Consider the following 60,948-nt stretch of genomic DNA (forward strand, 5'->3'; position numbering starts at 1 on the left):
AGAAGGACCATTAAAAAACGTGTATTAACATGGGCTTGTATTTGTGCCACATATTTTCTTTTATTCTGTTTCGGTGGAGGGGCTTGGATTACCAGTGTTGATTTTTGAGAATGTTGCCAGTTCTCCCAATTTGAGTGCAGTCAAGATGTCTAAAAGTAGATATAAGACAAACCATCCATCCTTACATCTACTTTACAGCTTTATCCTCCAGTTGAAGGGAGTAAGGCAGGATACACTCCTGACAGGCCACCGGTTCATCATCATCAACCCACTCTGTGTGTGCGGGTGTGTGTGTGTGTGTGTGTGTGTGTGTGTGTGTGTGTGTGTGTGTGTGTGTGTGTGTGTGTGTGTGTGTGTGTGTGTGTGTGTGTGTGTGTGTGTGTGTGTGTGTGTGTGTGTGTGTGTGTGTGTGTGTGTGTGTGTGTGTGTGTGTCGGCCAATCCCTTCGGTAACATTATATTGTCACTGTGGACGGTAACATTATTCAAAAGAGGCAGGATTTATCAACCAGAGGAGGCAAAATGGCCCATCTATTACTGCAAATGACGCTCTTTTGCTTTTGACACTCCTGTTGGTACTGTTGATGTTATGGATGAACAAACTGCATGGCTTTATGATTAAAAAAAGAAGAAAAAAAAAAGCTTTTGCAGTGAAGAAAGTTCACGACTTCAACATTTCGATGTTGATGTTTATTACCATCAGACATATTCATACAAAACAAAGAACAATTCAATAGTAGGTAGGTGAGGTGTTTGATTTATTTGTGTTATTTTTGAGGAAATAGATTCTTTTTCTGTAAAGCAGTGATGCTCAACCAGAAAGGCTCGACATCTATCGTGGGGGGTTGCAAAGCCCCCGTTATTTTAGAAAGAATAACTTTTTGAACTTTGAAGAGACTTTGCCAAAAACTGTGACTGTTTCAAACAGGCGGCAATTGTTAGTTTTGCCAATGGGCACCCAAACAGCCAACCATCCTATAAAAATCACATAATATTTGCAGTGAAAGTTTGAAAGTGTGAAGGATGAAGGATGAAGTGGCACCACTTCAACAAATACAACCAAGATGAAGTGAAAACCCAAAGAAAAGGAAGTTACTATTACAGAATATCACAAAGAAACTATATTTCACATAGAATGTGTTATGAGGTTTGTTCAACTTTCTTTGTTGTAATTGTACGGGGTGTTTTGGGGGTGGATGGGTTGCCTAAGTTGACAGTGGTGAAAATCTTAGTCCCTCAAGATAGTGGTGAAACCAATGACCCCATGTGACTTGCTGTAGATGTGTTTAATTTCAAATGGAAATCATTTGTTAATATGATATGAAGTGTTCAGCCAGTAATAATGTCAATATATTCACCTGGACGCCACACAATACTCAAACCTGTATGTGACATGCCTACTGGATACACATTCAGTAGAGACAAAACTATTGGATTTATGTTTTTTTCCCTGTAAGTCAATGCGGTGGATTAACTTAACAATAATCAGACAAAGTTGAGCTCGGCTCTTGCCCCCAAGTAAGTCATGTTGGCATTTGAAATGATTTCCAGCATTTCATTAATTCAAAGCAGCAATTTAACCTCAGGTACCGAGGTGCTGGGCTTTCAGACACTACACACACTTTGGAATGTTTCTTTTTTTTTTAGCACGGTGTAAACTAATTTGTCCATCCAGCAGTGCACCTCATTATTCATTCTGTTCTTAGGATTCAACTAAAGGGGCAGAAATGGGGAAGAATGAGTTATTGTAAGGTAACCTATCCAGCAATGCTGCGAAATTAAATCCCATAATAACTTTACACAGACATCTCGGAGACTAATAACGTTTCCTCCGTGTGTCTCTATTAATTTACCACTGCATTGTCCTCAGATGTGTCATTGTCTTGGCTGCAGGAGATAGAAAGCTCATTCTACTCGCATCTTTTTTTACTGCATAATATCTGAACCACAGCTGAGAATAACTGCTGTGTCAGCAGCCTCCATCGTGTACCTGCTGCCGTCGAGAGCTTCGAGATGTTTGTGTGTGTGTGCATGCGTGCATGTATGTGTGTGTCAGCGCTGCAGCTCGCACTCACTCATGTGTGCACCGCTGACCTGTAGTAGAACAGATCATCTTTTGTGGCTTTACTTTAGCCACTTGATGCAGAAAGGATAAAGAAAAGAAAGTTGTGCGTTTGCAGTCCGATGGTATAATATGCAAATTAAATTGAGACTGGCATATGGTTTATTCTTCAGATATTCATGAGAATGCACCACATTATTCTTCTCCTCACTGAACTAGTTTGGTTTAATTTTCATTTTGTGTCTCTGCCTTTTGTGTGTTTCTATGCATAAACATGATGACAGGCGTATGTCTGAAGCCTTGCGGTGGTCACCTGTTTCCTATTGACACTAATGAAAGTTTTTCTCTATATTTTCCTGCTCCAAGTTTTCAAAAATCCATCATTTGCTTATGAATGGAACTTAATTTGCTGCTGGAAATCTCTGTTCAATATGCCGAGCACATACAAGTCTGCAACCTGTGAAATTACGGTGTATTTTTTGGCCTTAAATGCTTCTATTTTTCTTACATTAAAGTGGTTTCATTGTAAACTCCAAGAAATTGCTGAAGAAGTCTCCTTAAAGGAAAGTAGGGAGTGTGAGGTGGAAAAGGACGACGTAGGAATAAGAAGATATTGTATTTGAAGTAATGAGCCTTCTCAAGTCTCTAGTTCCAAGAGTGGAAACAACAACAATTCAACGTTCATCCACCAATTTAACAAAGGCTTTTATATCAGTCACTTGAAGCAAGAGATGTCAGGTGAGGAGAGCAACTGATGTGTTTTAACTTTCCTGTTCCTTTTAACCACAAGTAAACAGAAGCAGAGCTCAGAACTGACCACAAACTGGGATTCCCAAACGTGCAAACAGTCAAAGAGCACCACCTAGAGTCATTTAAACACACTAACCAAAGGGTTGTACACTGATTGCTGCATTATATTATTTCCGGAGTATATTGAGAAAAAAAAAAAACCCCACACAGCTGCAGTGCCTCCTGATGTTTCACACATTGGCACAAAAACATTGAGACATGCAAGCCATGACACCAGACCACCAACATCTGCTTGGTGATTCGCACCTTATATAGCCCTCCATCCGTATCTGTTTTCCATTTACCTCATAAAGCTAAAGCATGTTCCCGTCAGCCACTCTGCCTCCGTCTTCACACCTCCTGCCTTGCCACTTCCTATTAGCATTCCCTGGTCGGGCGGCCGTATGAAAGTGATGCACACACCTGCCACAGTGAAAAGTCCCGAGTCTGTCGCCTCTCAACAACTCGGTTCAGTTTGGCTCAAGCCGGGCTGGAGAGGTGTTTACTGGCCCAGCATTTATTTTAGATTGACGGATAACTGACTGGCCCGCTGACTGACTGCCTGGCTTGCCAGCTGGTTATGTAAGTGCATGGCTGACTGGCTGGCTGAATAAATGCCTCGAGGATGAATGTCTCCCCTCAGCCTCTCCCTCTTTCGTCCTCTCTGCTCCTCTTCCTTTCTCCCCTTCATTCCCCCCCAACCCCCCCTGCCTTCTGCCCTCCGTGGACGAAGCTAAACAGCAGCTGCACCAGAGGTAGGAGTGTCAGAAAGTGCCACAACTGTGTTCCTCTCTGTTTTTAGGCAAGTTCCTAGAATAGAACAGCGTTCGCAGCATGTAGAGTGGACGCTAAACCCCAGAGGCTCGCCGTTTCACTGACATCCTCTATTCAGGAGCAGTGGTACTTAAACTAGCTGCCACACGCACGTGCACAAACACACACATACACATACACAGACACACACACACACACACACACACATGGGAACACTGAGTGTTCAAACAAAATGGAGTGAAAGCGTGCACACTTGCGTCCATAATTGAGCGCAGGGATGTGCATGCATTTACAGATATGAATATTAACACACGCACTCACCAACACTTGTGTGCAAAGAGCAACAGATCGTGCCAGATAGGATTACAATCTTTCTTTAATATTAAAGGCAATTATTTATTGAGAGTAGCTATTTTAAATGGATTTCTTTTCTACAATGTGCTTGGTTTATAAATAACTCTAAAAGGGTCACATGAAGAGAGATTTTTGTAAATTGGGTGTGAGTGGGAGGAATATATTAGCTGTCTGTGTGGTTGGGACATGTGCCAGTTATGACCTTCATGTGTCACTATCACTTTTTTTCCTGTCCGTGCACTCTGACAGATTAGTTTTTTTGGCTTTTCCTTCAGTCTGTATAACCCTATTTCTTTTCACCAACTTTTCATCGTCACAGTGGATGCTGTTAGCCTGAATCAGACAGTTTATTCATCAGATGTAGTTTTTAGGAGGAAGTGGTGGTCTGTAACTGGAAGCTTGTTGATTGGAATCACACTGGGCCTTCGTGAGCAGTGGTGGTCTAAGAGGTTGGAGAAGCAGACTTGGTATCTGATGTTGGGTGGTTTGATTCCCCCAGCTGACGAGTGGCTCAGCACTGTGTGTGCCTGAGCACGGGCCCTCGACTCACCGCTCCAAGTCATAGGACGTGTCAAATGTGGAGAACTTGGAACGGCTGTGGCTCGGTAGGGAGAGCGGTTGTCTCTGACCCCTCTTGCCCAGGCTGCTATAAGGCGCAGTGCTTCTGCAGATCTCCAGGCACGGATGTCCATGTTCTTTTCCATAGTTTCTCTGGAAATTTATAAAGACTGTATAACTCCGACTGGCACATTCTCTTAAACAAAAACATGGCGCGCACTGATGACTTTTACATGTGACATAATTTTCCGTGACGCCACTGTCCCGAGACACGTCCATGACGCATGCTGTTTACACTACAAAGCCTATGTGGTCAGATGCGTCCCTGACCACTTTTCGAAAGTGGTTTGAGTGAAAGCGCTTTTGCGCCTCCTCACACTTTAGGTCTTTTGGGGTTGCCACTTTTGATCAAATCACCCAAAAAACATGTTAATGCCAGGTCTGAATGAGCCATGAGGTGCACAGTGTATTGGGCATCATAAGGCAATTGACAGGTGAACTATTTATGGGGGAACCTTTCTTTGTTGGACCGGCAAAGCTTGGCCCTTGGCTTGTATGTGTATATATAAAAATGTGCTTATGTTAAGTGAGCAACAGTATGTACGTGAGGTCCAACACTTAGCTTTGTATTGACAGTCTCCCCTTGGAGCAACGAGAGATCTGCTGGACTTCACAAACCTCTGAGATCAATGCATGTAAAACAAGGGGGAAGTCCATTTTAAAGATGACAAATGAATGAACTCTAAAACTGTAAGAATGGCCTATATCTTGAGAAACCCCCTTGGTGCTCCTCAGATGTTAACAGCTCTTGTCATGTTACATTGCCCTTTGAAAGGTCACACACAGCAAATTGCCCTTGCAATGGTACGAAAAGGGCCAAACGGGCTTTGTCAGACTGACAAAGCAGGCAACCACCACCCTCGGGTCATCTTGCTTTTAATGTGACGCAGCAGTGGAGAGTTCTGCTGACTCTTAGGGATGCACACTGTGTAGGATGCTGACTGACAGTCGGACCCTCCTGCTGTATTTGCTTCACGGACTGCAAAGTGGGAGGTCTTCCCCTCTGCCTGTGAGTCATATACATCTGTCCACGCAAGGGCATCTGACCCTACGAGAGGAAATGTGGATAATGAAATCCCTTAGGTTATTGTACTCACACAGTCGGATGTAAAATCTGATGGACAGATATTGTATGTGGTCTGATTTTTCTGTGCCTCCCATATGCTACTGCTTCTTTGTGTTGCTGTAAGGATTCCACTGATATCAATGTTTCGAGACATCGTGCATACATTTGAGATACTGAGGCTGAACTGATAGAGCAGGTCGACTTCTAATCCAAACGTTGGAGGTTCCCCTGTCGAGGTGTCTTTGGCCAACAAAAAAAAAAAGTGCTGAATGTGCTATATCAGCCAAGTCCAGAGCTTTATTCTGTTGTTGACTAATTGTGCTGACTTTTATTTTTCTCATTATCCCCATTTTTCACAGTGCCATTTTCAAAATACCATACACCATACACATGTGCTTGCAGAGAACAACACGCTATAAACATTAATAATGGCAAGTACATGGAGAAGTGGATTGGGAGTCATGCTCATAGACTTATGTAAGTCTCGGCCGTGCACTGACAGGTTTGAGATGGTCAATGAGCTCTGACTTCCAGTAGTGGTAAAACAACATCATGACAAGATTGTGAAGTTGGCTGAACAAATCGTATTTCAAAAGGTTCATCCATCACATTTCATGCATAAGTATATGAAAAATAATCTGTAAAACTTTCCTGTGTGTACCCATGTTAACTTTTGTTTATTTTAGGGTATTATATTGAAGCTCATTGGAGCATTTTGAAGCTACTGTCGCATCGTTGGTAAAATAAATAAACTGGCTTTTCCGAAAACTTTTCATTTTATTTTTCTTAATTTGAGTTGCTTTATCTAAAGTGTCTTTGAGTGTCCAAAAAAGTGCTGTACGAGTTTGATGTATTGTTATCAAAAGAAATCCTAATTACTCTGAAATCTAATTTGATGAGCATGCACATGTTTAAGAGACAGAGGTTGTTGGGCAGAGCATCGTTGAACTGCTTATGACACAGTAATTACTTCTGTAATGCACGGAGGTCAGGGAACTTCAAAACATTCAAATTCTTAAAAAAAATCAAAAAACATTTGTGTTACGACTGTTTGAGGTTATTGTGAAGACTCTTTGTGATGTGAAACTAATATTTATGAATACATGAATACATATATATGTATGTCATATGTAATGTGTGCAAATTATCTTTTGCATGAATAACAATGATAGTACATTTCATTTCATGTATTTATTATTACACATTATTAACTTGTTATCTGGATACAATATATTTTGCAACTTCAAAGGCTGAGACAATATAATTTCAATATATATATGTGTGTGTGTGTGTGTGTGTGTGTGTGTGTGTGTGTGTGTGTGTGTGTGTGTGTGTGTGTGTGTGTGTGTGTGTGTGTGTGTGTGTGTGTGTGTGTGTGTGTGTGTGTGTGTGTGTGGCATATAGAAGATTAATGGGTATTGTTAATACTCAAGTTTAATATTATTTCATATACAACACATTAGATTAAAAATATATAGGTTTAATGTACATCAGCTGTTGTGAGAGATTGTCCTTGTGTCCTCGATGTATTTCAGCTCCTTTGATTGTGATGAAGGCAATAAATGTGTTTATTTGTAAAATACCATGTTGCTCTTTTATCATTGTTTATATGTTAAATAGCAGGTAATATGACGACAAAGAACGAGAGGCACGAATCCTAATTGCACCTTTAACCTGAGCTTATGGCTCATTTTTGATGAATTGACAGAGCTGTCAGGAGCCAGATGGGTTGTAAAGACTCAATTTTATTGTACTTTGTCTCATTGTAACACTGCTGGGGAATGGCTTTTTACCACTACTGGTAGTCAGCGCCTTTTTGCCCCGGCGGAGCCAGTAGACTACGCAGTCTAGAGTTATATAGGTCTATGGCCATGCCACTGCGGAGGTTGCCATTGTTGTTATTATCCATCTACTCTTGAGGTAGAAGGTTGAAAATGTGCTGCAATAAGTGGTGTACGTGTGTGAGTGCTTGTGCGTGTGCGTGTGCGTGTGCGTGTGAGTGTGCGTGTGTGTAGACCAGCATTTGGCTTCAGTGTTTTGGTGATTTAGAGAACACAGAGGGAATCAGCAACCTTTTGTAAAGACTGTAAATTTCATTGAGCGATGCTTCAGGGAAATAATGGTGAAGAACCTTGGCTCTATATAGCTGTAGCTTACACTCTGTGTGACTCCCACCACTGCACTAAACAACAAAGTGGGGAAAAAATACACGCATACACCTTGAAACTATTGCACACGCTCTGCTCAACTAAATTTATTTCCATGGGGGATAAAATAACAATCAGTGTGACTTAATCAGCAAACCATAGCAGGATCTTAATCGATGACAACTAGATGATCCTTGGCAACACTGGATCAATCCACAGTTGGTCACAACATCATAAATCAGAGTCATTATCGTCATAAAAATGGTGCAAGGTCAGTGGGTGGATGTTGTTGTTGTTTTAATTATTATTATTATTACCAATGCCCGATCCACTTCAATTTAGCTCAAAAATGAGTTTTAGGATATGTGAGGATCTTTAACGAGATTGGTCACCGCCTTTATGATTCGGTCAGTTTTTATATGGGTGTTTTCATTTTATGTATCTTCTCATGGTCTCACGTATCGCATCACCACACTTTTTTTATTTATTTTTTTAAACTTTTGATCATAATAAAAGTAAAAAAAAAATTTCAGTTTTATGGGCTTGTGGTTTGTGTTTGTCCTTTGTGGAGTAGTGCTACTGATGCTGAGACTCTTTCATCCCAATAATCACCCTAGCTTTTCTTGATATGAAACAACCAAATTCTTTTTTTCTTTTTTTTTATTGTTAGGTGAGATACAGCAAGGAAGCATGTGTCATTCTTATTATGTTCAATAATCATTGTACATGATGGTCAGATTTATCCTTTTTTTTTTTAACTGTGTAGTGACTACTACGGGGACCCTACCTAAATGTGTGATAATGTATATGGTATGTATTAAAAAGCGTTTGGTGACTGTATTGGATGATACTTCAGTCTACCAGCAAACAAGATTAATCGCCACATAAATTGTGATAATTGTCGTTCTTTTACCTTGATGCGCTTGCCAAGCTTTCTTAACATGCATCACATTACATCATGGAAACAACTTTCATTAATGAATTGTTTTTCTTTCCCCATTGTTTCTGATGAATTTCACCTCCAGGTAGTGATAGAATACGATATTGATACACAGACAGGTACAACACTTGCATTGATACGAGGTTACGTGTATTAAAAAAGACACTCTCTTGCGAGCACACGCAAATGTAAAACCAGTTACACCTGTAGCACCTTTGGCAAAAGTTCAAAATCCACAGCTGGGATTTCTTCAAATAAATCAGCATGCATTGCATGCTTCTCACGCCGTAGATCTGGAAACATGCATAAAAGCAGCAATTTGCATGTTAATTATTTATAACTGTCAATCATCATTTCCCACTTACACTCAGCGAGCATCACCGGAGCAGCATTGGATCGTCGGTAACATCGGGATGTCTGCTGAACATTGAAAGAAGCAGTAGGAGTGTTATGATAAAGCCAAATTACATGAATGCAAAGCCTGTTGAGGGTTCCCAATTCTGACCACGGCATCACTGTGGTCATGAACTGTATTCATTTATGTTTCCATGCACATTCATGCTCTGCAAATTCAAAACATTTTGAATATGAGAGAAAACTGTAACTAAACATAATTAATCCACAAGAATTGAAGAATTTTAATGGACTGACAGTCCTAATTATTTGATAACTAGTAGGCACAGGTCATAAGTCTATGTACAATAATGGAAAAATTTGAAAAAAATATTTAAGTTCTGAACTGCAAATGTACAAGTGTTGGAAAAAACATTTAGAAAAAAACGCATGGCTCAGTTACAGTTGGTGTAAATTAGGAACAAGAGAATAAGCTCTGTTATTTGGAAATAACTTATTAAAAATCAAACTCCTTATGACGCTTTCAGCAGAGCTTGACTGTGAACTGAACCGCCAATTCTGAAGCATCCTGTTGTTTGTTACATGCTGCAGGAATCATACAGAGGAGGTCACATGTAGGAGTCCTTCAACCGTCCCTACAATTCGTTCTCCAGCTGCTGCAAACATGAGATACCCCGTCAGCCCCACCCCTGCCCTCAACCTTGAGGTTCCTCCACATTAATAATGCGGGGAAAAGCCTCACAAGACGGTCGCAGGAGAGCTGTCGCTCACGGATCGAGCCCATGACCCTTCCCATCCTCGCTCTCTCAGGCACCTCTTGGTTTGACGCATGGCCGTGCCATTGGTAACCGAAGTTGGTGCCCGAGGGAAGTAGTCACCGAGGAATCTAGTCATTGCCTCAGGAGCGAAAGTCAAGGTCCGTGCCCACATTAATAAAGCCGGAGCAGTTGTACAAACGAGCGGAAAACAAGGACCTTTGTTCAGATACCATGGGCTCATGATCTAATCTACTATCAACTTTACACATATTAATTTATTGAAATATTCTATCAAGTAGATAAGTTCATTTCAGCCATTTTAGCCTTTGAGTCTCTTTTCTATAAAGCCGTTCAAATCCTCTTTTTTGTCCTCTCCTGCTTCCAAGGTTTTGACTGAAACCAAACTGGCGACTTTCCAACTGGTAACATTGGATTCGAATCAGAGGGTACAAGGTCAGAGGGTACATGTACACCTTGAGAAGGGGCAGGTTGAGGTAGGAGATGGGACTAAAGCCAGGGTTTTCAGCCAAAAAAAGAATTTAATGTTCAAGGCTTCAACATCGGATTTTTTTTTAATGTAGAGTTTTCCTAAATTACATACTTGACAGATTTTTCTGATGAAATAAAATGGAATTTTTACACCAAAAAAAATATACTTGTATTTGTTAGTGGCACCATTAATACATGACATTGACAGCCAAGTATAAAAGAGTCATTATGAACTCAGTCATACCAACCACATACATGGCAAAATAAAATTACCCTAAACTTAACCCCATTAACATGACTTTTTCAAGTGAAAACAGAAAACTTAAGTTGAGTTCTGGGGTTCCGTTTACACGACAATGGTGCTCGGAGCCAATGAAATCTTTTTGAAAATGTGTCAGAAGCTGGATATTTTCGAAAATGCTACAACAATGGCGACCTCCAGACTTAATAGATTTGTCCTTGGATGATCATCATTCCTGAAGATTCCTTGCATTTCAGTTGAGTAGTTTTTGTGAAAAGTTGGTAAAATGCATACATACAGTACATACAGTATATCTCTGCCCAACATTTGTTGGCAAAAGTAACAACAGCACCCACTAGTGGCCCTACATGATGGCTACATAAATGACCAGTTTTGTGCCGATTCTGTTTAAATGGGCCTTGTTTTCAATTCAAAACATTACCAAGTAAAACTTTTCACTTGTCCCCAATTTCATTTTATTTTTTCATAGGGCAACCTGAACTTTTCATCCCACGGTGACACGAGTTAATTCCCAGGGTTCATTATGCACTCAGGGTGACGTCCACACTAGTACAGCAGAACAAGAAGACCCACACACGATATGACATTGTTCTGACCTTCATTCAGATGGTTTTTTATTCCCACAAGGATGAGAAGTCGCAGTATTTTGAGTGTGCAAACAGCTTGAGGCCCCTACATTAGTAACACACACACACACACACACACACACACACACACACACACACACACACACATACACGCATGTAGTATCCTGTCAAAATTGAAAATGAAGAATGATTGAGGATTTTACCATGTATTTTGCGCTACACCATCCTTCACATGTAACCTTTTGGCACTATCAATGCACTTTTGTTCCAACACACACACACACACACACACACACACACACACACACACACACACACACACACACACACACACACACACACACACACACACACACACACACACACACACACACCTGAAAACACAAGTGACCTTGTGCCCCCTTCCCACTAATCCTGTGTTATTTGAACCAGCGCTGTCGTGTGCCAAATCCCCCCTAATAAGCCAGTGAGCAAAAGGGAAACTCAGGAAGCAACTGCATGAAATAATACATGTGAATCTATAAATATCTTTCATCCTCACAGCCATGTTCTCACACATCATATGGCTTTAACAGCCTTTGACTCACATGGCTTCAAACCCAACTGATAACAAAACCGAATATGAACACAAACGACTCCCATAAGGTCACAGGATCATCATGGATTTTTGACAGGATGAAGTTATTCTACATCTTATTATGACGAAGAGCATTGCTTTCACAGCTTATTGAATTATTTTGCATATTTTTGTTGTACCCCAGGAGACCTTGTAAGAGGAAACAGATGCACTTCTTCTGCATTGAAATTTTGCCAGATGCTCCGCTTTTACAAAAACACAATCTGCATTGTCCAGTAGACACTCAGGAGAGGAGCACAGTACTCCAGAGTCAAAAAATTATTTTAAAAAATTGAACGATTGAGTGGTTCATCATTTTTTGCCACACGCAAACAGACTTTTATTTTTATTTTCCCCTATGCATTACAAGCCTATTTTTCCTGACTGTTCTGGAGAATACAGATACCTCTAAACACAACTGCCAAAAGCTTATCAACTCGTGTTAGTGCTGGGCCTGTGGCTGGAAGCGAGGAAAGGGGACGAGGGAACACAGCACAGTGGCAATAATAAGTACATATGTGAGGTTGTGTGACACTGACAGCGAATGTGTGTGTGTCTGTTTGTGTGTGTGCGTGTGTGCGTTAGTGTGCATGCGTGTGCGTGTGTGCCAGAAGAAGAAAGTGAGAGAAAGAGCACTTTCCTGTGCACTGAAATGTCAGTCTCTATCTCTGTGACATTAATTCTTGAGGTAGAAGGTAGAAAAGGTGCCGCAATAGTGGTGTGTGTGTGTGTGTGTGTGTGTGTGTGTGTGTGTGTGTGTGTGTGTGTGTGTGTGTGTGTGTGTGTGTGTGTGTGTGTGTGTGTGTGTGTGTGTGTGTGTGTGTGTGTGTGTGTGTGTGTGTGTGTGTGTGGACATATGGCACATCTCAACTCCTACGCCGTCTCCTATAGAGCAGTGAAAGTTAACTGAGAGGACATTGTCAGTTGCCAGAGCCACAATGGTGGAGTGTTCAAATTAATTTCCTTCCATTTGCAGAAACAGTCACACTCAGGCATGCAAGAAAGCGTTCCCTAAGTCACCCGAATGCAGAACCACACCCCCACAATCACTGGGATGAAGGCACGCTGTGATGTAAACAGGTGCTGGAACAATACGAGCAGGTTTGCCAGTGTTTTCTCCTCCCTACGCAGCATCGCTTGTATTTTTCAAGATGCACCAATTCTCCATCAACTACCTCCCAAACTAAGTCAAGCTGGACAAACCTCAATGGACACTGGTTATACACAGCTTTAACTTGGTCTCCTGTATTTTGGTCTTCTCTCGCTCTATTTTAAGAGGTGCAGCCAATTGAAAACATCCTGTTTTCGGGTAATCTCTGGTGGATTCATGTTGTAGGGTGAGGATACTGCGAACATGTTGTTGCTTTGCTGACACCTACTGGACGTTGCACGGAGTTTCATCTTTACGCTCACCTCGGTCTCTCCCATTCGACGGGCATCTCCAGTTGATCTTACAATATGTAGTTTGTGTTTGTCCATCCGTCTCCTCATACTCCTTTGTTGAATTTTAATGTCGGAGAAGCAGATCCCATGGATGGATGGATGGATGGATGGATGGATGGATGGATGGATGGATGGATGGATGATTCATATTGGTGTAAGTAGTTTTTTTTTTCTCAGTATCTGTATTTTGTGTATGTTTAGACATGTTTCTAACCCTAACCAAACAAAATAATAACTTCAATAACGGTTTGGGGCTGTGCATAAACTCAAAAGCAACACATGCACGCATGCACAGGGAGAACATGCAAACATCATTATTCAACCCTTTGTGGGCCTAAAAGCACGAGGAGTCCGCTTCTATTGTTGTATTGTATTGTATTGGGGAGGCTCCACAAGGATAGCACATCAATACTGTGTGGGTGCTTATTGTTTTTACATTATGTTCTTGGTTTAAAATCGTATCCCTTATAACAAATTACAGTGCTGTTGTTATTGATAAAGGAGAAACCACTTAATGGACTCGTTCATACCCAATGGAGGCAATCGTCTTACTGAGCCAGCTGGTTTTGTGCTCAAATGACTTAATGTGCTGAGATACTGTGGCTATGACAGAGGCGAGGGAAAATTAACAAATCTACTTCACTTCACAAACCCAGGTACCTCTGCGTCATTCTTCACCTCACGTGTTTTTGTTCTCATTAGGTGCAACTATTGATTCAGGGAAGAAAATTAACCCCACTGATTCCTCCGTCTGCGCTCTTGATAGCTTCATGATAAAAAATAATAAATGTCACCGAATTTCAGTTTGTCCCACTTTGTTTGTCGTACCATGTTTTTGCAGCACACTCTCACATTTTGAAATATGTTTGATCAATGCTCCTGACACTCTTTGTTTTTAGTTGCTGCTTTATGATGCTGCTGGTGTCTCATAAAAATTACACAGCAAAACATTGTAGAAAATGCCAACGATCTGATGTAGTGACTCCCAAATGAAATGAATTCGTCAGCGAGTGACAATCCAAATGTCCCTGAGCTGGCACTGAAATAAACACTCACGTAGACACAACCACTTTAATAATAGTTCCTGCCAAGCTGTTTATTTAGTTCCACAATACAATGCAATTACCCCTCAACCTCCATCACAAACGAAACCAAATACCAACTAAGCGTTCCTGGAAAACATTTTACAAACATTAATCACAAGTATTTTCCTTTCATCTTCCAAAATCGGCAGGATTTTGTGTTCCAACGGAACATATGAAATCTCAGCTACTTTTCAATTTGAAACCAATCAAACCTGAAACAGCGTCATACTCTCATTGCCTCAATAAACACTGGAGAGGTCTGTGTGGTCTCGGAGAAGCAAGCAAAATATTTGTATTGACAGATTATTATGTTGTCAGAAGCGTGGAAATTATATAAAATGTCATTTAGCAGAGCTTTCTGAAGCCGCTTTGAGGCTGAGAGACCGATTTAAGCCTGACTGTGACATAGGAGCATTAAATACACTATTGGACTGAAGATCCTTCTTGTTTATAAGCCTCATTAGTGTGTCTGCTGCTGTTTTCCATGTAAACAAAGTTGAATAAGATATTGCATAGCATCCAAAGTGACTGCTCATCATCTAAATGGTTATTGATCAAATCCCCTCCTCTCAGTCTCTGCTTGTGTGTTTGTCCTTTTTCTTTCTTTTTTTTAAGCTACTTTTATGCACCAATCAAAATCCAGTTGTGCCACAATTAGTTAGGCTATCGTGAAAGAAGCAGGACAGAGGAGAAATTGTAGTATCTGTTGAGAAACCTGTGACTATTTCTGATGGATTATAGATCAAACATGCGGTATATGGAGTTGTTTCAGGAGGGAAATGAAACATTAAATCTTTTATTTAGGAATTAGGATGAGAGCCGTTGGGCACGATACATACAAAAATGCTGTTAAAACAGACTGATGTAGCATTGAACCACGAGTTTCCTTGTGACAGGGTGTTGGCATAAAGAAATTCACACCAACAGCCATGAATAAAAAGAATTCTTGGACTGACTCATGAAAGTATTGAGAGAGCTTTTTTTTGTAGTTGTGATTTTCAAAGAACAATTTTGTTTCCAGCTTTAATGTCATCTTTGTTCCCCAGAATCAATGAGATAAATATTCAACATGTTGCAGCAGAAGGAACTATATGAAAGATACAGTAAAAAAGCTTGTGAAGCTGTTTTGTTTAGTCCGTGTTGTGATGATTACACTGAGAGTTTCAAACGATAACTCCCTCAAAAAGCAGTGAAATGGAAAAGTGTGTGTGTGTGTGTGTGTGTGTGTGTGTGTGTGTGTGTGTGTGTGTGTGTGTGTGTGTGTGTGTGCGTGTTTTTCTATCTTGCTGGGGACTTCAATCTGTTTACACAGTCACGTCGTGGGGATCAAAAACCGTGTGGGGACAAAAAATGAGGTCCCCACTCGGATAATTTGTATACTCAATGCAGAAGCTATCCTGAAGCTCCCTGCAAAATTTTAGGCAAGTCTGAAATGTCACCTTTTTCAGTTTGGACACACACACACACTTGAATACCTACCCCCCCTTCAGAAAGGACAATGCTACTGCACCCATTTCCTTTCACACACACAATGACCAAATATGGTCAGAACCACCCACACATCCAAGTTGGTACCGCCCCTTCTGGTCCCCATAATGAATGCTCAAAACTAACAAGCACATGTTGGTGTTAAATTGATAAAATACGAGCAGATACAAAGAAAAAAGTCAACTAAGGAGATATGAAGAGTCATACCGGTCATAAAAATACACAATATATGTATGAATATTACACAACAAGTACTGAACTCCTTGATCCCAACACAAATCTTAATGAAGGAAGAGATTAGTATAGTAGCATGTGCTTGTCAGTAAACAGGAAGTGATTCTGGTCCCCATAATTAATATTTGAAAGAGAATGGGTGTTAATGTTAAATCAAAAAAATATGAGCCAATACATCAGGAAAAGCCATCTAAGGTGATATGAAGAGTAACACAGACCACAAATAAACATAACAAAACTTTTAATATTACACAAAAATGGGTAAACTCCCTCACATCTTCATCATTCTGCATGAAAGAAGAGAATAGACAAATAAAGAATAAATAAGGTGTAAAAGTGCACAGTGCACAATTTACACATTATAAAATAGATACAGATACAGATAATACAAATAAAACATAACATGGTTAAGACAAATTAAAAGGATTAAACATGGGTAATATTAAAGGTATTAAAAGATAAGTAAAAAGGTGTAGAGTAAAAAGTTGACAGCTCAACTGGTGTCAAAGCCCAAAGAGAACAGGTGGGTTTAAGATGTGATTTAGAAACAGACAGGGAAGTGGCCTGTTTGACGGACAAAGTTAAGTCTTTCCACAGCTTCCGGACAATGACTGCAAACGCTTGGTCCCTTCTGAGGTTAAACTTTGTTTTAGGGACACTGAGCAGCAAGTGGCCAGCTGACACAAGAGACCAATTGGGGGTGAAACCTGAATCAGATCAGAAAGGTAGAGTTGGGCACAACTGTGCAGATTTAAAAGCAAATTTAAGGATTTTAAGATGTAAATGTATAGGCAGCCAGTGCAATTATGCTAAAACTGGGAGATAGCTCATGTTTATGTGTACCAGTTACTCTACTAAAAAAACAATCTCTGCACAGAGAATTAAGTAATACAGGAAAACAAGATCACACCAAAGTCAAAATTTAGCCAAAGTTTGGCAATGTTTCTCAACTGATGTCATCTTCGGAAATCTGTGGACATTTGTTTCTGGGAAATCAAAGATGGCATTGTGGCAGCTCAGGCAAAAATATCAATATTTAACTGAGTCACCCCCCAAATAAGTGTAAAAAAAAGTATTCAAGCCACAAGAATAGTCCTATATGTTGTGAAATGGATTGTAGATAATTTTTCCAGTGCAAATCGAGATCGCACAAGATTGAGTGTCCCAACGGGATCTTGCCTTGGGAATCTTCCAGAGTTTCCATGGCTGCTAAGTTGTCAACAAACCCAGTATGTTCTTTAAAATTTAAAACGGGGTCCAAAATGTTTTCATTTTCCCCCTGTGGATTCAGGTAAAGCAATTTAAAAGAGGGTTAGCAGAATCAGGGTGGTCGAGATGAATGTTATACTGTGAGTATTTTATATATTTGTATTTCTCCTAGTGGAGATCCCGCAAACAATTCAGAGAGGGAGGCAAATCACATGTCACATTCTATTTGGAAAAACAAAAATCACGGAGTGAAATATTCAAAGAAAAGGGAAAAAGAGCCTTAGCTCGCCCATGCTTCAAAGACATGTCAGCCCAGCTAAGTCCTTTACCTTTAGTGTACTCATCTAACTCTGTCCATGTGGCCAACAGGAAGAGTATCGAGATGTCAAATTATCATACTAATATGGTCACTTCTTGGCTGCCCTCGTAGGGGAGAGGAGCTGGAACTGAGGTCAAGCCCATGGATTAATAAATCACTCAATGTTTGGACGGAAGTAGTCAAGAAATTTCAAATTGAAAAGGAGATTAAAAAAAAAATTGTTGGCCAGCATTTTACCCAAACTTCACACCAGCACTTCATGATTCCAGATACAGGCAATGGTCTCACCTTGGCATTACAGCTATATGGTTTTCAAAATGCATGCCAGGCATACAACTTAAACAGAACATACTTCTACCAGTATCTCGAGCTCCCCAGTTACTTCTGTGCAGAGATAAAAGGAACAACTTAAACAGAGCCATCAGCACTCACTAGAGTTTTTACTAATGCTTATCATTTAAAGCATTAGTAAAAACTAAGAACAACAAGGATAGTAACAGTAAGATATTCTCAGGCATCTCAGCTCTGAATAAATATTCAATAATATACATAACAATATATGAAAATTAACCCTTGTCTGAGGCCAGTAACTTCAAAAACGCAATATTCTTAAACTTGCCGAAGAAGGTGTACATACAGTCACATCTATGCTGTTTGAGAATGATAATAGGTAGACAGATGAGGATAGGTATATGTATTTATTTCATTTTCATTTTTCGTTCCTATATACGTAAGTTGTGACTGCCTTACCGAGTTGTTTGTGTTATGTATATTTAGACATGTTTGTTGTGAAAAGAAAACACTTTTTTCTTTTTAAAAAGATGAGCAGCATCATTCTGCACCATCTGATGGCAGGCAATGAAAGCTGCACTTATTCTCACACATAGAGTATTACAATTGTCCAGCTGACTAGTAATTATAGCATTTACAGCGTTTTCAAGGTGTTGCATTGAGAGCAGAAGCTTTATTTTGGCCAGATGCCTCAGGTGGGAAAACTGGACTTTACAAGTGCCCTGATCTGGGTTCTGGATCCAATTTAATCCCAAGATTCATAATGATTAGCTTTGACAGCTGGGCCTAACAACCCAGCTCTATAATTTCACTTTATTACAGCAGAAACGTGTCGGGCTGATCTTCCTCACTGCTCGTCTTGTAGTTTATATTTTCCATCCAGTTGTTTTGGGGCTGAGTTTCTTTTGTGTTTTATGTTGGAATATTAATTCATCACCGTGACGACACGAGTAGTTCTGGTTCCATAAATTCACGTTTCTGCAGTTCTATCAGGTGTGATCATTAACCTCATTATTCCAGATCAGCCCTCGTGGAGATAAACAGACTTGAAACAAATCAAAAATAAAAACCTCCTTCAGAGCCTCAGAGACCAGGATTTACTTTATTATGTCAAAAAGATGGCTCTCAATTACTTTCTCATCTCTCCACTGCAGCTCAGCGCTGAACCTGCCCACCAGTCACCATCATTTAAGAATGGGCGAGTCATTTTCCTAGAGATCTGATTGGTCAGAAGGCAGGGCTTTGACCTCTTATTGAGAACATATTCTGCTCTGGAGCAGGTTAGACTTTGAGCGTCATTTACCACGGTGATTTATCCTTGTGAAAAGTGAGCGAGTGTCGCAGTACGGTAAACCCAGGGTTAATCCTTGAAGTTATCTCAATTAGAGAAAATCCAGCTTCGTAGTACCACTAAAGGGCCACTAAAAACTACTAATGTGTGTACTTAATGTTTATTTTCCTCAGAAGTGTTTTAGCATTTATACAAGATGTTCCCCCGTGGTTCGTAGCAGTTCAGCTGAGCGTCTAAGTCCTGGAGTGGGTGAAAATGGTGCGCATGCGCAGCTGAATTAAATGACTCAAATGACCCACACAACCGATTCACTTGCATGAACGACTCAAAAACCTGTGAGTCAGTTCAAGGAGTCTGTTTTCTCGTCACTCGTGAGAAGGTTATGTTTTTGGCAGTGGGTATTTATTTATTGGTTTGTATGTATGCATTTCACTAACTTTTTTCAGAAACTATCCACCCAAGTCGCATAAAATCTTTATGGACAATTTGTCCTTATCCAAGGACCAATCGATTAGATTTTGTGATGTTAACAGCTAACTGTTTTGAATAAATTCCAAAAAACTATGACAAAATGTCCCATACAAAGCGGATGGGAGAGGCAACTCATGCGTCTGTCGCCATGGAGATGCTCCAGAGCTCATAGCTAATATCTAGGCTAGGCAAGTATCAATAAACATGAGAGTGAGTGCATTGATTCAGGCAGATGTTTATCTGTGTGCCCCCGCTCAGTGTTTCACACAGTGATGTTGCTATCTGACAGGCTAAATAGCATGGATATGAGCATATTGTGCAACCACCGCGCTCATATAAACATACGCATGAATGAAGCCTCAGAGTTATGGTATCGATGTGTTTGAAAAGAAATCCCCCAAAAAGAGGAGGGGAATATAGACATGGTCATGACACGAAGAGAGAGGACAACCTGGAGGGTAAAGTTGCAACAGGAGCTTGAAGTAAGTCTTGTAAGCATCTATTGGAATCAACTAGCATTTTACGTTAGCATCTACTGTTGTGGGCTTTCATTTTCCAATAATGCACACTCAATGTAAAACAGTTTGTTTTGTGAAGGCTGTAGCTAGCAGCACCAGTGGACGTGATCACAGCTGCTGCTGTGGGCTGCGGCTTCACCGTGCAGTTCACAGAGGCTCACCATGAAGCTGCAGCCCACAGCAACTCCCGCTGCAACTCCCCAAATATCAGACACAATCTGATAGTTGTCGCAGGCTTGCTGGGTTGTCTCAAAACCGCGCACAAAGCCCAACAATTTGAGCTGCGACCGCGGATCTATTCACTATTCTCGCTGACTGTCACCGATAATCGAGAATCATGCAGTTTGTGGGAGCCTAATGATAGATTGGCAGGTGGAGTCACGCCATTATCTGAGACCATCAATATTGTTATTTAGAGGCCCAGGAATGTTACTAGATTGGCTGAATGCTGTGGAGAACTGATTAGAACTGTTTCTCAGCGCATACTCAGAAAAGTCAACCGAGGAGATATAAACACAGACCACAAATAAACATAATATATTATGTAGTAATTGTTTCATGAAAGTTGGAGAATAATTGAGCTGCATGTGTTGGTCAGAATGCAGGAAGGAAGGGTTTCTGGGCCCCATAATGAATGTTTAAATGCAACAAGCACATGTTAGTGTTAAAGCAAAACATTTGAGCAGATACTCAGGGAAAATCCAAATAAGGAAATATGTGGATCAATTCAGACCACAAATAAGCGTAAAATGCTTTTGATTAATACAAAAAAGTGGTAAACTGTCAGATACATCATAGTTCTTCATGAAAGAAGAGAATAGCACAGCAGCTTGTGCTAGTCAGTATAGACAGGGAGGGTTTCTGGAACCCATAATTATTGTTTAAAACTAACAAGCATATGTTGGTGTTCAATAAAAATAAAATATGAGCAGATACTATTGGGGAAAGTCAACTTAGGCAAACTGAAGAGCAACACAGAACACAAATAAACAATTTTGGATGACTCAAAAAATGGTAAATCTTCAGTCATCAAACAGACCGAAACAGGTTTTCCACTGTCCAACCTACAGGCTTAGGTTTTATTTACTCATTACCATGCGCTGTACACACACACTCCAGCTTGCTAATGAGTGTATTGTTCAGATTATAATCATGTGTAACATCACTATTATGTGTGCCCTGAAGCTCTTTAGCATGTAGCATGTTGCACGTAGCATTGCAACTTTTTTCTTCTTCATTTTTGACTATGGCCTTTTTCCAATACCCATACTGTCCATACTTGTGCTCTCGTGTACCCGTGAAACATCGTCAGTGGGAGACCAAGTACTGTTCCAATTCTTAGGCTGTTTCTCACCGAGTACACATGGAATACCCGGATGTATCCTCGCTCCGCCCACTTTTTCGAGGATGCATCGAAACGGACCTGTGCAGTCTTGGGAAGCCAATTTACCCATAATGCATTTTGGCAAGAGATGCCGGAGGAGATCGTGGAGGAGAAAACACACAATGGTGCGTAAAAAATCTGAAATATGATCGTCATAGTTTAACAGAGTGTAGTTTTAAGAGTGTTTTAAGCGAGAATATAGTTGTTTAAAATGTTGTTATGAGGTTGAAATTTCAAGATCACGCTGACTTAAACATTTGTTCTGACGTTTTCAGAGATTGTGGATCCAGACTGAGACAAGGCTGGTTGTGAGTCTCTACTGTGGTTAAACATGAGATATAAATGTTTTTGTGTAAGTCTAACAGTGTTCATGTACATTTATATTTGTTGCTGAGGGGAAAGATCATGTTTAAAACTATTTAACTTGACTGAGAGGTGAAGGTACTACTGGCCATAGTGTTTTGTCTGAATTGCACTAAAGTGTTCTACCCATTATACTGGAGGTTCTACTGGTTCTACTGGAGGATGCTGTGGATTCAAACTAACACCATGCACTATTTTAATCCAGGACTACTGAGGAACCTGAAGCCTGATCCAGTGGAGAAGAGGAACTCCTCCAGATGAGGATGGGAGTGAGGATTGATTTTGATGTTTGAATTATCACATCGTCTCTCCAGGCTCTCAGAAAGACGGAGCTCCAGCAGGTTTGTCCTGGTGTCTGTTGGGTTTCAACCTGCCTGTCAGTTAGAATTCACATGAAAACATTTGATATATTTTGATGTAATCATGAGTCAGAATGTATTATTTCCTTCATGTTCATGATTGTGATTATTGAGATAAAGCAGGTTGCCAGTACAGTGCTATAATAACAACTGTGTACTGCAGGCATGGATATAGTACTTCCTCTGTCACCCAGCAGAAAGTACCTGGTAGATATAGTACTTCCTCTGTCACCCAGCAGAAAGTACCTGGTAGACACAGTACTTCCTCTGTCACCCAGCAGAAAGTACCTGATTGATATAGTACTTCCTCCATCACCCAGCAGAAATGAAAAATTAAACTATATTCAGATTTTTGCACAAATTACTAAATATCTGGACATTAATCTTTTGTGTGTATAATCTATACCACGTTACTCTCTTTTGTCATTCGAATTAAATTGTATTGTATAAAAAAAGTAAGAATCAAATGAGCACAATAAATGTCACCCAGAATGACTGGGAAATAGCTTGTTGTAAAGCTACAGGACACAACACAGATAGATAAGACAAAATAAACTGCAGCACATGTGATGGAGATCACTAATATTGCCTTAGTATCATGATTTCCTGTGATGTGCTTTTACTGTGAAACCGTGAGAGGAAGTCAACTGTTGAACTGGAGCTTAACGTTTACCTGCCGTCACCATCAGCAGCAGGCCGTGAGCTACCAGAGGAGCTGATACAGCAAACAGGACCAGTATTGGTAAGTTTAAAGTTTTGTCCTGAAATACTAACATTAATTATCTTTAACTCGGCATTTCTTTCATTTTTGGTCTCTGGCATCATGTTTAAAGTAGTTTGCAACTGTTTGCTAACAACTTAAAGGCCAGGTAATTAAAATTATTTTTTTTTTCCAGTCACTGTCAAAAATTGTAAATCATGAGTGGAAAATAAGAGGTATGTTTACAGCATTTGGATAATAATGGAAACTTTAACACTTGTTTTGAGGATAATTGGTTCAAGGCTGCAAATGAGCAGCTTGGCACTGCATGGGGGAGGGGGAGGTGCAGCATGAAGCAAGCATGCAGCTGCAACATGTGTGATTCACCTTGTCAGCTTGCTGGGAGCTTTTTGGCCACCAGCATTATAGGTTGTACATTTGGGAATTTACCATGTTTGTTACTTTATTTGCTTGAGGTTAACTAAGATCAGCCCGTGACATTAGTGTAAGATATCAATTATTTTGAATTGTGTTTTTTTTTTTTTTTTGTATTAATTTTAAGACTTTTAACTGCGGGCTGATAGCTCTGTGTCCAGGAGTGTTCATAGAGCAGTGGTGGGCATTCATTCCTAGTCCCTGAGGTCTGCAGTCCTGCATGTTTGCCATGTTTACTTGCTCCAACACACCTAAGTTTAATGAGTGTTTCATGACGAAGCTCTGCAGAAAGTCTGATCATTAGTATCAGCTGTGTTTAAGTGAGGACATGTTCAAACTGTGTGGGACTGTGGCCCTTGAGGACCAGGATTGCCAACCCCTGGCCTAGAAACTGCTTGGGCCTGGGTAAAAATTTTAGCATAGGGCTTAATCACTAATTTAAAAAATGTATGTGATATCGGTAAAAATACAATGTTTGTTTTAATTTCAAACAATAATTGCTTTAAAAAGTCAAAAACGTGTGTGTATGTGTATATATATATATATATAGAACAACAATTAAACTAATTAATGTTGTCAAATGTAATAAAGGATTGTAATCTTATTACAAAACATCCAGACTTTACTGTAAAGTAATTATTCTAGTTACCACGAGCTATTTGACTACCATTTTATGGCTATAATGTACTTTAGCTATGCTCTGTTTATGACAGATAATGTATATAATACTTGACTACAGGTTAGATCAAGCTAAAATCGAACTTGAGATTAGAATCTCAACATTTATTTTGGTTCAGTTCAAATAAACATTTGGGTTTTGTTTTGCATTTGCTGATACTTTGTCCTGTATACTCATAAAATTACCATTTGATTTCTTATTTTGTATTTTATTACTTTTTCCTGCAGCTTGAAATGCCACTAAGGACAAGCCCCTTAAAAGATGCTTGTCAACACGTGCAGTCAAAGACGGACAAAACATGGATTTTTGATATCCGCTACATAGATTTTGTCAAAGGTATGGCTATAAAATCAGTCTTTATAGATCATTTCTACTGTTTAGAATAAAAACACATGGACATCACATGTGATCTCAAGTTTTAATCATTTAGGTTGTATTGGTTTCGTTCCCTCCAGAAAATACCTAATATTGTTATCCAGCTTGTAAGGTTGTAACTTGTGACTAGTAAGGGATACCTGTCCATCGATGTAGGGTAGACTCTCATGACTACTGTACTAAAAGTTTGAAAATTAGACTTAACGGCAGGGCACAGAAGTTATATAAATCTGTTATTATATATCCTGTTATATAACGTGCCTTCATTTTAGCACCATGCAAGTCAGTAAGCTTAGTAAAACACTATCATTTAAACTTGACTTCGATCATTGAAACATATTACCATGGACCAATGCAATTACTGTCAATACGATGAACCTAGTTTCCAGTTTTAACTGAAAACTTTTTCATTTTGTTTTGCAGGGCGTGGTTTGTTTGCAAAAAGTTCAGTTCTGAAAGGGGATTTTATAGTAGAATACAAGGGAGATTTGATTCCCGAAGATGAAGCACAAAGGAGAAGACATCTTTACCATCCCTCGTGTGATGTATTTTTTTTTTCCTTTAAGTGGAAAGGGAAAATGTGGTGGTAAGAATTCAAGCTTCAGTTTATTGATATTTTTTTTTTTTTTTTGTCTTTGTACTTGGATACAATAGTGAACTAATCTGTAGGTTAGACAGACATACATATTAGTAATAATATTCCATAGATGATTTATCAGCCATTGGAAGCAATGTGTTAAACATAATGTGCTACAGGCATCAGATATTGGTAAGCTCTCCATTTTCAACAGAGTCACAAGACAAGGTTCAATACTGTTTCAATTCTTTGTGTAATTTTTATTTTTTTTAAACGATCATACATTCAATGCGAACAGGGTGGCGAACTATTGTGCCATGAAGAACCAAGGGGGAGGCGAATGAAAACAAGTAATTTTTTCCTCTTTCTTTAACTGTCTTTGAAGCATTGACGCGTCAAGAGAAGATGGTTCCTTTGGTCGCCTGGTAAATGATGACCATCTGAGGCCAAACTGTAAAATGAAAAAAATTGATGTTGGAGGAAGCCCACACCTATGTCTGTTTGCTCTGAGAGACATAAAGGAGGATGAGGAAATTACTTACAATTATGGAGGAGACTGCCCATGGCGCACACAAGTATGTTTCTCTGCTTGCTATTGAAAAAACTGAATATAAAAGTTTTGAAACTGGTTGTGCTTTCATTTGTATACAAAAGTGTTCCAACTTTATACATGCAAGCATTTTTGATTCTTCTGTTTTGTGTACACATATAAAATGATAATTGCATGCTTGTCTTCTTGTGTTCATGTGTTGTGGTCACAGTTGACTGAAGGCTGCAATGAGGAGAGACCTGAAAAAACCCCTGACCAAATCTTGGAGGAGAGTGGGACAGAGGCAGGTCCTGCTCAAAAGGAGGTACGTTGATTTCTTCACTTAATGTCAAATGTAAAAGTTGATGATGGCTATTTTGGTGCTTTTTCTCTTGTGTGCACGGACCAAAGGTCATCATAACGAGCTATTTCAAGCCATTTATGTTGTGTTGGAAGAAGACAGCACAATTTGAAATACAGCACCAGAAAGACGGAAGAGTTGTCGACATTAGTCACACATGTGAAAGTGCACCAACTGTGTTGGTTGGTCTATTACTTTCTACAAATTGGAACAATAACGGAAGTCCCCACAAAACACCTTTAGCAAAACACTATTTGTGTGTATTTGAGTAATAGTTTGCATTTTCCGAAAACTTGGAGAAGCTGTGTCCCCATTCCCCACGATAACTTGGTGTGTGTGTGAAGCTCTGTTAACAGATTGGTAATCTCAGTGAGATGGTTTATATAGGCTGACCAGTTTGAAAATGGATATAGGTGATTTATTGTTATCGGGGGAACAGCATGTTCAAAAAAGGTTTTTGGTATCAACATGAAACTTGGCAAACAGATGTGGACCCTTGTTTTACAGTTTTACATTTTTTGAATGTTTTCTATCGTTTTTTGTTTTTTTTATCATAGTTGACTGAAGGCTGCAATGAGGAGAGACCTGAAAAAACCCCTGACCAAATCTTGGAGGAGAGTGGGACAGAGGCAGGTCCTGCTCAAAAGGAGGTACGTTGATTTCTTCACTTAATGTCAAATGTAAAAGTTGTTGATGGCTATTTTGGTGCTTTTTCTCTTGTGTGCACGGACCAAGGGTCATCATAACGAGCTATTTCAAGCCATTTATGTTGTGTTGGAAGAAGACAGCACAATTTGAAATACAGCACCAGAAAGACGGAAGAGTTGTCGACATTAGTCACACATGTGAAAGTGCACCAACTGTGTTGGTTGGTCTATTACTTTCTACAAATTGGAACAATAACGGAAGTCCCCACAAAACACCTTTAACATAACACTATTTGTGTGTATTTGAGTAATAGTTTGCATTTTCCGAAAACTTGGTGTGTGAAATGTCCTCATGTAGCATGATACCTTGATGTGTGAAATGTCCCCATGCTGCATGATAACTTGCTGTGTGTCTGAAGCTCTTTTAATAGCTTGTCAATCAGAGTGAGATATTTACTATAGGTTGACCAGTTTTAACATACTGTTCCGCAACTGGATATTGGTAGTGTGTTGTTACCAGGGGAGCAGAGTGTTGGCAAATGTTTTTGGTATTGAAATGAGTCTTGATCAAAAGATGTGGGTCCCTGATCCTGGAGGATGACCGTTTTACATGGTTTTTACTGTGCGCGTGTGTGTGTGTGTGTGTGTGTGGTGTGTCTCCCAGCTCCAGCACACTTCAGAGCATTGATTGGCTGGTTAGTTGGCCTTGTCTAAAGTTTCTGGATGTCCAATTTCTTTGAGTTCAGTTGTTTTGAGTGGGAAGACATTGAAAATGTGTTTGCTTGTGAGACTCTTGGACCAGGAGAGCCACCTCTAGTCTAGACCATGTAGGTTAAGGGGGACATTCTACAATAATGGAGTTATAATTGCAAGTTTGTCTTTTTTACGTGTTCTCACAGTTGACTGAAGGTGGGAATGAGGAGAGGCCTGAAAAAACCCCTGACCAAATCTTGGAGGAGAGTGGGACAGAGGCAGGTCCTGCTCAAAAGGAGGTACGTTGATTTCTTCACTTAATGTCAAATGTAAAAGTTGTTGATGGCTATTTTGGTGCTTTTTCTCTTGTGTGCACGGACCAAGGGTCATCATAACGAGCTATTTCAAGCCATTTATGTTGTGTTGGAAGAAGACAGCACAATTTGAAATACAGCACCAGAAAGACGGAAGAGTTGTCGACATTAGTCACACATGTGAAAGTGCACCAACTGTGTTGGTTGGTCTATTACTTTCTACAAATTGGAACAATAACGGAAGTCCCCACAAAACACCTTTAACATAACACTATTTGTGTGTATTTGAGTAATAGTTTGCATTTTCCGAAAACTTGGTGTGTGAAATGTCCTCATGTAGCATGATACCTTGATGTGTGAAATGTCCCCATGCTTCATGATAACTTGCTGTGTGTCTGAAGCTCTTTTAATAGCTTGTCAATCAGAGTGAGATATTTACTATAGGTTGACCAGTTTTAACATACTGCTCCGCAACTGGATATTGGTAGTGTGTTGTTACCAGGGGAGCAGAGTGTTGGCAAATGTTTTTGGTATTGAAATGAGTCTTGATCAAAAGATGTGGGTCCCTGATCCTGGAGGATGACCGTTTTACATGGTTTTTACTGTGCGTGTGTGTGTGTGTGTGTGTGTGTGTGTGTGGTGTGTCTCCCAGCTCCAGCACACTTCAGAGCATTGATTGGCTGGTTAGTTGGCCTTGTCTAAAGTTTCTGGATGTCCAATTTCTTTGAGTTCAGTTGTTTTGAGTGGGAAGACATTGAAAATGTGTTTGCTTGTGAGACTCTTGGACCAGGAGAGCCACCTCTAGTCTAGACCATGTAGGTTAAGGGGGACATTCTACAATAATGGAGTTATAATTGCAAGTTTGTCTTTTTTACGTGATCTCACAGTTGACTGAAGGTGGGAATGAGGAGAGGCCTGAAAAAACCCCTGACCAAATCTTGGAGGAGAGTGGGACAGAGGCAGGTCCTGCTCAAAAGGAGGTACGTTGATTTCTTCACTTAATGTCAAATGTAAAAGTTGTTGATGGCTATTTTGGTGCTTTTTCTCTTGTGTGCACGGACCAAGGGTCATCATAACGAGCTATTTCAAGCCATTTATGTTGTGTTGGAAGAAGACAGCACAATTTGAAATACAGCACCAGAAAGACGGAAGAGTTGTCGACATTAGTCACACATGTGAAAGTGCACCAACTGTGTTGGTTGGTCTATTACTTTCTACAAATTGGAACAATAACGGAAGTCCCCACAAAACACCTTTAACATAACACTATTTGTGTGTATTTGAGTAATAGTTTGCATTTTCCGAAAACTTGGTGTGTGAAATGTCCTCATGTAGCATGATACCTTGATGTGTGAAATGTCCCCATGCTGCATGATAACTTGCTGTGTGTCTGAAGCTCTTTTAATAGCTTGTCAATCAGAGTGAGATATTTACTATAGGTTGACCAGTTTTAAAATACTGCTCCGCAACTGGATATTGGTAGTGTGTTGTTACCAGGGGAGCAGAGTGTTGGCAAATGTTTTTGGTATTGAAATGAGTCTCGATCAAAAGATGTGGGTCCCTGATCCTGGAGGATGACCGTTTTGCATGGTTTTTACTATGCGTGTGTGTGTGTGTATGTGGTGTGTCTTCCAGCTCCAGCACACTTCAGAGCATTTATTGGCTGGTTAGTTGGCCTTGTCTAAAGTTTCTGGATGTCCAATTTCTTTGAGTTCAGTTGTTTTGAGTGGGAAGACATTGAAAATGTGTTTGCTTGTGAGACTCTTGGACCAGGAGAGCCACCTCTAGTCTAGACCATGTAGGTTAAGGGGGACATTCTACAATAATGGAGTTATAATTGCAAGTTTGTCTTTTTTACGTGTTCTCACAGTTGACTGAAGGTGGGAATGAGGAGAGGCCTGAAAAAACCCCTGACCAAATCTTGGAGGAGAGTGGGACAGAGGCAGGTCCTGCTCAAAAGGAGGTACGTTGATTTCTTCACTTAATGTCAAATGTAAAAGTTGTTGATGGCTATTTTGGTGCTTTTTCTCTTGTGTGCACGGACCAAGGGTCATCATAACGAGCTATTTCAAGCCATTTATGTTGTGTTGGAAGAAGACAGCACAATTTGAAATACAGCACCAGAAAGACGGAAGAGTTGTCGACATTAGTCACACATGTGAAAGTGCACCAACTGTGTTGGTTGGTCTATTACTTTCTACAAATTGGAACAATAACGGAAGTCCCCACAAAACACCTTTAACATAACACTATTTGTGTGTATTTGAGTAATAGTTTGCATTTTCCGAAAACTTGGTGTGTGAAATGTCCTCATGTAGCATGATACCTTGATGTGTGAAATGTCCCCATGCTGCATGATAACTTGCTGTGTGTCTGAAGCTCTTTTAATAGCTTGTCAATCAGAGTGAGATATTTACTATAGGTTGACCAGTTTTAAAATACTGCTCCGCAACTGGATATTGGTAGTGTGTTGTTACCAGGGGAGCAGAGTGTTGGCAAATGTTTTTGGTATTGAAATGTGTCTTGATGAAAAGATGTGGGTCCCTGATCCTGGAGGATGACCGTTTTGCATGGTTTTTACTGTGCGTGTGTGTGTGTGTGTATGTGGTGTGTCTTCCAGCTCCAGCACACTTCAGAGCATTGATTGGCTGGTTAGTTGGCCTTGTCTAAAGTTTCTGGATGTCCAATTTCTTTGAGTTCAGTTGTTTTGAGTGGGAAGACATTGAAAATGTGTTTGCTTGTGAGACTCTTGGACCAGGAGAGCCACCTCTAGTCTAGACCATGTAGGTTAAGGGGGACATTCTACAATAATGGAGTTATAATTGCAAGTTTGTCTTTTTTACGTGTTCTCACAGTTGACTGAAGGTGGGAATGAGGAGAGGCCTGAAAAAACCCCTGACCAAATCTTGGAGGAGAGTGGGACGGAGGCAGGTCCTGCTCAAAAGGAGGTACGTTGATTTCTTCACTTAATGTAAAATGTAAAAGTTGATGATGGCTATTTTGGTGCTTTTTCTCTTGTGTGCACGGACCAAGGGTCATCATAACGAGCTATTTCAAGCCATTTATGTTGTGTTGGAAGAAGACAGCACGATTTGAAATACAGCACCAGAAAGACGGAAGAGTTGTCGACATTAGTCACACATGTGAAAGTGTACCAACTGTGTTGGTTGATCTATTACTTTCTACAAATTGGAACAATAACGGAAGTCCCCACAAAACACCTTTAACATAAAGCTATTTGTGTGTATTTGAGTAATAGTTTGCATTTTCCGAAAACTTGGTGTGTGAAATGTCCTCATGTAGCATGATACCTTGATGTGTGAAATGTCCCCATGCTGCATGATAACTTGGTGTGTGTCTGAAGCTCTTTTAATAGCTTGTCAATCAATGTGAGATATTTACTATAGGTTGACCAGCTTTTTCTCTTGTGTACGGTCCAGTTTGTTCACTTGTCTATTACAAATGATTTCACAAACTTTCTTTTGGTAGTTTTAACATTTGGTAAGAAACGTTAATCATATGAAGCGAAGCGATTCTAGTTAAATGACTATGATTTTGTTTGACTTTTCACTTTAATTAAAAATAATAGAGTCTGATGTCTTGATTGTTGCAGGGCAGTACCTAGTCTAATGTGTGAAATGTTTTACATTTCATGATATCTTAGTATAGGAAAGTTCAAGAATGATTATCTTTTCCCCAAACCTGGACATCTCAAGAAAGCTTCATAGAAATTGCTGATTCTTTTTAGAGGAACTTACTTTGGTTTTACCAAAATCTTAACAGTTTATTTTTTAAGGACTGTCTTATTTAATGGTTTGTCAGCAAGAGTGACATTAACATCCAATCATCATTATTCTTTATTCTCTTGATTGGTATTTTTCTTCATAGATTTTAAAGCATGGAAGTCAAGATTTCATCCCAAAACTACGACGGACCAAAAGCATCCTTGTAAGTTTCCTACTGGCTTCAGCTCTGCACTTTCATTGTCTGATTATTTTCACGTCTCATAACTCTTATCTGACTTTTCTTACTAGATAATAGACACATCATTGGAAAACACTGAACTTTTTGACAGTTCATCTCTCTCTGAGTGCGACAGTGAAGAACTCTATGTTCCAGCTTCTCAAACTGAAGATGATTCTGAATTAAGCAATAATGCTACCCCTATCAAAAAATGGAAATGGATCTTGGATCATGGTGTGGAACACTTCTCTGCCCCAGAACCGGTTTCTGTGTCTGACAATGCAATACAAGACTCAAATGTCAATCGCAGTGACGTCAATACTATTCAAGATTGTCAGTTGGACAGTGATGCTCCTGCCAGCAAAAAACGGAATCTCCTGTTTGATGATGTGATTAGCGTCTCTGGACAGGAAACTGTTTCTGTGTGCGACAATCCAACACAAGACAGCAGTGATTCTGACATTACTGTTGAGGAAACACCCACTTCAAGCCAGGCTACGCATGACAGCAATGTAGTTGTTCCTGCTTACCTGAAAAGTAAAGGTAAAAGAGTATATAATAAAAGAAATCATTGTCTCTATTGCAAAAAGCCATGCTCCAAAATTGGAAGGCATCTTGAAAGTGCACACAAAGATAAAGTCGAAGTTGCTAAAGCATTTAGCTTCCCAAAAGGTTCAAAGGAACGAAAAAGCCAATTAGATTTTCTCCGCAACAAAGGCAACTTTGCTCATAACACCTCTGTACTGAAGTCAGGGAAAGGAACACTTGTTCCATCAAAACGTCCCCCAAAAGATGTTCAAGGAAGCGATTTTATGCACTGTGCTTATTGCCAAGGGCTCTATTCAAGAAAGGTGTTATGGCGACATGTACGTGTTTGTAAACTGAAGCCTGAATCAAAAAAAACAAAACCAGGAATGACTCGTGTTCAATCTTTGTGTATGTACACTGGACCTGTGCCTCCTCATATGAGCGAGATGCTATGGAAGGTCATCAGTGACATGCACTATGATCCTGTAACGGAGATCGTCAGAAACGACCCAGTGATTCACGAATTTGGGCAGCACATGCTCAATAAAGGTGGTCTGTCTGCTAAGAATCAACAGGGCACCAGAGAAAAGATGCGTGAACTGGGCCGACTGTTAGGTAATGCCAGAAAATGCCACACTGAACTAAAAACAATGAGGGATTTAATCAATCCTCAAAACTATTTTTCTGTGATAAATGCCGTCAAGGTGACGTGTGGATTTGAAAAAACGACCAACAAGTTTAAGATCCCCTCACTAGCAACAAAACTCGGGAACGCTCTTGTAAAAGTCAGCAAACTTTTGAAAGTTGATGGGCTCATTAATGATGACCAAGAGTTAGTTCGGCAAGCCTCTGAGTTTCAAGAAGTTCACAGTGAAAAATGGAATGCATTGGTATCCGCAACAGCATTGAGAAATATCGCTGAAGCAAAATGGAATGCCCCAAATCTGATGCCATTCACGAAAGATGTTCAAAAAATGCACAAATATCTCTCTGAAATGCAAGATGAGAGCACTAATGCACTCTCAGAATGTCCTACCAGAAAGTCCTGGGCAGAACTGGCAAATGTCTGCCTCGCACAAATCATACTCTTTAACAGACGCAGAGAAGGAGAGGTGGCAAGGATGCCTCTTTCTGCATACTTATCAAGAGACAGATCTGATCCCCATCAAGATTTGGATTGGGCACTTTCTGAAGTGGAAAAAAAATTATGTCGACACTTCGAAAGAATTATCATCAGAGGAAAGCGAGGCAGACCAGTACCAATACTTCTAACGCCCAAAATGTTGACTGCCTTGGACATTCTTGTCAAGCACCGAAATGAATGTGGTGTTCTCGAAGACAACGAGTATATGTTTGCCAGGCCTGCTGCCTTGTCTCATTTTCGTGGCGCTGACAGCATTCGTACCTTTGCCAAGAGATGCGGAGCAGATTTTCCAAACTCCCTTACATCAACAAAGTTACGCAAACATGCAGCAACCCTTTCAACAGTTCTGAATATGACCGACACGGAGATGGACCAATTGGCCAACTTTCTCGGTCATGACATTCGGATCCATCGGGAGTTTTACCGGCTTCCTGAAAAAACCCTTCAACTTGCCAAGATCAGCAAGGTTCTGATGGCCCTTGAGCAGGGCAGACTGTCAGAATTTCAAGGAAAAAACCTGGATGAAATCACGATTGAGCCAAATGGTGTGTATAACATTTACTTTACTCTGTTTTTGTATAGAGGTTTTTGTTTTTTAATTGATGCTACCTTTTTTTGTGCCCGCAGAAGAAGTTGTGTGTACTGAACAAGATGTGTGGCAGGACCATGAAGATCTTTCAACAGTAGAAGGCATGTATTGGCAAATGAATTACAAAAAGTGCCCATTTCAAGGTTCTCTTCCTAAAATCCACAACAAGCTCCTCAGTCTGCCTCACACTGTGGTACAGGTTATTTTTCCTACACCAGCCCACTGCAAAACTTAACGTCCATGGGCCAGAGGCCGATATGGACCCATCTGGATGGGCAAAGGCTATCATATATTTTCAGTCTCGGGTGTCTGAAAATGCATGATAACCTTTTCAACTTATAAAGATTGCTAACAATTTTAAGGCAGTGACATTTCAAAAAGTTGCACTTTTTTGTGTGGTACATTGGGTCCATCAGTAATAAGATTAGGCAAGACTGTCCAGAAGCATGGAAATAGTCGGCCCACACTCATTTTGTTTAACATGGGCTTGTGTACAAGAACAGGATGGTGAACACCTAACCAGCAGCTGTGGAGCGTTCTTGCTTAATTGTGATTTAATTGAATGTTCATCTTCCACCGTTTTATTTGTAATGGCAGATTTGAAACATAATGGTATGGTATTTATTCAAATGTATGTGGTCATGTACTAAACAGAACCATCAGCAGTGGAGACTGTAACATCTACTGCAGTGGACGAAGACCCATCGGCAAACGAGGCATGTGAACTGCCTACAGGGGATGGAGATGCTTCTAAAGACACCACTGTAACTCAGTCTTCTCAAGGTAATTTTGGTTATACCTCCAACATTTGCAATTTGTTAGAGTACATTGCTATAATGAAGTAGTTTGTGTTCATGATTTTCTCAACATCCTTTTTCAGAAGTATGCAGTTTGTGTTGATTAGACATTTAATCCCTTTAGTCATTAGCAGCAGCAGACACTGAGATCCAAGGACAGATATTGTTCTTATGGAGTATGAATTGGCCTTTATTGACCAAGAAGAAAGTTAGGCAGTGCAGGGTCCTGCAGAACATAATGACGTCATTTCCTAGAAATCTATTCCGGCTGTTCCAACCGTCCTGGCTGAACTGTGTAGGTGCCGCACTGCCGGAACTTCTGCACTACCGTGTGCTGCGCATGCATGTTCCAGCTCGCTCATGACTATCAGTCATATTTTAATCATATTTAGATTGTAACATAACTACTGTGTAAGCACCACAGGTCGTTAAAATGTCGGAGTGCAAGCTTACGTGATGCACCTGAACGCACCACGAACAGCTGTCAGCTGCTGTAGTTAAAACCGGACCAACATCGCCCTCGGACAAAAACTCTTTTACTGTAACAGTTCAGCGAAATGCATTTCTGAAAGCATTGGAGACGATAAATAGTTAAAACGGTGCTTCACAGATGTGTGACTGCTGTGAGCGGGCGTGGCCTGCGAGTTCGGCAGCTTATCGGATTATGAACAGTCCTACCAAAAAAGCTTTTTTTTTTCAGTAGCTGGCTGACATCACTGCCGAATTATCTTCTTGTTCTTATTGGTTCAAAAAGGGAGGATGCAGGGGCCTTGACTCTACGAATATAAGTTATGATGCTCTGTTGTGACCCTCCAGTGAGCCATCTTCTCCTGTAGAGACTCAAACCAGTGCTCGGCCACTGGCCAGTTGCTGAATACTGTTATTTGTTTCCAATTTTCTTGCAAAGAAGGGGTTTTGCACTTGGAATTTGTTGACACACGCACTAACAGTGATGCATGGATGTGTGCATTTAACACCTCATTTGGCTGCCACAGGACACATCTATCCATCTTCTTTCTCGCTTAGTCCATTTGGGGTTACAGGGGCAGTATAGCGACAGGGAAGCCCAGACATCCCTGTCCCTGCAACTTCCTCCAGCTCTTCTGGGGGAACCCCGAGCCGCTCACAGGCCAAACCAGAGCTATAATCTCTCCAGAGAGTCCTGGGCCAGCCTCGGGGCCTCCTCCCAATTGGACGTGCCTGGTAAACCTTGAAAGCAGAGGTCTCCCTCCCCTGAATGTCCTGATGGTTCATCACCACATTCAGCACAAAGCCAGACAATGAGCTGCTCATTGCAATCAGCTGCGTGGAAGCAGGGAGACATGGAAAACATGCAGGGCGAATGGCTGAGCTCCTCACTCTATCACCAAGAGTGACACCTGCCACCCTGCGGAGAAATGGAATGCTGTCACTCTTCTCATGTCTGTCATATTCCTTATATGCTTTCTGTACAGTATCTATTCTGTCATATTGATGAACTGTCACTGAAAATTGTAATTGTGCCCTTACTGTTATACTAGACTTGCTTACCCCAGTCAAGACCTGTAGTTTGGATGGATGGATGTACAGCCTTTATCACTCTTGATACTGTATCGGACCACCAAATTTGAGCCCATATTATTAGAATCTTCAACACATCTCTTTTCTTGATAATTTGCAATTACTTTTTTCTTATCACACAGATTGAGTGCCCCATCCTAAAGATCATTGTAAAGAAAAAATTCTAAAAGTAATAATCACATACGCACAGTTAAATGAACTCAATATCATTTACTGCATTATAATTACACTAAATATTTAAAAGCTTTTTTACTTTGCCAAGGCAGAGGCCTGACAACTGTTATTGGTTCTTTTTGAAACATTGAAGTGAATGATTATCGATGGCGAATATTGTTGGATAGGCTTTGATTGCATGCTTTTTTGTTTTACAGAATCATTGGTGGAGAGTGTATCTACGTGTCAGGATCGGGATCCTCCTGCTGCCAAAAAACACAAACGACCAATAATGGATGAAGATGGAGAATCTAGTGAAGTCACCTCTGTAACAAATCCTGCAAAAGGTAACTTCATTTTTATCTTAACTACGATTAACTACTCTCAACTACTTCTAAATCTTTTTTTAAATCTTAACTACAATTGGACTTCAAAGGATATCAAAAAACTGACTATTAGATACTTCCATCATTTATACATTGTCTTGCTCTGATTTTTCTTTATTTTAGTTACTCGCAGACCATAGTGGTGAAACACAATTTGAGAAAATTGTCAAAACAAGCTCTCTCGTCTAAATTTGAAAATGCATTTTTTAGCTGTTGCTCATATTTCTTTCCTTTTTTTGCAGGGAAAACTCCGATCAAGCGAGCACCATGGCAGAAAGCAGAGATAAAAGCAGTTGAAAGACAAATGATGAAATTCATTCAGTCTGGCACTGTACCTTCAAAAAGTGACTGTGAGAAATGTCTGAAGGCTGAGTCAGAAGCTCTTGTGAAACGAGACTGGCGACGCCTTAAATTTTATGTGTACAATCGCATAACGGCTCTCAAAAGAGAAATGCAGAGAATGTAGTCTGAAAAACGAATTGTGTTTGTCTTAAGTTGAACAAACCCTTTGGATTTTTAATTATAGTTTAAAGTTTAAAATGTATTTTATTTTCAATTCCAGCAAGATCATGCAATAACTATTTTTTGCTTTTGCTGCATTTCTTTTCAACTACAGGTGAGACGGTAAGGTCCTTTTTTGTTTTGCAAAGTGTTCTTTCCACTGTAAAGAATTTAAAAGTAATTTAATTTCAGTTTAGGTGTTTTAGTTTTTGCACAGAATGTGTTGTGTTCAGAAATAAATGGGTTTTTTTTTACCAGTTTTTGGATCAAACATGGAGTTGGTGATTATTGTTTGTGACCACTTAAGTGTATGTTGCTTCATACACCAAAACAAAAATAGACTAAATGACTTGCTTTTAAAATTTTTAGCTCAAAAAGAGTTGATAAAGAAAATTTGTAAATCAGAGACAGTATAGCTTAAGTTTTTCTTTTGTTTTATCCCCATGAAGAAAACTCATGTCAGTCAAATAAAAAATAAAATGTATTGAGCTCATTAAAATATACTTCGGAATCTCATGAAAATTTCATAGGCAGTCATTTTGCTTCCGTTGGTGTTGAAGGAGGTCCATAATTTAATGTTGTTTTTTTTATTCAAAGGGTAATAAGCATTACTGCAAATATGTCAGTCAGTAATAAACATTGGATCAGATTTATCATAATGGGTCCCCATAAGTAACAAATGTGTAAAATATTCTAATTATATGTAAATCAGGTCCCCTAAATGCATCTTAACCCGATTGACAGGATGTCCCCTAAAGTCTCCAACAGAACAGCTCATCAAAAAAACTTGTGTTTTTTAAAAATACAAAGGTGTGTATAGCCTGCCCCCATTTTTGATGTTTCACCTGATTTTTTTCAGGCTTGCAGAACCTACAGAAAAGGGTGTCCCCACAAATGAGGATTTAAAGATCGGTCCCCACAATACATAGAAACACGTATGTGTGTGTGTGTGTGTGTGTGTGTGTGTGTGTGTGTGTGTGTGTTTGTCTTTAGAAGCGCCGGCCATCTTTCTCTTCCACTGGCCCCGCTCCGGGCAATTCCCCTACATCTGCTACTGTGTCGCTCTCGAGGGACGTCTCAAAAGACCACATACACACACACACACACACACACACACACACACACACACACACACACACACACACACACACACACACACACACACACACACACAGACAATCATACAAACTCGCATCACGTAAACAACAGAAGTCTTGTGCATCGTGTCCCAGTCTGTCCATGGAAACTCACAGGGGGGTTGTCTTTGTTTGAGGATGCTGCTGCTGCCCAAGGCTTCATTAGTGGCTGTAAACAAATTTGAAATGGGAACCAGCGAGAATCAAAAATATTCTCATGTATTACAAAAAGAGAGAGGAAATTACTTCTGACTACGAACACTTCACTCTGGATTTCTCATTTATATTCGTCAAACATTCAAGGTTGCTTCCACCTGTGAGCCGCTGACACCAAGAACCCACTATGCAATAATTGCAATTTAAAAAAATTAAAACTGACTAGAAATATTGTTCCTATATCCTGACATATTTGTTGGTGGAGTCATCCGGACTAAGCCCAATTGAGTCTTTTTAATAATATACAGCAGATTTCTATAGGAAACGCAGGTTACCTGGTGAATGAACAAAAAGCCCCACACTAGAAGGTCACACCTGCCATCCCACAGTGATCAATACAGGGCTGTGGCATTTCCTGGATCCTTTGTGCAGCCCTGAAGTTCCCCCTGAAGAGAATATGGGATCAATTTGTTTTGTTTTTTTTAATTGTGTATGTCTGAAGTTTCATAGAGAAGTATGCTGATACCAAAGTGTCAGTGACATTTAAAGCAATGAGTCAGATGGGTGTTGTAAAGAATACTAAGCATATAACTTAGAAAATATACAATCTGCTTAGCTACTCTCTAGGTTAAGATAGTCTAGACTCTAGAGGGCAATCCCATGAGGGAAATCCACATGTCACAGCAGCTAAAGTACAAATATTAAGAGGGTATGAAAAACAGCAACAGCGGTAGTCAAGTTTAGCATCACAGCACACACACCCCTTGTTTGATTCCAGGCTCAGGGCTTGTCTGTGAGGATTTTGAATGTTCCCCATGTGTTTCCCCAACTTCCTCCCTCAACACAAAGATATGCTTGTTAACTAAATTGATGACTTTAAGTTGCCTGTAGGTGTTAATGTGTGTTGCTGGCCCTGTGATGGACTCGTTCTGGATGCACCCTGCCTTTTGCCCCCGAGTCAGCTGGGAAAGTTTCCCCTCAGCCTTAAGCTGGAAAAACACGTATAAATAAGCATGTGGACCCTATTGCCCTAAGAAATAAGTTTGATTGCATTTTTTGTTATATAGCTGTGTGATCATATTCATGCACGAAATGATCAAGTTACAAGATCTACATTTGTTAATCTTTCTGGGTTGGATTTGAATGTTCTCCATGCATGTGTGTTGGTTCTCTTCAGCGACCTCCCACAAACCAACGCCACACACCTGAGGTTAATCGCTGACTAAAGAGTTGTGCCATGTGCGTGTGTGTGGCTGTCTGCCTCTGTGTTTCCTCTGGTGAACTGTCCAGGGTGTACCCCTCGTACTGTATGCCTTCATCCCGAGTCTGCTATACTCCAGTTTTACCTCGCAGTTTTGAAAATGGATCATGTTGAGACGCAGCTTTCTAAAAGAGCCGCTTATTCATTCTCACATGCATTTGGGAATCAGCGAAATAAGCGACTTTGTTTTGTTTCTCGTTGTCCTGAATGCTGGAAGGTGCCATACATCATAGACAGGCAAGGGTTTTCCCATGATGCTATATTATAAACCGCCACAAGAGGAAGTCACAGGCAAACAAATGACAACTACTGAGAAGCAAAGGCACATGTAACATTAAAAAATAAATAAATATATATATATATATATATATATATATATATATATATACTCAATCACTGTCAGATTAACATCAACATGACAATGACAAAAGCAAAAACAAACCGCAGCATTAATGACAACCCTGCAAACAAGAAGAATGAATTGAATTCTCCACCACTGAAATGCAATACCCCTGCAGTAGTGAAGTTTAACAAGAGATTCAGAGTCTCTGCTGCCAATCTGCACTTCATTAAGCTGATTGCTCACCCATCTAAGCTACTTGCTGGTTTCCCTTCACTGCCTGTTTGAACGCCGGGCCTCTTTGCCTTGTTCTGATTAAAGGGGGACCCTCATAAATATGATGCTGCCTATAAACGATTTCCTCATTACATCAAAGTCACACGGAAGTTGCGTGCTGCTTTTTTTTCTTTCTTTCTTTCACATTTGTGACAAAACACAGGCACCGCAAACCATCAAACTCGCCCTGCGGGCTCTTTGAAAAACCAGCACCAAGCTGGACGGGCCGGGCTTGATTCAGCTAATTCAAATCAAAACATTGGTCATTGATATTTAGTTTAACTTATTAAACTAAATAGGAAGGAAGAATATGATGCACAGCTCTGATCGACTGTGAGGAAACTAATGACAAACATGCCACAGTTGTGTCCATCAACACGTCTCCCACAAGCCAATTTAAATGTTTTAGTTAAATAAACAGTAAAAAGGTGTTGCTACTTGGTGGTTTGGTTTGGAAATATGAAAATCCTGACAAACACAAAACCCATCAAACGTATAGTAGAGACAAATACCCCTGAGAGACAGAGCATGGCACAGGTACAAAAGAAGCAAAAAAACAGCTGGATTGTTGTATTTTGACTAATTGTGACTTGAGATCTCAAGTGAACGGATGCATATGTTCACATTTTTCAACTTTATTTTTTCACTCCCAAAAAAATTTTAAATAAAAAAGCCTTTTATGAAAGAAACAATCTAAAAGGCTTTAATCATTCTGCTCATTTCAATGATAAAACATAGATGTGGGAAAAGTATATACATATACAAACTGCATAGCACAATGGAAGCCCTTTCAAAGGGGGGTTTAGGAAGAAAAGTACTATAAATACATGCGTGGTCAGAAAACGTGTACCATTTTGTCGTGACCTTTCATAAATACAAAAAAGCACAAGGCACTCGTACATTTCCAGCATTGTTATTTCAAGGAAAATAAATATATCTATGCTTTATAAATGTGTTGTAAAGACGTGACGGAGTGATAAAAATGCTTTTATTGCTATGACGGATAAAACATCAGCAGAGTTTGAACTGCAAAGATTAATGAGAGGGTTGAACTTCACCGTCTCAGAGACACCATTAACCAGGTTCTGACCGGTTCGTCAAGGCAAACGCTACACTTTGGGAAAAGTGGAAATAAACAGTGTTTTAAGTGATATGTCTTATCTGGCCTGAGTTTGTAAAACACCCGATTCATCCACATCCGTGTCCAAAGTCTCTTGATATTAAGACCCTTTTCTTTTTTTTTCCCATAGAAAAAGTTGCAATCTGTGTTATGGTGCTCAGTGCAAGTCCTCACCCAGCTCAATTATTGCAGAAGTAAACAAGAAAAGAGTATAAACAGCAAGACGGAAGTGCCCGAAATTGACGTAGACGTAGTCATGTAAACTATCCAAATGGGCAAGAGAGGAAGTATTTTTCATCCTGTGGGGGCAATAAAAAAAAGAAGAATTTGTTTTGAAGTGCTCTTAAAAGTTGATGCAGACACTTCTTGTGCAGTAGATATACTATAAACATAGAATTTGCGTGGGAATCCTCAGAAACATGTCTCACTAAAGTCTGTGATATCTCCATGTCTAGGACAAGTGGTACATGCTGTAGCCCAGAGGAGCAGCGTACAGTCCTAAAGGCGAAATGGGCAGTATGGGTCTGTGGTGGCCGTGATAGGCGGAGTACGACTGTCCGTACAGTGACATGGCGCCCAGCGACAGAGGTAACGTAAACCCGGGGTGCAAAGCTCCTGCGGCCGCTGCCACTGCCGCCGTCTTGGCGTCCGCGGCCATCTTAATCTTCTCCAGCTCGGCCTCCTGGAGCCTCTTGGCCTTCGCCCTGCGGTTCTGGAACCATATTTTCACCTGCGTCTCAGTCAGGGTCAGCGAGGAGGAGAACTCTGCTCGCTCTGCGATGGAGAGGTACTGCTTCTGCCGGAACTTCCTCTCCAGGGCCAGGAGCTGGGATGTGGTGAAGGGAGTGCGGGGCTTTCGGTTGGTCTTGTGTTTCCTCAGCTGGCAGTTAGCGCTGATGTGACCTGGTGAGAGAAACGGGTTTAGGATGCGGACAGCTTCTCAAAATGTAGTGTTTTAATTTAATGTCAACGTGGAGCAGCTGGTTCAACAAACCAAATATGGCTCCAATAGTGATTTATAAGTTAATAATGGATATCAGGACATAGTTTGCCTTGTAGATGAATCTCACAGATTTTACACTCGATCATTAATCAGATTTCACTTTTACATACTTCCTTGGTAAAGCCGTTCTATCAGATCGACTTAAAAAAAATAAGGCAACTATTTGAATAATGTATTCCTGTTGATCAAGCAAGATTGTTCTTTCTTTAAGCTCCTTACTTATTTTTTTTTTTAACATGAACACTAAAATCCAAGTAAAGTGGACTTAATTTAGTCTGTGTAAATCTCCATTCTATCTGTGGCGCTTCGGGACACTGATGACTTATGGATATTGTAGTGTTTGGTGTTTTGAAATACCAGATGAAACAATTCAAAAGTTTGGCTACATTAACTTAATTATTCATAATTGCCCCTCAAAAAAAATCACACTGCCTGGTTTTCTGAACAAATATGACTTCAATAATTGATACATTTGTGTAAAGACACTAACTTCATTTTATTTTAATTGTTGATCCCACAGATTCAATTAAGTACAATTTTGTTCTCCCCAGATGTATTTTTCTTCGTATTGATATTTTCCCTTAAACTATCCTTTGTAGTACAGATGTAATAGCCTTGCTGAAAAACGCTTTGGAAAAAAGTTTGTCCATCTCCATGGACTCCGAGGACGCGTCCTTCTAACTTTAAAGTTGATAGTTTCAGCTGCAGGATTTACCGGAGGAATAAAGTTTGACAAAACCGCGGTTCGTGATGCTCAACAAGACAGGATGAGACTTACGTGGTTGTGCAGAAAAGGCGCTGGATGTGACCCACTGTGGCGCACAGTCCTCTGACTCGGACGCCTCGGATTTCACCGGCGACGAGGGCGCACCGGGCGCGCACTTCCTGTCGCCGTCCGGAGGACTGCACGTCTCCCGGCACATGTACAGCGGGTTAAAACCCGCAACCGAAGACGTTCCTGTGGGGTTATAGCAGCTCGCGAACTCCTCGGCCCGTTTGTGCGTCTTCCTGCCGCCGGACATGAGCGCCTCGACGCTGAACGGGTGATGCCGACGCACCGCCGGAGACGTCTTCTCCTCCCGCGGCGCGACGGGCAAGTCCGCGCGGCTCCCGTCTTCCTCGGAAGAGCTGCATCCCGCGTCGATAAGCGTCTCCTGAGAGGACATGTCTCCTCCGGGTCTCCTCGGGTTGCAGTGTTGTGAACTGTCAGGCGCCGTGTGGGAGTTTGAGGACGCAGCGGCACGTTGACACAGATCAACCTCAGCCAATCACAGCGGCTCTCAGCGGTGGTGGGAAAACCTCCTCTCCAGTCTCCAAACTGCTCCAGAGGTGTCAAACTCAGCTTAGTTCAGAGCCCAAATACAGCTTCATTTAATCTTGTGAAATCAGAGCATAAACACCTTGAAATGGAAAGAACTCAACTTTCTCTTTTGCTTTAATGCCACAAATTAAGGCTGAAGAACTTCTAGTATCATGTGAGATTATTTCCTACTTACAGTGCTCTTTCCTTCTTTCTTTTTTCTTTCCTTCTTTCTTTTTTCTTTCTTTCTTTCTTTCTTTCTTTCTTTGTTGGCCTAATTGACTTTGGTCATCCAAAGCTTGTATTTGTTATTTGACTTCTGTCCTGTGGCCACCAAGTATAAAAAAGGGCTGTCAATCACTTCTGCATTACCGATCATTGAACAATACGGACTCTTTCTGACATCCACATAACTCTGGCAAGTCACCAAAGCGTTTGCCTCAGACTACTGTCATCGCTAGTGTATCAGTTGGCAATGTGCTGTGTTCACGACAGTGTCTTCGCCTCCTTTGTCTGTGTCCGTCCCTGTTGCAAGCAACGACAAAAGACACACGGTGATCACTCTGAGATCTTTAGGAATGGAAATGTTAATGTGAGGTTTGTTATTTGCACAATATTTCTGGGGCGGCACGGTGCCACAGTGGTTAACGCGCTCACCTTGCGGTTCCTTTCGGTGTGGAGTTTGCATGTTTTCCCTGTGTTTGTGTGGGTTTTCTTCCCACGGTCCAAAAACATGCGTGGGAGATTAATTGGTGATCTTGAATTGCCCCTACGTGTGAATGTGAGGGTGTGGGGTTTGAACCTGTGGCCCATTTTGGCCCGAAGGCTTTATGTTTGGTACCTCCTCCTCCAATGTGTGTCTGATAGATTCTCCTAAGAGGGCCGTATAAAAAAACTATGGTGGCCGAGCCATTAGCTCTACTAAACACTACCGAATGCTACTAAACTGCAGATCATGTTTGTAAAAATAGCAAAGTTTATGCTTACATATTTTCAAAAGGTATTAAAAGTACACAAAAATATGTTCGAGAACCAATTCATTGTGCATCAAGATACCATTCAAATGTTTTTTAGAACTTAAGAAAGTTGCACAGTATCGCTTATGGAAGTTGCATTTGTATCACACTTCCACCACCTGAGTAAGTCTTTTCGGATATCGCTCAAATAACTTTGTTTTGTTGTTTTAGCAATGTGCACATCCCCTTTCTTGCCAATAGTTTCTGCGTCCCCCCCCCCCCCCCCCCAGGCATTTCAGGCGTGAGACTATAATAAAGTCAATTTTTCCAGATGGGTTTGAAGGTGTTGTTAACTTGATTTTATTCTGCGTAAATCAATATTTCTTTGAAAACCCAGATGACACGGATTGCCCTCGTGCTGCCTCTTTGGTGCATTAAGTGAATTCAAGGAAATGGACTCCAAAATAATAGCTGTGCATTATCACATGTTAAGCTTCGGTAATGGATTAGCTCTAACTCTAACCTCATGAGACTGCATGTATAAACACGGGCCCCATGCGGATAATTATGGAGAATTATACCCGGGATGAAACACTGATCCCCTTTCTTCTTTATCTCGCTCTCTGATTTGTTTGGTGTTCCCTTTATTGGGACTTTCCATTGTGATTTATAATGCGCTGGTGCGTCGTGTCGCTCCGGCACATATAAAAGGGTGTCACACTCAAATTACAGAGTAAATTACTTCACTAAATTACAGATTTAGTTTTGAAAATCCTCCGCTCGTCTGCAGATGGTGTCTGAGGCCCGACTGGACACAAACCAGATTAAGAATTCACATGTTCTCCCTCCATGTCTGTAGCTGACTCATTCATCGCCCTGTCCTATGATTCAATCCAATTCACCACGCACATTAAACATGAAGTAACCCATTGTGGTACTTATGAAATAACTCATTGTGATTTTTTCCACGGACAATTTCACGTTTTGTCAGATGAAAGTATTCGACTCTTGATGAAGAACTTAACACTTGTTCCGGCGATTTCTCTGAAGAATCAGCCCTTTGATGGCGGCTGGAATACTTTCAGCTGAAAGGATGTTTCTCTTAGTTCAAGAACTTTTTTTCCCATGGTCATGCTTACTTAAGGAATTCCTTATCTTTTGCCTAATTGCTCATATTTAACACCCAGGTCATTGCTAATTGGAGCAGTTCTGGAGCTGAATGTGGACTGATCCAATGTGCAAAGTGGTCGGATGGTGTACAGTGTTTGCATCCTTCATTCATTCGCAGCTCAAAGTCGCTGTTCCATTCTGGCCGTCCCACAGGAACAAGCTGTTAATGACAAAAGTATTCTCACTTGATGTCTTCAGAGACAAATACAACCATTCTCCTTTATTTAACAGCTTTAGTTCTCTTTTTTTTTTAAATAGTATGTCATATCAAACGTCATATCAAACGTCCTCCATGATGGATTTATATCCTATATAAGTTGATCTATATATTTGATCTTTAATGTTTCCCCAGGCCAGCAGGCCTGTGTAGCTTGTCTATGTCAGACTTGTAGAGCAGGACTCAGTTCCCAGGAAGCTGCCACCGCTGCCTTATTAAAGTGGGGTTATTTCACAGACAATCAGAGGTTTGTGAAGGCGCCAGTGAGCGGCCAGATGAAAGGACTGACTCCTCAGGGGAGAAACTGGTGCCTTTTTTTTTTTTTTTTGCAGTTCTGTTTGGGATCCCACCTCCTCCCTCCCTCCACCTCTCTCTCTCTCTCTCTCTCTCTCTCTCTCTCTCTCTCTCTCTCTCTCTCTCTCTCTCTCTCTCTCTCTCTCTCTATCTCTCTCTCTAGCCATGCCCGCACGCCCCTCGGGCACCTTGTCAATCAGTCACATAACTCGTTCTTGGCTGAATGTCAGTGGTGTATTTCTTCCTTTTGTACCTCCTGTCATGTCGTTGACACTCTTCAGTGCGAGTTAACTTTATTGTGTACATTCTAAATGTATTGGCTGTATTCTTTACAGTTTTTTATCATTTTTTTCTCCAGACAAACATTATTTCAGTTTACTCTGAAACGCCATTCCTTCTATTTTTTTCTCTGTCTTTTCATATTCGGTCCCAGAGTAAACATAAAATAATCTTCTGGATTATAAGGGGTGTATTTGAGAATCAAGTCAAAGTTTTCATTGTGTTATCTGGAAAAGACCTGACAAAAAAAAAAAAAGAGGATTATCAGACTAAACAGGATGGGCATAAAAGCTATTGTTGACGTGTGTCAATCAATCTATCAACATTGTCACAGAATGAAATGTTCCACTGTGTACTCCTCTGGAATTTTGGCACACATTTATCACTTTATGTAAATCTTATAAACCCATACAGCCTCAAAAGCAGCCTCAGCCTGCACTGACGGCGCATTGAAATCCAAAGAGGTGTTTTGTCATATCCACTTTCAATCTGCCACCACAAACTTCCTCAAGTACACTTGTGTCTTTGTAATACATTTCTACTTTTCTTGAGGTAGTAATGTGCAGCTTAGTTATCTAGGTTGCATTGACATTGGACTGAACAGCAGAGACGTGTTTCCAACACGGGTAAGAGGGGAGGAGCGTCAACCTTTAATCAGACCATATCTGGTTAATCCCACATTTCTTTTGGTTTCTTCCAAACTGATGAGTTCATGACAGACAACTGCAGTCTACAAAAGCAAAATATAAATACATCGTTTAACATTACAATTAGATGGTGCTTTGTCTCACTAACGCAAGTTTATCAAATGTCAGAAGAAAATGTCCATGTTCATGTTATACATTGTTTTATGCTGGGTGGTTAATGGCGACTTGGCCAGTGGAGGAGAAACTGTTGTGAAAATCATTGTGTTAAAGTCTCTCAGCTTCATGAATAGAATTTAATTGACTGATTATATAAAAGCACAGAACAAAATGGCCAACGAGTGTGACATTTAAACAAAATATACAATAAATTCAACATTCAACTGCGGGTTCCTCATAGCATTTAAAGAAAATTCATCGGGAAAAACTGAAAGACAAATAAAGGAAAGAAGGAAGAAAGCAGGGAGAGGTGAAAAAAAAAGAGGGGGGGGGGGGTGCTCTCCAGGGTGTAGCAAAATTACCCACACATCCCACTTCCTTTTTTCCATAATATCATTTAAGCTTGATAATAACGAAAGCAATTTGTCTGAACATGTTTGTGTGTGTGTGTGTGTGTGTGTGTGTGTGTGTGTGTGTGTGTGTGTGTGTGTGTGTGTGTGTGTGTGTGTGTGTGTGTGTGTGTGTGTGTGTGTGTGTGTGTGTGTGTGTGTGTGTGTGTGTGCGTGCGTGTGTGTGAGAGTGAGACAGGGAAGCTTGAGAAGCCCCTGGTTGTGTGGGTCGGGCACACCTCGCAGCATTGTAATTACAGCACCAGCTTTGAAGTGGTGGAATGTTTGGTCGGGATAATCAGCAGGCTGGGCTGCACTCACACACTATTTACATTCCCATTAAAACACTCATTCATGCCATCACACCAGCAAGTTTTTACTGTCTGCAGTGATAGAACGCTGTAAAAGTGGCAAGTTCAAACCTAAAGTGAGACATGAGTCTGGCCGAAAGTTGAGGTTTGTTCATGCTGAACTTCTACACGGTGATGAAACCTGAAGGCTATGATGAAGAAAATCCTTGTAACTATTTCAGTATTGAGAGGAAGAAGAAAAAACACTCCATGTGCATATTTAGGAAGAGTGAATTTTGGGTATTTTTTTTTCTAACATCTTTTTCAATGATGCAAAGCAAAAATGTGACTGTAATGTAGTCTTCCTAACAAAACAGACCATTTTTGTGAAAACAATGTAGTTTTCCAGTAGGGGCACTAGTGGGTGCTGTGGTGTGTTTTTGTAATGGTTAGTTCCTCTGTCTACTCGGAGTCAGAGTGTTTTCAAGTGGCTGCAAGCATGTTCTCATGCAAACAAACACCTGAAATGCAACAAAAACTTTTCATTTTCACTGGAAAAAAGTAGTAAATTATGATTCGACTGAAATTAAAGGTCCCATTTTAAATTAAAAATTGAAAATTGAAAATGCATTTGATTTAAGGCTCCTACAGATTCCTAAACACGTTTTGCAAGTTTATTTGTTGCTATATTATAATGCAATTTTTTTTTTAAGTTTGACTGCACAATGTTGCTCTCCATCAAATCAAAGATAACAACAGCTGCTATATTCTTCAGTACATACAGTAATTCAGCCATTGTTTCAGTATCATTTATGTGAAATACAAATAGTAAGACATAGAAAGCCATTATTATCACTATGCACTATACAATGAAATTCGAGAGCTGCTCCTTTCACAGTGCAATAAACTGAAAATACTCCCAAAAATAGCGCAATATGGCAATAAATTCACAGATTTTTTGTTTTGTTTTTGTGATGTGCAAAATGTCTGTGAATCAATGGATGTGTCAGTTTGTGATGGTTATGGCTCTGAGTCTGAGAAAATGTCAGTGTGCAAGTAGACAGAGAACACGGTCGTTGACCAACAATTGACCTTTTTGGAAATCTGCTAATGTTTTGTCGCACGCCTTGAGTCTCTTTGATGAATTCACCCTTGTGTGTACAGTATGTTGTTTGTCGCTGTACACACTGTGAGGTGCAGTGAGGAGGTGAGTTAGGAAACTTCCGACTGATTTATAGGCACGATCAATCAACTGATCAATCTTCCATCTAAAACACGATGTTAAAAAAGATGCTAGAACAAGTGTCTATAAGGTTTTCCCTTCATGAGCCGTACGTGTTAATATAAAAGTGGCAAACCCCAAATATTTGCTAGTATCAGTTTTTTTTTTCGTTTCTTCCGAAAAGTGGTAGGGTAGGAAGCAGGTCCCGCGTGGGAACAGCTAGAACACACTGTTCATTCATCTAGAAAATTATATACTACATGATACGCTATGTTACATTGTGTTCCACTAGCTTTTGTGTACTCTTTCTATATTTGTTGGTATTTTATTGACTCAGCCTCAATGTTGTTATCTATCAGTATAATGGACGTGCTCATTTGAAACACTGAGTTCAGTCTCCACAAGGTAAAATTACAGCACCTTACAATTATGCTTTATATTTCAAACAATTCTGCTAAACATTTTAAAATCATCCCTGCTTTGTGCAGTTTGTCCCACACAAAAATGCCGACGTATTTTTACTCACAGGCCACACAAAAGCGCTCTGTCCTGCACGCAATGGTAATTCATAGTCTACCCAGTACGACGACTAACTTGTGAAACCAGTGGGACACGTTGGTCACACAAGCACACCGGTTCATGGCATTGCTCTTGGCTTTGATTCATATTATCTTAGCACAGTCAGCCGCCCCGCCTCTCTCTCTCTCTCTCTCACTGAGCTTCCCAAGCCCTCAGAGCCTCCGCCTGTAATGCACCTAAATGACTACCTTGAATGCTACAATGGCGCCAGAGTCAATTAGCTGTTAACACTGGAGACAGATCTATTCAGAGGCTAGAGAATGAGGCCTCCTGTAATGTGAAAGATTGATGCCTACTTTGCTAATGACAAGAGAAGGAGGTAATCAGTTGTTTGACTCAGAGCTGGGCTATGTTACAGGATAGTCAGCTGATGACGGTGAGCCTGCAGGGGAGGGCTCTTGAGAAAGGTGGCAGTGGATTACAGGTCACTGCTGGGGTTGGATGGAGGACATTAGAACATTCATACACCTACGCACGGCTGTGTGGCGAGGGCTAAAACCGAGGCACAGGATATCATCAACTCTGAAGTATTGAATTCATCTCGCAGTTCTTTTAGTATCCTTTCCTTTAGACGGCATGAGAGCAAGTTTGACCACACGGAAATAGAATAAATAAGAAACAACAAATTAGCTTCATGCTTATCATGCCTCGTCAGTTTGCCCTGCACCGCAACGTGTAACAAACTGTTCTTTTGAAAAGGATAATTGCTTGGATAAAAGCCAAGCATAATTATATTTTGGAAGTACTCTTTGGTGGAGTTTTAAACACTACCTATGAGCGTGCATACTTATAAGAGTTCATCACTTCACCTCACCGTAACCCATCATTATCAGGCCTTCCTTTGATTTCATGACTAAACTGTTAGACTGAGGAGGTTTTTTGGAAAGTTGGCTGCCCTCGAGCTCCATAACCTTTTCACCTTTCCCGTGCCCAATTTGAATTTTGCAAATGGATTACTCTGTCTTCTTATTAAACGTTGGTTATTAACAGCAACATAAAGGAACCAGCTCTGTGGAAAGTCCTGCGTCTGGCTGCAGTGAAGTCATGCACTTTTCAAACAAATACCATTTTTGAGTTGATTTGCTATTTGGAGTTACTCAATCAGCACTTTGAAAGCTTGAGAGATCATTATTATTGACAATAATCATAATGGCCAATATGACTTTTTTTTTTTTAAGTGTTTCAACTCAATGCATTAATTACATATCAGTTGCAGTTAAAAGTATATACACATCAAGGTGCAGCTGATTTCTGTAGGTGTGGCTGTTATTCTATTATTTCTTTGCATGCTACAGTATGCAACATAACCACGCGGAAGTTCGGTTTGTAGAGGCTGCACTGGTCACTTCCACTGAATTAAGGTTAGTGACCCCATGACGTATCTCAGGATGCATGCATGCCATCTTCCATGTACAGGGCATAATATTTATATGAAAACAATTGATTTGTGCACAAATCAAACAATTGATTTGTGCACAAAAAAGGAGAGGAGATGAAGACTGTGGACACGAACTTCATGGATACCTGCAAATCCTTGGGCACTTCAAAAATCAGACCAAAAAAATGTCTGGATTTAACAGATTTAAATTTAAACTTTAAAGTTTTACTTTGTTTTGATACAGAGTATATCTAAGAAAATGTGTAAAAGTATGTCAAATGACTACAATCGCAACATAAAGCTAATTTTAACGATACTTTCCGATGCAAAATACAGTGAACTGTGCAAAACACTTCTCCTATAGCGCATTTTGCACATTTTTACAAACCACATGTGTCGAGGCTAGTTTGATAGCAACGAGATACCTAGCTTTCATAGCAGCGTCACTGATATCTCAGCTCGCGTCTCAGTTTTGTGTTGTGTCCACTACTCTTGGGAAATTTGTTTGGAAAAATGTTATTATTATTATTATTATTATTATTATTATTATTATTATTATTATTATTATTATTATTATTATTATTATTATTATTATTATTGTTGGCCACTGGGTAGTTTGGCCAATTGGAGCCTCTTGCAGATTTCCGTAAATCTGCTTGTGTGTGAGTAAATGAATAAATAAGTACATTAGCTGTCCGTTAACCACACCGACTGTACGACAAAACGCAAGGTGACTTTGTGAGTAGCACATCTCAGCAATAATTCAACGTTCATCACATTCACAAACATGTACCGTTCCGAGAAAAGAGAAAGGTGAATGAAAACATGGACATGTTAAATAAAACAGGTAACGTCAAAGTCATTTAAAAAAGAGAAAGATTAGAGGCAAAGAGCTAAAATACAGTGAAAGATTTACCAGCAGTCACTTTTTTTTAGGTTGTTAATGTTGCCGTTCCAAGATGTCAGACTTTTAATTATCAGGCTGCTATTTGGTTTTTAACACGTTGTCGTTTTCACTGAAGCATCAAGTCCTCCAAAGTTGAAGATCTTCTGCATGGTAGCGATCATCCTATGACAGCTGTTTATAGTTCGTTGAAGGTTTCACTGATGCGTGAAGTCAGGACTTTTTGAGAACATATGCACATATAAATCATTTATAGATATTGTATTGAGTCCCGGTTACAGTATGTCAATGAACTAGATGAGGGTATTTTGGGGATTTGAATAAAAAAAAAAAAAAAAAAAAAAAACTGCTTCCACAGAAATCAGGGAGTCCCTAAAGCTGATTTTCAAAATAATAGTGCTTTGAGGTCCCGACACCAGGCGCATAATCAGATTTTTTTTTTGCAAGACTGAATGAGAATCGCAAGACTTTATGGCTTCACATTTTGTGTCCGACGCTCAAACTTTACAGAGACTAGCCAGAGGCCATCTGTTCTTCGTCTCGCGATGTAGATTCCCTGTGACACACTATATCTTAATCAGTTTTGGCAGGTAATATTTATGACAAGACCATCTTGTAAATCATAAAGAAGCTAGTTATCATGGGAAGGCAGTGAAATGGTATAATTCTTTTAAGTGGTGCTGGAAGGAAAAGTGTTCATGCACCTCTGTGTGTGCGTGTGCATGTTGCATGTCATCGTGTGAGCATGTATTATACTCTGGGAAGTTTTCCAGTGATTGGGGAAATCCACCTTCCACGCAACAAACAACTTAAACCACAAAAACAAATCTCCTTAAAACGTTTTTTTTTTTTTTTTTGTCTCATTACTGCAAATGAGATTTCATGGCAGAAGAAGCCACAGCTTTCCTAGCTATTATGACCGAGTCACACGCACTCTCTGAGTTATATGAGCAGAAAATGTGCTGACACACAAGAACTGACGTGGAAAAAGTTATTTTAAAATATTTTAAAATAGCATTTTTTAGCTTGAAAATTGGCCCGATTCTTTCAATTCTTTCTCCATTGATCTTTTCCCTTAATATTCACAAGAGTCAACTGTTCCTATTCTATTCTATTCTATTCTATTCTGGGGGCCACAGAGAGAAATACCAAGCAAAGAGTCAGTAGAGGTGAATTTCCAGCACATTTCTCCTTATTTAGCTTTACTTTGTAGCGGCGGTACCTACTTCTGCGCAGTCAATTGCAAGTTTAGTTGGTGGGAAAGATTTTACAGCTCGCTGCCTGTCAATTAAAAATCTTGCTGGCAGGCCATAGTTTACATACTTTGGCTATAGATTGTTGAAATGAAGGAGGAGACATTTAAGCTGCTCATAATGATGATTACAGTGAAGCTGTAGTGCGCCTGCATGAATTTCAATAGTCACTACAGTGGACACCATCGTGGAATTTTTTTTTAATAAATCTCAAATGTGGTCTTTTTCATGTGCACGTTTAGTCTTTATTCAATAAAAAGTTACAGTTGAGATACTTATTTGTCTTGAACAAGGAAAATACTGGAACATAAAGTCAATTTTTAAATCCAACTGTGCTTTCTATTATCCCTTAACCCCCCCAGTTCACTCATCTTATCTAGGATTTGCAGCTTTTCCATAACTGATTATTGAGATCTTGTGAACAGTCATCATCAGCAAAGTACTAAACTGAATAAGCAAATCAGCCAAAACAAAAAGGAGGGAGCATCAAAGCTAAGTCATAGCCATTTTAAAGGTCAGCGGTTGGGAAGGGACTGGCTGACTCATTGATTTGATTTCCAGTGGTTTTACTGCGTAAGAAGGGTGATTCGCTGGCAGAATGAATGACTGGACGACCTCTGGGCCGACTGATCATCACAATCCCTCTCAGGCAGCTTGAGTGACAGGCTGACGGTCCTGCAAGCTCATCGTACAAATATAATGTGCAAACACCCTCACACCGAAGTGGCTCAAGAGTGTCGCCAATGATGAAATCCTTCCTGTGAGTGTGTGAGTGTTTTGTGTTTGCAGACTCAACACTCAGAGACTCACTGCTGCTTAATGAGCAGAGGACGCCAGTCACAGTGGGACCGAGGACAGAGCTGATCAAGCACAATACACACACACACACACACACACACACACACACACACACACACACACACACACACACACACACACACACACACACACACACACACACACACACACACACACACACACACACACACACACACACACACACTCTGAACTGAACTTTGCTCTGACCCTGTCGAGAGGGAAGTGCTACTGGAGTCTTGTTGGTGACCCTTTCTTTGCTTACGGGGGTCAAAGGTTATAAACCCCTGCGTTTGTCCTTTGAAATGGAGCAACAGGGGCTTGCTGCTGGACTGACTGGTGGGATGTCACAATCTGATTTACCATCTCCAGTGATCACATAGAGAGGGAGAGTTGAAGGCCGAGAGAGCAACTTCACATTAAGTGTAAATTGCAGGGTATATCTTTCCCCCGACTCGGAAATGGGGCATAGTGTGTTTAGGCTTGCTTTTCCCATTTATAAGTAATGCCGTTGCTGTATCTTGGGCTAACGCGTCATCTAAAATGTGACACTTTAATGGCCTTCAGGGTGGATGAAGCATGTCAGCTTTGATCACGTCTCAATAGCAGGCTTTTCTGAGTTTACGTTAAATATTTTAGCTCTGCAAGTACTTGGCTGATTACTTGATCAACACGAGGAGGTTTTTTGAGACACAGGAGATGTTGTACAAAGCTGTATTCACAAATGCCATCTAATGTGATGCATTAGTACCAGAAATGCATGCTGGGTCAGGAAACTCATTTCCAAGGTTAAAAGTGCCATTGGTCAACACTCAAATGAAATTAGAGCCAGTGAGCAGCAGGAAGTCACTGAACAAACTGCTCTCCATCTCAGGCAATGGAGCCTTTTGAAGGGAAACAGCACCAGTGACCAAGCAGGTTGTAAATACATCCACGGTGTCCCTGTGATCTTCAACAACAACATGCACATGAGGCCAAATAGAAATGTTAGAGCAGCTGCTTTTGATATTCCTAGTTTTAAAATAGATGGATGGACCACATGCTTTGGGACAAGCAGTGTATATGTTATTGACAACACAGATAATCATCATCCACCAGGTGTTTTATTGTCTTTTCAGTCAATATGTTTAATGGTGAAGTGCACAGCATATGGAGTCGTCTGAGACCTAACATAGCAGTGAAAAGAGTCGTCGTAATGGACTTAAATATATACATATACTCTTTGAAATTTCATCGAGCAGAAAACAAACAAACATTGAAATGTTCATGTGCAAGAAGTTCATGGGTCATTCAGACGTCGTTTCCATCACTGATTTGAAATGTTTTGGTGTCCGTTTACATGGAAACGGGCAGAAACGCTGAAAACAATGCAGTTATTATGTTGGGCCACTAGTAGGTGCTGTCGTTCATCTATTCACGCATCTGCAGAACTATTTACTACGACCATGGTGCCCATGAGCAGTAGCAGTATTTTCGCTATTTCCACGGAGATGAGAGTTGGACTTTTCAACTTTCAACTTTTCAAAAAGTTGCATTTTTAGTTCCTCTAAACACTTCTGTCGCATAAACGGACACCCGAAACACGAGGAAAGTTCTTCATTTTGACTTGAAAATGTAGTTGTGTAAATTGGGCCTAATTTTGAGAGTTTACTTCTACACTGTGGTCTAAATATTGAAGAGATGGGGTCTTAGTTTCTTCTTTAATATTTCAGATAATAAGGAAAGATAGAGGATTGGTGGAGTCCTGTAGCTAACCGCTGGGCCCTGAAATCCATCCAAGAGCTGCAGTTTTCAGGTCTATGTCACAGTGATAATCTCTGAGCAGCTCTGAGGATGTTAAGCGTTGTTGTCAAGATGGCTGTGACATCACAGTGACGCGTCAACGCAAGCATGTTGGTTTTTAGGACATGTAGAAGCATTTCCACCCTTTCATTGAATCATATATACAGCTCTGCTACAGGGTTGTTTGTGCATATGGAGTCACTGTTTTTGTGAATGAAATTAGTTCTCAGAATGAGCGAATGCCAAAGCTTAACAATTGCAACTACACATTGACCATTATTTCGAACTGAAAATTGGCACCTAATATATTTTGCTATGAGTCTCATTTCAGAATTAAGTTAGACAGTTCGCTCTGTTTTAAATTGGGTTTTTTTATGCTCGTGTGCCGGTGCCCCCTTCAAACACTTTTAAGTCGGGCTGTCTGCTGATCTGTAGATAATTGGTGAATGTAATAGTTGCCAGGAAATGAACCAATCAACTCCAGATGACGAGACAAGAGTGAGGAGAGGGGTAAGAAGAAAGACAGCAGACATATATGGAGGGGGGGTTTACCTCAGGAGGAAGAGGGTGTTTGACCATCAGTCACCATTCACGATGAAATATCATTGCAGGTCAAGTTGGTGACATGTCAGCGCTTTTGTTTCTTTCATAATTTAATTGCAATCACTCGTGATTCAAACGCACTTGAGCACCACTTTAGATCCTGTTTGCCTCTAAACTCCCCGTGGCGGTGTTTTAGTACAATGACTAGATCTTCCAGCTCGACCCTGAGCTCGGAGGACTGAGTGACATTGTTTGCCTTTGGAGTAATGGCTGTCATTATGGCGAATTACTACTTTACCCAAACACAAGTGATTCGCTAAAACCACCCCACAGCGCTCTGTCTCTATCTCACTCTCTGGTCCTGTTGCCTTGTTACAATCAATTAAGTTGATTACAAGCACTATCTTCACCACATCAAAGCAGAGCCATTAAACCGGGTGAGACTCGCTGTCTCTTCGCTCCACTGCCTTCGTGTTTGTCCCCAAGAAGGAAAGAAAAAAAAAGAAAACATAAGCTACATTACTTTTCAATGTTAAAGCTGCTCAACTCTGTTGATTTTTCAACAATAAATACCAGTGAAACAAGTTTTGTAGGCCAAGATTAAAGGATAAAAGACGAGTAATGAGCTGGAGACAATTGTTGCTTTGGGTCCTCTTTAAAGTTGAAGGTTGACTCCACGTCGGGTCAGACGACAGGTCACACAATAAACGGAGGGACGCAGCGAGAGGGAGCGAGACACCAAGTCTAGACGGCGCATTTAGGACCCTCCCTGATTGCTTTGTTCTGCTCCATGTCTACAGGTAATTGCCTCAACAAACTACAGGGAACCATGTCAAATCTGACACAAGCGATGGGTGAAATGTAGGAAAAATAAATGAAGTAAAACAATTAATGGGTTAATTCTCATGGATTTTCTTTCTGCCAGCAATCTGTGAGAGCATGTGGTAAATACACACTTTTAAAGATAGCTGCGACTCTGCATTACCATTGAAAGAACAGTGGTTCTCAAAGTGTGGGGCAGGCCCCTGCTGCAGGGTGTCGGAGAGCTTGAGGGCAGCGCCGGAAAGATCTGAGGGTCAGGAGGAGGCCTTTTCTCAGAAGAATGTTTGTAAAATAAGCTTTAGGGTGAGATTCTACGTGTATAACAACAGCTCTATGTAAAAGACCTGTGAGAGTTTGCATTTTTTGGTCAAGAAGAGTCATGTTTCTATTATTCCTTAAAAAAAATCTCATCATCTATTCTTTTGCATGATGTGAAAAACGTCAGTAGAATACAGCATGGGACCGAAAAAATGCTATGCAACAGTCTAATTTAACAAGAACTTGATTTTTCAGTGAGCAACAAACGTTCCTGTTGTGTGGTTTACATTGGTACTACATACAGTCAAGTCATTCAGAGTGTTTATTGTATCACTAAAGGATCAAAAAGCTGCTTGTAATTGTCTCATGTGGTGACCACTTCACTGAAACAGAGACTCATTGTTTACAACTTTACTCTTTTGTGCTGGGAGTTATCTCATCTGGAAAACATCATCCAACCAAAACAACACAACAAGATCAATTTACGCGAACCCTCCAAGTTCTCACATATAAACCATCTAAAGAGGCATTTTGACCATCAAACATAAGCAACAATGTTTTTTTAATCTGCATCATTTTGATAAAAAAAAAAGAAAGAAAGAAATTGGCTTAAAAAAAGGATCAAAACTGATCAAATAAATTCATAAAATTAAGTTGTTTTATGCAATTGTAATTGAACCGAGAGTAATTATTACGTTCATTATCAAATTTCCTAAATTCTGCAGCTGTATAAAAGTTGAAGTCCATCAAACCAGTAAAAATCAACATTTTATTTTAATGAGGACCATCTGATCATTTTTTAAAATTGTCTATCTTCTTTTTTTTTAATTATCATAAGTGCTCTTCACTCTGGTAAACAAGGATGACATTGTTGTTACACCTTCCTCCACAGAGCCTATTCAACTGCTCTTATTAACTGTGGGAAATCGCTTTTCAATGCAAACTAGTTCAAATCCACTTAAATAATTAGTTGGTTACTTTTCAAACCCTTACTGTAAATATTATTTCACTGTTGACACACACCTTTGTGTTAACGTTATTTCTGGGCTCTTTTTCAAGAACTCCACCCAGCCAAAATAACAAGCAGGCACACATTATGACAGGATAATTATGGTACAATTACTAAATAATGTAGTTAGTCGGCGCACACCTGTTTCGTTTTACTGTTTCATCAGACACAGAGGTCTGAGTTAAAATCCACTACCATTAGCATATTGAAAATTCAGAGAAGCATTTGTTTTGGTGAAAAGTATTGACATGAATTAATAGGAACTGGAAGTTCGTCACCAGAAATTTAAGTGAGGGATTTGTCCACGTAAACGGCTGCTTAGTGTTGATGCAGCCGCCCGCCGATAGTTGGGGCTACAGAGCTGTAGGTCTCAAAATAGTGCAGTGGGAGGGTGGAGAGATATCCTCTCGCAAAATCAGTCCAGTATTGCAATGGTTTTATCTAGAAAATGAAAACAAGATTTCAAGTAAGATGAGATGTATGTGGGGAAGACGACTGACATATACTCCAATGAAACAAAGCCCAATTATATAGATGGATCCGTGTTTTCACGATTTGGATGTTTGAACGTTTCAAGTGTTTTCACTTGAAACGTTGTCGTGTAAACGACAGACTGGCTTGAAAGAACCAGATCCTCCAAGTGAAAACCCATTGTTTTTGCGTTTACACAGCAGCGTTTTGAAAACAGCAGAAAACTCTGTAAACAATGTAGTTTTCCTGTAGAGCCACTAGTGGGTGCTGTTTGTGGTTGTAGCAATGAAGCATACACACATTGTGCAGAAAACAATCCGCTATTATTAATAATAGTGAGTACACTGACATTTGCATGGACAGACGACAACATTGGATTGCTATTATGATGACTCTCGACCAGAGAAACTACCAAGTCGCATGCACAGTAGCAGCATTTCAAAAATGTTTTCCCCGGTGTCTACAGAGACGGAGCGGTTTCGAAAAGTTGCATTATCAGCGGCTCGGAGCACCACTGTGGTGTAAATAAACACCCAACACACAACGAAAGTTTTCTGTTTTCATGTAAACAGGACTGAGAAGATAACGTAACTCATCACCACAATGAAATCGCAAGATATGCTTCCGGTTATGTTTGGCAAGTTGATTGAATCCACCGAGCCTGACTACGTGGCACTCAGAGTCACTCAGTTCAAATCAGAATTTCCGTTTCATCGATGGGAACATCAAAAATCTTTGTAAATTGTGGATCATGACCGTCAATGCAAGATGTCTGTTTTCAGATAAGTAACTGGACATTTTCTTTTTCTACTATTTGTCAGTTTAAGGTTCATTTTCATAGCATATGTCTTTTATTTATACCCAAACAAGCAGAGTACGGGCTGGAGTTATATGACATAATAGGCTCAGTCACGTCTGGAAAAGGCTGCCTTTCTGTCATAGGCTGTTGGGCCTCTCTAATTATGTTTTTGCTTCATATTTTCACACCTGACATGCAAACCCTTGTCGGGGACCTATATGGAAGATAATACTGTACATAGTATCTCTGTGAAACTGTAAGTGAAGTCATTGGTTGAACACAGAGTGATGGTTATCCATTATGACCTTTTTCTGTTCCGATTATAGAGTGCTTTCACCTAACCCATTATTTTCATCTGAATGCTATGAGGTCCTCTCTCGGGCAATAAATACACGTTTGGCGCCACGAAGGCGTTGAATTTCTTTGCTCCATCAAAGATTAGCGGATGGGTCTCTGTGCCTCTATTGTCGACGATCTCCAACTATTTCAAAGCCATTAAAAGATTCATTATAAGTATCAGAGTCAGGCAGAAAAGAAAATGCCTTTGATGGTTGAAGATCAAATCCATTATCCATGTTCTCTTCCAATCCAAATATTAAGCCTACAAATCTGTAGAGTTATTTAAAATCACTTTCTTTCTTAAATTTTTTTTCTTTCTCCTTTGATAAACATTGGATAGCTTATTTCCGAGCGGAGGCTTCTGTTGCACCGATGCCAGCGACTGCAATTCGGTACGTCAAAGCTGTCACAAGCCTGCATGTTCAAGAGGCTGACCAGTCATTGTTATCTTAATCCCTGAGCTCAAAGTAAAAGGGGAAGTGCAGGAAAGTACACTTCTTCCTCATTATACCCTCAACACCAACTGAAGGGTCCCTGAACAAGTCGAGCGTGCAGCTGTGCTGAAACAGCAACTATTTCCAG

General features: G+C 40.3%; 1 protein-coding gene across 2 annotated transcripts; it reads right to left on the reverse strand.

The window, feature by feature from the left end:
- Positions 1-40,512: 40,512 nt before the first annotated feature.
- On the reverse strand, positions 40,513-44,272 carry msx2b (muscle segment homeobox 2b). 2 transcript variants are annotated; one of them, XM_080484004.1, is made up of 3 exons: positions 43,990-44,272; positions 43,272-43,811; positions 40,513-42,393 (listed from the first exon to the last, which is right to left on the reverse strand). In XM_080484004.1, the coding sequence occupies exons 2-3, from the start codon at positions 43,657-43,659 to the stop codon at positions 41,942-41,944; spliced, it is 840 nt and encodes a 279-aa protein (XP_080340130.1). In that variant the 5' UTR covers positions 43,660-43,811; positions 43,990-44,272; the 3' UTR covers positions 40,513-41,941. The 2 variants fall into 2 exon arrangements, with proteins under 2 accessions (XP_080340130.1, XP_080340129.1); XM_080484003.1 differs by having other exon boundaries at positions 43,272-44,233.
- Positions 44,273-60,948: the final 16,676 nt, after the last annotated feature.

The sequence above is a fragment of the Lipophrys pholis genome, assembly GCF_963383615.2.
Source record: "Lipophrys pholis genome assembly, chromosome: 16".
In the NCBI taxonomy this organism is placed as follows: Eukaryota; Metazoa; Chordata; class Actinopteri; order Blenniiformes; family Blenniidae; genus Lipophrys; species Lipophrys pholis.

What these genes read in the sequence shown, in the direction of transcription:
- msx2b (XM_080484004.1), bottom strand. Translation starts at nt 43,659, where the DNA reads ATGTCCTCTCAGGAGACGCTTATCGACGCGGGATGCAGCTCTTCCGAG. An exon ending in CGCCTTTTCTGCACAACCAC is followed by an intron (nt 42,394 to 43,271) that starts GTAAGTCTCATC and finishes TTCTCTCACCAG; the next exon opens with GTCACATCAGCGCTAACTGC.